The sequence below is a fragment of the Micropterus dolomieu genome, unplaced genomic scaffold (assembly GCF_021292245.1).
Source record: "Micropterus dolomieu isolate WLL.071019.BEF.003 ecotype Adirondacks unplaced genomic scaffold, ASM2129224v1 contig_14202, whole genome shotgun sequence".
In the NCBI taxonomy this organism is placed as follows: Eukaryota; Metazoa; Chordata; class Actinopteri; order Centrarchiformes; family Centrarchidae; genus Micropterus; species Micropterus dolomieu.
In genome coordinates, this window is record NW_025743188.1 from 6,223 (window position 1) to 78,311 (window position 72,089).

Consider the following 72,089-nt stretch of genomic DNA (forward strand, 5'->3'; position numbering starts at 1 on the left):
TATATTATGAAAGGCTTGGTTTATGTAAAAAAGCTGTTGAAATTTAATTGTAATACATTACATGATGATACTTTACCTTCAACTGCTTCAGTCATAGTTTCAAAATAAAAGTTCTATTCCACAGTAAATCCCTTGAACAGATTATGTTGCCATGAAAAGAAATATTTATGGCAGGTCCTCAACTCCTCCGCGCGATTTAATCCCAGTGTTTAATTCCAGTCTAGCAACGTCCTGTGAATGACTGGTGCTGAAGATATGTGAAAACTGGAACCCTTTGGCCTCTGCTGGTAACACTACACCCCTTTTTCCATTGCCATTACTTAAATCTGCATTTTCCCTTCGTGTTCCAGAAGTCAAAAACTTTTCAGGGGTCCAAATGTTTGCGAGTCGGTCCAGAGAGTTGAATTCCGTCCCAGTGGACGAGGCTGGGGAGACAGACAGAGACCAAGTTAAGGTGGTCACTGTCTTGCCTTTTGCCAGGTTAGAGTGAGGGTTGTAGATAGAGGAGCCTGCCCCCCCCCCCGCCCACCCGCTCTGACAGAATTAGATCGACCACGGGGACTGACGGACGATGTAAGGGAAAGAGAGAAGAGAGACTGGGAGAGAGCCCTTCACGGTAACTTTATCCCACCAGCCAATGTTGCTGCTGAAGTCACGTGATCACAGTGTGGACAGTTGTTTCACTCTACTAAAAATGTATTAGATCTAAATCTAGCATTCCATTTTATTGCTCTTGTTTTACATTTTCTGGATTAGTCCGAATAAAACTCTGAATGTAAGTTTGTACTGTTACTCTCATGCCATGTTTCTGAGCCTGAAGCCCTGAGTTATTCTTGGACCAGCTCGCTGCCGCTGGTATTCTTCTTCGCCTTTTTAGGCCAGAGGCGTGACCTTAACACCAAACCCCGCTCCCCCCACCCCACCATGTCAACTAATCCCCCCCTCCAGACCCCACTGCTCAGTGCAAAGCTGTCATCAAGTGGAGAGAGAGAGAGGGAAGATCAGAATGGCTGTAGGCTACTGCAGGCAATGCACTCTAGGTTAAATTAAATTTAGGTAAACAACAGGACTGTTTAACGATGCAAAGGCCTGATCAGGAAAATTGAAGAACAAGAAGGTGGGACAAAAAGCCTTCCATCAGAGTCTCCATGCATCATCTCATCACACTACCTCCCCCACTTCTCAAGAAATCTGTCTTTTAATTGTGTATGTAGATTAGATGTAATAATAATAATACATTTTATTTATAGGCACCTTTCTGAACACTCAAGGTCCCCTCACAAAACATAATAAAACAGTACAGCAATAATTGATAAAATTGACAACTATAATTACAGTGCATAAAATCATTGTACAAAATAACAGGAAACAAAGACTGAGAAAGAGTGATCATGTGGGATATGCCAGTTTAAAAAGATGGGTTTTCAGGCGGGATTAAAAAAGGGAAAGCGAGTCATTGTTGCGGACGTCTCGTGGAAGAGAGTTCCAGAGACGAGGTGCAGAGCGTCTGAAGGCTCTGAACCCCATGGTGGTCAGATGAGCAGGAGGTACAGTGAGGTGAATAGAAGAAGATGACTTAAGAGTACGTGTGGGTGTGTTATTATGAAGGAGGTCAGTAAGGTACCGAGGAGCGAGGTTATGAATGGCCTTGAAGTTCAGGAGCAGAGTTTTGAAATCAGAGCGGTATTTAACTGGAAGCCAATGAAGCTGCTGAAGAACAGGAGTAATATGATTAATAGAAGGGGTTATGGTGATGATACGGGCAGCAGAGTTCTGAACCAGTTAAAGTTTATGTATGGATTTGAGAGGAAGAACAACGAGAAGAGAATTACAATAATCAATGCAGGATGTGACCAGTGTGTGAACGAGACGGTCGGAGGCGATTAATGTTACGTAAATGGAAGTATGCAGACCGAGTGATATTATTAATGTGAGCTTGAAATGAAAGTGGGCTGTTGAGGATCTCACCCAGACTCTTGACCTGAGGGGAGGGGGAAACTGTGCAGTTGTCAATGGTAAGAGAAAAACTGTCAGATTTAGTCAAAGTGAATTTGGTGCCAAAGAGGAGAACCTCGGTTTTGTCACTGTTAAGTTTGAGGAAGTTGCAAGAGAACTAAGATTTGATTTCCATTTGGCAATCAGAGAGGGAGGTGGGTTGGAGAGATGTGGTGGGTTTGGTGGACAGGTAGAGCTGGGTGTCATCCGCATAGTGGAAATGCATATTAAATTTACAGAAGATATGGCCAAGAGGAAGCAGATAGATGAAGAAGAGGCCCCAGGACAGAGCCCTGGGAAACACCGGTAGTGACAGGGGACAGCTCTGATTTGAAATGTCTGAGTTGGATGAAATGAGTGCGGCCAGAGAGATGTGATTCAAATCAATCCAAGGGTGTGTCAGTGAAACCAATTGAGACTAATCTCTCAAGACGGATGTTATGAGAGATGGTGTCAAAGGCTGTACTCAGATCAAGGAGGATGAGAATAGTTCGTAGGCCAGAATCAGCTGCCATAATGAATTGTACAAATGGGGATAACAGCACACACCTGCGAACAGTCTCTACTGAAAGGCAGTTATTGTTTTGCATCTTTACACACACTTGCTGCCTGAAGTGATCATGATTGTTGGAATGTGTGGGGGGTTTCCAACGTGGTCAGACAATGCAAAAAGCACTTTGTCTGTAGTATACGCAAACAATTATTCTCAAACTAGTATGTGTTCAGCCATCCGATACTTGTCAGTTTGGGCATCTCACATGAAACCTATCTACACTTGGATCGGACAAACGCACCTTACTTAAGGGAGAGCGGGGTGATTTGAGCCTCACTCACCCTGCGATGGAGAGAGGCCCATGGAATAAGCGATAAGCACATTTAAGATCGAAAAACTGTTTTTTGCGGTTCAAAGTGATTTTTTATGTTCAAGGAGTTGTGATTTTTGTGTCTGAACAATTACAGACATGTTTAAGAAAATCTTACGCATGTATTAGTGCTTTGTAAAGTTACAATATGAGGCTAAACTGTTAGCATGACGTTACCCTTAAACTGCTGGGTGACACATATTTACGTTGCATTCTTATGCATCACCGAAAATATATATATATATAAATAGAAGACGGACAGGATTCAACTCCTGTTGTGGGTTTGGACAGAGTAGTGGAAGAGGTACAAAAATGGGAAGTCCATACATCAGGTGACACAGGACATGACGATCAACAAGATGACTTTAAAGTGATACACTAAAATGAAACAACTAGGAGACACAGCTGCAATGTTTCACTGAGTGGAACTGAATGTTGGGACTTGGCGTTTGCATGATGAAATGACATTGATGTCCCCAACCCCCATGTGGCTCAACTCATTCTCTCCCTTGGCTCAACTTACCCTTCATATGGGGCAAGTTGAGCCAAGAGTCCACTTTATTTTGGAAAGCCATATTTTGAAAACAGTTTGATTAGATCCAAATTCATTATTCCCGGGGATGCACCACATCCTAAAATATATGTACATATTTTAGTTGGAGACATTTACTGTCATGTCCTCACTTTAAAGACATCTTAAGTGAAAACTGGCTCAACTCACCCCGTTCTCCCCTACTCACTGGGCTGTGATTGGTCTTTGGGTTCAAATTTGAGTCTGGCAACACCTTGCAGCATTTTGGAAACATTTAATTATGAATGCTAAGCTGCAGTAGCTGACCCATGGTTTGTTGAATACTGTGTTTACAAAGCCTAGCTTAAATATTTGCTTGCTTGACTGGCTAGGTTCAAGGAGTTGAAGTAGCAGGTGACATTATTCAAAACATTTGCTTACTGATCTGGCACATATGTGTCTGATTAAATCTTCAAAGTGGATATGTGAGACTTAAATATGGCAGTAAATATTGATTAGAGAAAATGTTATCTGGCTGTGAGTTAAATGTTCTGTATGCAAATGAAACCAATTATATCATGTTGTTTTAAGTTGCAGTTGTGTGTTTAAGGGAACTTCCTGTTGCTGTCCTTCTCCACAGCAGAGCCATCCATGGTTAGCCGTGTGTGATGGCGATGCCTGGTGTCCCTTCTGAAGTCAATCACCAACTCCTTTGTTTTGTTGACATTCAGGGGGAGGTTGTGGGACCTGCACCACCCAGACAGTTGCTCCACCTCCATCCTGTGGGCAGACTCGTCATTGTCAGTTATGAGACCCACCACTGTTGTGTCATCCAGAAACTTAATTATGTGTTTGGAATTGAATCTGGCAGAGCAGTCGTGAGTGAGCAGAGTGAACAGAATGGGGCTCAAGACACAGCCCTGAGGCAAACCTGTGCTCACTGAGATTGTTGCTGATGAGTGTCTGCCCACTCTCACTGACTGCTGCCTCTGCGACAAGAAGTTCAGGATCCAGATGCAGGAGCCAGTATCCACCTCTAGCAACCCCAGCTTTTCCACCAGCTGTCAATTATTGTGTTAAACGCTGAGCTGAAGACGATGCCTGGAGTCTGTCGTAGGTGTTCTTGTGCTCAGATATTTTTCTCTTTTCTTATATTATTCTTATGTAACTTGTATTTTTATTCCATATTTATATATTTCTACATTTATTTATGTCAACTGCATGTTTGTCTACGTGTAGCACCCTATCACCAAAGCAAATTCCTTGTATGTGTAAAACACTACTGGGCAAAAAAGCTCCTTCTGATTCTTTACTTTCACTACATTTTGTTGTGTTCCAGACTTAATCAGATCAAGGTTAGGATTTAATGTTTTTATTTGTTTTTTGTTTGTTTGTTTATATAGACCCCATATTTAGTGATTACAACTTCAGGTGGCTTTGAGTTTTGTCTGATGCCCAGTGCTTTGTCAGCTCTGTGAGATTGGATGAGATCTTTAGGTCCATCCATAGATTTTCATTTCTTTAGCATGGCCACTTGGCTGCATGCTTCATTGTTGTCTTGTTCAAAGAATCTTCATCCGGGAAACGGAATTTCTTTTACGACATCTTTACCTCACTTGATTTTTGAGGAATTAATCCAGTTTGTTTATCAGCAATATGACAAATTTACAGAGGCATGCTACAAAAATATAATATAATCACTTAGACTGATTCATTTTTATTTATTCTTCATGAAGGAACAACATATTTGTTTTTATATGTTAAACACACAAAACAGCAGCAATCACTATTTCACAGAGATGTTTTGTCATTATGTAAAACTTCATAAGATTCGAACAAACACAACTCTACACACACACATAAACAGTTACTGGGGTTATGAAGCAACTTTTTTTGTGTAACCCTGGCTTTACATTCTCATTAAGCAATAGGTTCACATTTTTAATCAATCTTAAAACAATTTTGACATGCCCATTTGTACATTAAAGGTTATTTGTTTCTGTCCATACTGCTGTAAAGAGATTACCTCTTAAAGCACTTTCAATGTTGAGTGATGGGTGGTTCTCTGTAAACATTCGTTATGAAGTTCAGCTAAGGATAATTTGAGGCTTCAGCAGTTTGACCAAATGTCAGACTGTTTATTGTGAATATGAAATTTGCATACTATCATCTGGTTGCTGCTGTTTACATTCATATATATGTATACGTGTCTGGAGTCATAGTTTTCACGTGGCGTCACATTCCTAGGAAAACGCTCCCTTGGAGGACAAATAATACGCGTTATTTTCAGCTGCCTGACAACCAATAAGCAAGTGATACACTGCTTTTGCGGCGTCTCTACAGGGGAGTCGCGGTGTGATCCCCAATATTGGTCTGTTGTTTTGCCCTCCAGGTCACCGCGCATGTAACGTGACTGAAAACTATAGTTTTATGAATAGATGTATATAAATAACTGTATTGTTTTATTTTACTTTATTTACTTTATTTTAATATAGGCCTACACTTCATTGGGCTATATGTATGTAGCATGAAGGATCTATAAATTCCTTTTCATCATGCAGCCTTGTGCTGTATAGGCCTAATGACTAATAAACAACCTTGTACCTTGTAAATGAAGTAGATATATTAAACAGTTACAGGAGTTCCAGTTTCCCTCTTTGTGTGTCTCAAAATGCTTAAGCCATATATTCCCTTTAGCTGAACTCTGAGATGTAATACAGGAGGAACAATTACAACAACCAAAAAAAGTAATGTGTATTAGAGTTTTAAGATAGACTTGTATAAAAGGTGAACCTAAATGTGAGATATACAGTCGCTCACTTTTCAACTTATGGCAGTTTTATGCTTGAGTTTAATGTCAATTTCAATGTAAACTTTGTCTCTTTCTTTCAATCTTTTTCACATCCAGTTGCTTAATGCCTTTCTCTGCAGATCTGTTATTCTTCCATCAGTTCCCCTCTACTGTGCTTCAGATAAAACATTAGTGATCAAAAGCTTCAGCCAACCTCTTTATCATAAATATACTGCAGTAATAACAACAATAATAACATCATTCTGTTATCTAAATTTTGCAGATGATTACACATGCATTACATAGCACATTTATTTGTCCCTTCAAGAATCATTTTTTGTTATAGTACTGTAGACAGATACCGCATTTATTTGGTTTTGTCATGCATGTTAGTGACATCACTCTAATTATCTTTTTTATTTTTTATTTTTACAGCGATTATCACAGTGACCAACAATACCACACCTCCACCAAGAACTCCTAAAGCGATCTGCTTCAGATGGCTCCTCAACCCTAAAATAAACAAACAAAGAAATTAGTCTTTTGATATAATTTACAACTCAAACAACCCTAAAATTATTACATCAACCTCCAATTTCACCCATTCGTTAAAGCAACTACGTTAGTAGTTTTTTCAAACTGTAGCAGACACTTTGGATATTAATTTTGACACACACCTTTGTGTTTACCTCCAAATAAAATATCTGCATAAAATATTTAAAATGCTACATGTTTGAGACCTGTCCCACTGCCACATCTGTCCTACATCTCTGTATCACAAACACAGTCTATCACAGTATAACATGCTTCAGTGTTGATGGTTTGCTATCTGCTGTTCAACTTCAAGCTTCAAGTTGTCCTGCTTTGTGTAACTATCCCTCCACTGCAGCTCACCAAGAGCTCCTACTAGGAATGTTATCACTCCACAGCCTGTATGAGCAGGAGCCTTACACAGACCAGTTTACATATGAGTGAAGTTTAAAAATAGGCTTGAATCATCTGAAATATGAAGTTCATGATTACAGTCACACTTACAAACAACTATCTTGTAGACCTGAAAGAAAGAGAAGAAAATAATGTAAGCAATAATTATTAGTTATAATGAAACTGCATCATGTGCATCATAAGTAATGATACCTAATATCACTGTATCAGTGCACTCTGCATTGATTATGTGTAAACCAGATTGTATTAATTCAGTAAATCTAGTCATTACCTTGTTATCTGGTACTCCAAGAAACCTCTGGATATCAAACCAAGCAATGTAATTGCGGTCACTCTCCAGGAGTCTGCCCTCATAGAACAGACAGTCCACAGTGAGGCGGACGTTCGGGTTGGTAACCTTTCTTCTGCTTTCAGCTACAGCACGGTCAGGGTCGAAGGTGTGATGCATCACCACCAGAATTACTGGTTTATTTCCTGTAAGCACGGAGATAACACAACCTAATGAGTCAGAAAACAGATGAAACTTAAGAAGGGAGATCAGTTTGGTTTTCACTTTATCTGTAGCCCGCAGCACAGGCGTGACCAAGCTGTGGCTCCTTTTCTGCATACATGTGGTCCTACAATTTACCTGCTGTTTATATCTTTTCACAAACAAGTAGATTGTTATTGAACAAAGTATCTTGCCTTGGTATTTTATACAGGATTAACACGGTTCTAAAGAAGTTAAGTAAGTAATTTAATGCTGTATTAATTGGTTTTTGTTTGTTTGTTTTTGTCACATAGGCTGCCTCCTTTTTCAGCTTTGCTTTGATTTTGTTTTTGTAAAATGTAAATGCTGTGGGAGATTGAACCGCCGACCTTCCGATTAACAGCCAACCCACTCTATCTCCTGCACAGCCGCCCCATTTGTCTCAAGCATCTCAAAAACGGACACCAAGACTTGCTTTTAGAAACAGTATTCATCCTCTTGGAGCCACACCAGCATTTATAATCGCAGAAATTTAGATTGTAATTCATTAATAAATTAATTTCAAATACTGCCAATGTGAGAACATTGGGGAGAATAGCTTAATATAGGGGAATTAGGTCCAGTTAGAACCTGTAAGTTTTTTTCATACCAAAATAATGAACTTTTCAATTTATTGGTCAAATTTCCCTTTACACTTTTGACTAATCAGTGTGAAATTGGCCAAACATTGACTGAAGGCATTTCTTACGTGGCATGCTGTCCTCTGCCTCGCTGATGTCTGTTCCAGCTCGTGAAGCGATAGGGCAGAAAACCAGAATGTAGTCACTTTCTTCAAGAGAGTCCACCTGAATTTGGCCAACACATTTAAGCTTTGAAACAAAGCTTAGATGTGCGTCATTAGTTTTTCCCGCCAAGTAGACATAGAACTTCTTCCACGATTCTAAAGACAGAGAAGAATGTTTGAGTCAGAGTCAAGCTGTAGCACAGATCACCAGAAGCAGATGAAGGTGAATACAGAGCTAGATTCAGCATAAATTGGAAAAGGTATTTTACACATCCTAAAACTTTAGTACTTTCGTTAACAACTTAAAATCACTATGTATACTATATTAAACTATACTGAACAAATCTGAAAAATAAACGTGTTTACTAAAAGCCACTGCATGTCCTCGAAAGCCACAGGAACAAATTATAAAGCTCTAACACAGGCGGCGGCTGATGTTTAACCTTGAATTGTTTTCATTTCTAACCTGCTGACTCGATTCAAACTAACTCTGGTGATTTTACCCATTTAGTTTGATTTGTTTTTTAAGAAATTAATTATTAAACTATAAGCTAATTGTAATCACCAGAAACAATTACAAAACAACTTTGTGTCAATTACCTCAATTAAAGCATTTTGAAGTAATTGTATTTTAAAATAACACCTTCAAAATCATCTCCCAAACCAGGGGATTGTCAAAATGACACAGTGTTACTATTAGTTTCTTGGCAGAAAGCTATCATAAGGTTTTTCAAATCCTAAGGTGGATTTTGTTCCAAAATGGATGTGTTTTTAATTTGGATCACAAATCAGGCAGAGGAAATCCAGGAATTTCCTAAGACCACAATACTAAATTCTTTTGGCTCCAGCAGGCTAGTGCCATTTATGGATTATAATTTTTTCTTTGTGGAGATCTCCCGCCCCAGACATGGGGAAACAGCTGGCCATTGACTGATCTTATTTTTTGATTGTGAACTGCTAGGCAGACACAGTTTTACTGATTTAAAAGCATTTTGACTGACTTTTGTAAGTTTAATGACTTGAAGCAGGATTCTCTCCAGCTCTTCTTTTGTTTCAGGCTTGACTCAGCTAAATGTATCTATCTTTCTAACTCTAACTGTTTTTCGTTTTGTATATGGAGTCAGTGCGGGCAGCTTTATGACTTTTTTGTCACCCTAGCAACAACACAGTATGCATTTTGATTCCCAGTATGCATTAAATGGTCCTTTCTCTTCTACAGGTCCTGCCCACAAAAATTTTCTAATCAACCTATTGTTTGCATTCTTTTCTCACCTGCCTTCTACTGCTGTATGCAAATGGTAGGCCCATAGAATTTCCCTTTCAAGAGGTCTCCTAGCATTGATAAATGGTTTTTAACCATGTATCAAAGGAGGGATGGGGAATATTGTAAATATTATGGTTTCCACCAAGGGTTTTGGGTTTCTATTTTGTTTAATTTTTTTGAGTGGTGTTTTGAAATTTTTGTGTTAAATTGTTGGAACTAATCTACTAACTAAACTAATAAACTAATGACCATTCACACAGAAGGCATGAGAGTCAGGAGCAGGTTATGTTCCAGATAAGAGATCAACTCTATAAAAACGCCACCTACTGAAAGATCAGCTCTCTTGGAAAATTACGTCACCATCTGTAGGAGATCCCACAGACTGTTAAGCCTGCTTAGGCTTTTTATATTATAATAAATCTGAATATAAATGTAGACTATTTTAGGTTTGGTGGGTTGGACATCACTGACCACTTGCTAGTTTTTCATCATAAAAAATGCACCTGTTCTCATTTACGACCAGTGTTGGGAGTGACGCATTACAAAAGTAAGGCAATTACAATTATGTATTGCTTTTTGCTGTAACACAGTAATATAACTCATTACTAAAACAAAAGGTTAAATATACCCATTACAATCTCAGTAAGGCACCTTACAATGCATTTCATCCCGAAATTAAGTGTTTTTTTGTTTTTTTTAATAATTCGTCAAGAAACATTTCTGCACCAAAAAAAATAATCCATGGATAAAAGAGTAACGTTATTTCCTGTTGCTGGAATCCGATAGTTGAGATTGTAGGCAGGGTGAAAACGTCTCAGGTTATGTATGTAACCCTTGTTCCCCGAGAAGGGGAACGAGACACTGCGTTGGTGACGACACTATGCGCCTCTGGGCGTGGCAGGGCTGAACTATGAATGAAACTACTCCAATCCTATTGGTGTTACTAGAACGGTAGTGTGTGACAGCGTAACCGGAGGGGTATATAAGCACACCTTTCTATGAAGCAAGGCACTCCAGGAGGGGTGAGGTGTGGCGGACCGACGCAGTGTCTCGTTCCCCTTCTCGGGGAACAAGGGTTACATACGTAACCCGAGACGTTCCCCTTCGAGGGAACTCGAACTGCGTCAGTAACGACACTATGGGAACGAGATACCCACTTAGGCCGCTCTGAAACCCCGCCTGCCCCCCAGCGGGCAGAACCTGACGGCACGACTAGGAGGAGAGCGCACGGGTGCCGGGTGCAGAAGGAAGGTCCAGACTGTAAAACCAGATAAAAGTGTGAGGGGTGGCCCAGCCAGCCGCGTCACACAAATCCTGGAGTGACGTCCCTGCGAGTAGAGTGCGCCCCTTTCGGCCATAGGTGAAGGCAAACCGCGCACCTGATAGGCCAGGGAAATAGTCTGAACGATCCAGTTGCTGATGTGTGTGTGTTTAGAAGCAGGGAGCCCAGCCTTGGGGGACCCGAAACACACCAGCAACTGGTCTGCTTTCCTCCACCGGGAAGACCTCAGAGTGTAAATACTCAGTGCTCTGACAGGGCAGAGCAGATGAAGTCTCCAGGGGTTCGAAGGGGGCCTCAGCCAGCGCTTCAAGAACCACTGTCAGGTCCCAGATGGGAACCCTGGAACGAGTCACGGGTCTCATCCTTCTGGCTCCACAGAGGAAGCGCACGACCAGTGGAAGCCTCCCCAAGGGCCCATCACTCAGAGGGGCGTGGAATGCTGCAATGGCAGCCAAATACACTTTGAGCATGGACGGGGAGAGGCCAGCGGAGAAACGGTGCTGGAGGAACTCCAGTATCACAATTACCGAGCAGGTAACTGGGTCCACCGCCCGCTCTCTACACCAGGTGGGGAACACATTCCACTTTAGGCCGTACATCCTTCTCATGGACGGGGCTCTGGAGCTGAGCAGCGTCTCGACTGCTCCTGTCGTCAGGCCCGCCTCTAGGAACTGCGCCCCCTCAGGGGCCAGACCCATAGTTGCCACAGGGCGGGTGCGGGTGAAAGATCCGGCCCTCTGCCTGGGACAGCAGGTCCCTCCTCAGGAGGACCTGCCAGGGCGGGCCCTCGAGGAGCGATATTAAATCCGCGAACCACACTCGTGCCGTCCAAAACGGGGCTACTAATAGTAGACTGACGCCATCCTGGCGGACCCGCTCCAGAACCCCCGGGAGCAGAGCGACTGGGGGAAACGCATACAGACGCAGCCTCGGCCACGTCTGCACCATGGCATCCAGCCCTAGCAGAGCTGGGGGTGAGAGGGAGAACCACAGGGGACAGTGCGCCGTCTCTCGGGAGGCAAACAAGTCCACGTCTATGGGGCCGAACTCTTTGCATAATAACTCCACCACCTCAGGGTGGAGTCTCCATTCCCCGGGCCTCAGCCCCTGTCTCGACAGCAGGCCTGCTCCTTGATTCTGGGTCCTAGGGACGTACATCGCTCTGAGGGACAGCAGTCTCTGCTGGGACCGCAGGAGGATCTGATGTGTCAGTTTGCATAACGGGCGCGAGCGCAGGCCTCCCTGGTGATTCAAATAGGCCACCACTGCCATATTGTCAGTTCTGACAAGGAGAGGGCGTGCAGAAAACTCCTCAGAGCTCTGAAAACCGCCAACATTTCCAGGCAAGAGAAATTATGCTCCTCCCAGGAGCCTCTCGCGAAGCGACCGTCCATGACCGTGCCCCATCCCGTGAGTGAGGCGTTTGTCAAAATAATTGTTCGGCGACAGATCGCTCCCAACACGGGACCTTGGGACAGGAACCAAGATTTCCTCCCTACAGACAGGGAACGAAGGCACCCGCTCGTAACCCGTATCAGACGGAGCGGATTTGCCCTCGGGGAGAATCCCTTGGATTTTAGCCACCACTGCAGGGCTCTCATGTGCAGTAGCCCGGAAGGTATTATACTGGACGCTGCTGCCAGGAGACCCAACACCCTCTGAAAGTGTTTTACAGTGATGGCGCAGCCTAACTGCACTCTGGTCACTGTGGACAAAATGGACTCGACGCGTGCGGGAGACAGGTGGGCCCGCATCATCGTTGAGTCCCATACCACCCCTAGGAACGTAGTCCGTTGGGCGGGCGTCAGCACGCTCTTCTTCGCGTTGAGCAGCAGCCCCAAACGCTGAAGGTGAATCTCCTCAGAGATTGGTTCAGGGACCGCAGATCCAAAATCGGATGCAATCCTACGTCCTTCTTGGGAACAAGGAAGTATCGGCTGTAGAAGCCGGCTTCTCTGACCGGCAGGGAAATGGCCCCTTTCCTTAGCAGAGAGCGGACTTCCTGTCCCAACACCCGGCTCTGTTCTGCGTGTACTGCAGTCCGGACCATCCCGCAGAATCTGGGGGGGCGAACCGGGAACTGCAGCCTGTAGCCATCCACTACTGTGCGCAGGACCCACGGGGAAATGTTTGCAAGGCTCCGCCAAGCTTCTGCGAAATTCGATGTTCCCGGTGGCGCCCTGAAGCGGAGGACCGCCAGGGAAAACCGGTGAGGGCCTGCTGGTGGCTAGCGCGTCCCGAGCGCTGAAGCAGTGGGAGAAACAACGCCTGTTGCTGGAGCCACCATAAGAGAGGGGACCTCGATCGGCCTCTCTCAGGGGAAGGGGGGCAGGGAGGGGGAGGAGGCGGGGGGTGGTGGTGGGTCCCCCTACTCAGGACCTCTTCCCCCTGGCCCACCGAGACTGAATGACGGTCCTCAGATCCTTCTTCTCGGGGGCCTGTTGGCGAGAGTGCTGTCTTGCGTCCCAGGTTGGTTGAGGGGGATCCCGTGAAGCGACGCTCTGCTTCTGGCTACGGCGGTAGGTGCTGGACAAAGGCTGCGTTCGCCTTTCCTGAGCCATCGCAGCCCTGGAGTCTGACCGGCGGGGGAGATATCGCTCAAATGCCTACCTGAGTTTTGGCGTGCTGGAACCTGTTGACGACAGCATCCACTGCTTCGCCAAACAGGCCAGTAGGCGAGAGGGGCGCATCCAGGAGAAAAGCTCCTGAAGCAGTGGGAGAGCCACAGATGCCGCTCCGTAGCCACCAAAGCCGCCATGGATCGGCCCATGGAACGGGCCGTTTCCTTGGTCACACGCTCTACGGATCTCAGTCAGGTCCTCCTCAGAGGGACCTCCCCCTACGTCACAGTCCCGAAGGAGATCGGCCTGGTATGCCTGCAAGACAGCCATCGTGTGCAGGCTAGCATCAGCTCGATCCGTTGCCATGTAGGCCTTGCCCACCAAATCGGACGTCATCCGACACGGCTTGGTGGGGAGCGCCGGCGTCCGGAGGGATGAGGCGAGGTTGGGAGAGAGGTAGCTAGCCAGCGCCTCGTCCACCCGTGGCATCGCTCCGTAGCCGTGCTGTCTGATCTCCGTCACGTTGCTGTAGTCCAGCCAGGGGGACGTAGACAGCCGTGCAGAGAAGGGTTTGTTCCGGAAAAAATGGTAAGGGCCAACGCGGGGGTGGCGCTCGGTGTTGCAGAAACCGCTCGTCTAGTTTGCTGCCCACCGAAGGCTGCTGCACCGCCTGTGGCCAATCAATGTGCAGCTTGGCCACAGCCCGCGTCACCACTTCCAACAACTCCTCGTATCCTGGCGAGGGCTGTCACACACTACCGTTCTAGTAACACCAATAGGATTGGAGTAGTTTCATTTATAGTTCAGCCCTGCCACGCCCAGAGGCGTTCCCATAGTGTCGTTACCGACGCAGTTCCTCAAAGGGGAACTACGGGGGAGCTGGGCTCCACTTAACAAGACGGTAGCTCCCCTGATGGATGTTGCGCAAATAGATACTAATCAACTAATCAATGACGTTATGCTGCACCTCGTGCATAAATGTGCACAGCGTCTTACTTAATAAAAACAGTAAACATGTTTTCTCACCAGCTGCATGGTCCATGTCTCTGAGGAGGAGATAAAGAAACAGAGGGGAACCTTTAGTCAACATCATTTAACAAAGCTTTACATACCTCAGTGTATAAACATCACATGCTGCTTTGTCACAGCTGCTCTAGCTTGTGCCCAGCCCAGGAAACACAGCTAAAAATACCTTAGAAATCTATAACCTGTATTACTCTGATGCATGCCAGAGATTCAACAGTTCACAGCCTTGCAGGAAATATTTAAAAACACTTTTACATGCCTACTTACGGAATAGATTGATAATCTCTTTGTAATGTATCAGGCATATCCATCCCACACTCTTCTCCTCCCTGTCTGTGTAGCACTGCCCCAGCACTTTCACTTTTGTTTTGAGAAGCACTGAAGAGATGAGATAATGCATAAATGCAGCTGGAGTAACTGCAGAGTAAATGTATTCAGCACTGCGGGTACAATACAAAAAATAATAAATTATTTGTATTAAAATGTTTATATTTCTTACAATGACTTTGAATGACTTACAAGTGATTCACAAAATATCAACAACTGATTTAATAATTGTACACTAATTATTTGATTATGATTATTTCATGGTTGACTAATAATTTATAGATGACTTACAAGTTACTTGTGATATGTTTACACAGCACTTAGTAATCATTTACAAACATAAATGTTTTGTTGATTTGCTCATAGATAACCAATCCTATACACTTATGGTTAATGGTCTGTATTTGTAAAGCTTCTTTCTAGTCTTTTACACTACATTACATTCACACCATTCACACACATTCATACATATGGTTTAACCTACTACTCAGCACACCTTTTCCACGGCATGCCATCACCATTCTCCATTTAAACCGGACCAACTTTCATGTCCCCGCCGGATCGTTGCATCATCTTATATGATTATACACCAGCCAACTAGTTCAATGGGTTTTTGAGACTCAAAGTTTGAGTATTTGCCTGCTTGCTGCTTGTCAATTATCCGATCTATCTGTCTTTTGTCTCAGACCACCCGCTCAGAGCCCCGGACTCTCTGTTCTTCTTGCCAGTTTCCTGCAATTTGAGGTTCAGTTCAGTATCTTACATTTTAAATTCATTCATTTAGCTGACACTTTTATCCAAAGCGACTTACAATTGCTATGTGTCAGAGGTCGCACCCCTCTGGAGCAAGTAAGTGTAAGGTATGTGTATTATCCACTGCCATCACCACCCATCTTGCCCAAGGATACTTTGGCATCCAGACTGAGGGAGCCAGGGATCGAACCACTAACCTGATAATCAATCAATCCATCAAAATTTGTTTATAGAGCACTTTAACAGCAATCGCAAAGTTGCACAAAGTGCTGTACAAAGATTAAAAACAAACAATTTACAAGTTATCACATACATGATAAGTGGAGGACAGCTCTCCACCTGAGCCACAGCCTCCCCTATCAGACTTATGATTGAGGGTTATTATAAAATATAAGCCTATAAACTTTCTTGGCTGCATGCTCCATTGTTGTCCTGCTTGAAGACTCTTCCTCCAAGTCACTCTGGAGGAGTTTTTAAGAGGATATTTCTGTATTTGACTCCATCGATCATCCCTTGAACCAGGTTGCTGTCTTCAAAATGTATTTACATACCATGATCATGCCACCACTGTTCGCAGTTAGGATATTGACCTGATGTGAGACAAGCTACACAAATATGATAATAACTTCAAAGGATTTCAATAGAATTCATTTTTATTCATTCTTCATGACGGAAACATTTATAATTTTGACATTTGAATGAGCACAAAGCAGCTGCAATCATTATTTTACAGAGATTTATTTTCTCTCCTACTGCACACAAACATTTAAACATATACCCACCACAAAACTTGTATTTGAAGCTTTACATTATCATTGAACACTTCTGTATCCTGTCAAGCACATTAAAATATCTTTAAGAAGGGATTTAGTTAGGGCCAGTACGGACAAGAGGAACAATAAAGGCCATATAAAACCTTTTCAATGTCCATTTGGGCATGTCATTCCTGTTTTAAGATAGGCTTGCAAAAAATGTGAAGCTTTGAAGTAGGTTACTTTTCAGCATATGACAGTTTTATGATTATAAATTCACGAGAATTTCAATGTTAATTTTATTTGTTTTCTTTTCATTTCCCCTCTATTGTGCTTCAGATAAAATATTATTGGTCAACAGCTTGAAAAACTATACAACAACAGATATATTAAGAAAAGTCACATCCTTCTGTTCCCAAGTTTTGCAGATGATTACACGTGCATTACACATTTAGTTTGTCCCTTCAAGAGTCATTTACTGTGATAGTAATGTAGATTGCTATTACATTAATTTGGTTTTGTCATGCCTGCCAGTGACAGCTCTCATCTATCTTCTTAACCTTTAACTTCAATGACCATCACAATGACAAACAATACCAACAGTATAAAAAGAATTCCTAAAATGACCAGCATCAGATGGTTCCTCAACCCTAAAATAAAGAAAACCATAGAAATTAGTCATCTGGTATCATTTACAAATCAAACAACCGTAAAATGATTTTGCTCACACATTAGATTAATAATACCAATGTCAGAAGCCTCCAGTTTCACCCAGTCATTAAAGCAACTAACTTTAGAAGGAAAAACAAACATGATACTCAAAAGGTCCTACATGGTCAGTCAAATTTGAAGCAGGAAATATCCCTTTAAACTGTAGGGGAGGCTCACAGCAGACACTTTGAATGCAAATGTTGATATACACATTTGTTTTCACATCCAAATAAGTAGTTTGCATAATAATAATTCAGAATGCTACTCGTTTGAAACCTGTCTGACATCTGTCCTACATCTCTGTATAACAGGCACCGTCTATCACAGTATAACATGCTTCAGGACTGATGGGTTGCTATCTGCTGTTCAGCTTCAAGTTTTTGTGCTTTGTGTTACTATCCCTCCGCTGCAGCTCACCAAGAGCTCCTACTAGGAACGTCACTTCACAGCCAGCATGGGCGGGAGCCTTACACAGACCAGTGTACATATGAGTGAAGTTTAAAGATAGGCTTGAAAGAAACTCATCTGAAATATGAAGTTCATGATTACAGTCACACTTACAATCAATGATCTTGTTGGTAGAAACCTGAAAGAAAGAGAAGAAAATAACATAAGCAATAATTACTAGTTTTAATGTGCATCATCAATAACGATTCCTTAAAGAGGTGGTATTGTGCTCATTTCAGGTTCCAAATCTTATTTAGGGGTTGTTCCAGAACATGGTTTAATTTTCAAAAAACACCATATTTTTCTCATACTGCACATTGCTGCAGCTCCTCTTTTCACCCTATGTGTTATACGCTCCGTTCTTGAGCTACAGAGTGATGCATCTTACTTGTACAAAATCTTTGTTGGGAGTTGCACATGCGCAGTTCCCAGGTAAGGACTACTAGCCAATCAGAAGCAGAGAAGGGCGGGTCGTAAGAAACAAGGTAGTGTGATCCAAATCAAAGCCGCAGACTTCAGACTGCGACCATAACGTAGCAGATGGTATAAGTTACTCACAAGCATAGGCGGAAATCAGGGGGGGACAGGGGGGACATGTCCCCCTTCTATCTGAGGGGTGTCCCCCCCCTTGAAAACCATCAAATAATATAATGATATGTACTTGAAACAATTGTGTAAATAGTAAATAGGGGCTATTTAAAATTGTGTAAATTGTAAATAGGGGCTGAGGAGGTAGAGCAGGTTGCCCGTTAATCGGAAGGTCGGCAAGATACTGAACCCCGAATTGCCCCTGGAGGCTGTTCCGCCAGTGTATGAATGTGTGTGAATGTTAGTTTCTGTTTGAGCACTTAGGCTCAGTGTATAAATGTGAGTGAATGGTGAAAGCAGATGTAGTGTAAAAGCGCTTTGAGTTGTCAAAAAGACTAGAAAGGTACTATACATATATAATACAATATATATATATATCACGGTGGTCTGTATCGGTAATTAACAAGCCTCCTCCTCACGCGGCTCATCTGCTGCTGTGAAAACGTAATTGCGGGTGAAAAACACGAGTTCTTTTAAATAAAACTGGCTTTTATCATTTTGATGGTAATTTGTTACTTTCATCGCTAGCAAACGTAGCTACCTACTTAGCATACAGCAAACTGATGCTACGAGTGCAGACTGGTGTAGGAGCCAGAGTAGAGACGATGAATTACATCTAGCTGTAGGTGAGCTGGAAAACAGCAGCGCGAGCTATATTATGTAAGACAATGTAAGTGTAAACTGACATACATTATCTTTACCTTGTATCTAATCTGTTTGTGTGATTATCTTGTGACTGCAAGTGATGTTTGACTGTATGTTACTTTTACAAATGTGGTGATGTAGCTGTGTGTTTGTAGTTATGAGAAAGACATTTCTCATAACTACAAACACAGTATACATAAACAATGATGGCTAACGTTAAAGGTCCCCAAGTATCTGTGTTTCTGGTATAAAAGCTACCTATAATATAGTTTGACATTGTTCGTATCTAAACCTACTGTGTGAAAACATTTTACTGTAATTGGTGCTGTTATACCATTACTTATTTTACCAGAAGTAAAACAAATCCTGTATGTTTTATTTCTACTGTGCCCTCAGGTCACCTGCAGATTTGGAGTATTTCATAGCCCTGTACTTCTCACCAGTATACGCTGATCGGACACACCATGTCCAGAGTCCAGCCAGGAGAAAAGCTGATGACACAGTTCAGTATGTTGCATTATGAGTACTCCTATGCATATTTCTCAATACATTTATAAGTGATGAATCAAAAAATATTAAACAGTATGAGGAATACAGATAGATGGTGCTGATTTATTGTTTTGATTGCATTTTATATGGAAATGCTAACTACTGTATAACAGAATAATGTCAGGTATTACAAACTTTTTACTAAGCTGATCCTCCTTTCTGTATTATCAGGTACAGCAAGGTGTACAACAAAAGGTCCAGGAAGTGGACTGAAGGTGAAGGACTACAGTTACATTGCAGACCTCCAGAGTGCCATCCTCCTCCTCTGACGGTTGTCTACTACTGAGGAGCTGCATAGAAGCAGAACCAGGAGACCTGATGATCCCCGTCAACATGGGGTTCAGTCAGGTGTCCCTGCCCCAACTGTGTTGTTAGATACAGCAAAATATAAAACAAAAAGTAATATGGTTGGTTTTGAAATGTGGTAATCATGTCAGAGAGGTGACTGTGATATATTTAATCATCTCCACAGCAGTGATATGATGTTACATGCAAAGTCTGAACTGTCTTCATAATCAGTCAGGACACCTCTGGACACACCTTGTCTTTCTTCCTGTATATACTTATTTTTAATGATGTTTAAAATTATCTATTTGTGATAAAGGTTGTAGTTTTAGTAGTATTTAATAACAATAAACAAGTGTTAAACTACGTGGTGGTGACATTTGGATGTCATTATTTCAGACATAAGACATAAATGTAGCTGCTTGATTGTTTATGCTGCAAGTGCAAAGAAAAGGCATTTATCATTTTGAATGTTTTATTTAAAAAATAATGAAAATATTATCCAGAACAGGGAAAAATATCTTTGTGTTTTCTCTACCTTCCTGGGAATAAAACAAAAACAATGTACAGGTAATCATCCACACAGTGGATGGTATTATTTGTGTATCAGTTAGTGACATTACATCTTACACCCTGCTAGGATGAAACCTCTGTATTGTCCTAATGGATCAGGAGAACAGTTGCATATCTTCCATAAACAGCAACTCAGTATCACGACTCTGTGTCTAAGTGCTCCACATTGCCACACTACAAACTGTCTGTATGCTGCCTGACTGAACTGTCTGTTACTCTGTCCTGGGTCTAGAAGATCAGCCATGTGTGGTGCATGGAAACTCCTCAGATTCTGGTCTGTAAAGGAATATGTAGTTGTTAGAACCCCAAATGGGAAAGATCTGTGTAATTGGAAAGAACATTCATCAACATCATCAGATATTTTTATTGAACGGGGGTTTGTTGTTCTCTAACAGGACTTCTGTGTCCACATTACACACCAGGTCAATGTACATGACACAGATGAGCCAATGGCTGAAGCAGAGCTGTAGTTAGTTGGTGTAATCAGTAAACGATAATAAAAAAGTAATAACCACAGTGATGGATTACATTTATATAGCACTTTATTTTTTACACCAAAGGGGCTTATGTGGAAACACCAGAGAAACTTTGAGACAAGTACACTGGGAGACAATAGACTAACATTAAAATATATCTACCTCTTCATATGCCGTTGTTGGAGTGTGAAGCTCGACGCAGGTATGTGCTGCTCGGCTTGCACCTCGTCCTGCCTCTTCTTCCTCAGACCCTGGCACCCCTCCCTCCTCTGTTTCGCCTCGACCCCGGTCCGGTCCCGGTCTGTGCTTGGCTCTGGGGTGCAGTCCTCATCAGAGACAATAATGCTGTCACCGTGGAAGCTCTAACATGCAAAACAACGTACACGTTATGAGTCTAACACGAAATTCACGTTCGTGTAGTGTAACTGATGGAAATGGGAAAATATGTATCAGCCTGTTTTTAGCTTCGCCCAATGTTACCGCAGCTGTTAGCACAGCTACCAGTTAGCTAGCCAGCTTGTTACTGATTAAAAAAAGTCTTTTTAAATAATAATAATAATAATAATCCTTATTTGTAGAGCACTTTTCAAAAACAAGTTACAAAGTGCTTTAACAAGTGTAAAGAATAATACAAAAAAACAAGATAAGAGCATGAAAAATTAATATAAAAATCTATCCAATAATAACATACTAGCTTGATAGTGAGTACTATCGGCCGGGTTAGTTGTTTATTTTCATAACGATAAAGTTAAATGTTTTCTTACCCCTGATGTGAGCGGCTGCATCGCGCTGCTCTCCGCACGTCACGCTGTGCTCGTCCTCCAGCAGAGTTGGCAACGCGTGTTCACGTGTTTTGGGGGCGTGGCTTTGGAAAGAGCCCAGAAGGGAGGGGGTGGAGTTTCTCTGTTGGATACTTTCAAAAATCTGCAGTTTCTTGCTAGTTTCTCAAACGTACCTACCCTGCCTTTAAGTATCTTTTATATATATATATATATATATTTATGTAAGAGATATCCTCTATCCCAGAAGAAACCTTAATTACTATGTAGCCTAGAGGTCGTTATTTAGGATAATATGGCCATGTGATGAACCTATGAACTTAAGTAATATTTAAACAACTATTACTTTGTGTTGTTGGCCAGAAAAATAGTAGACTTCTCTCTGTGTACGTATCCTATAGGCGTACAAGTACAGTTTTGGCTGTATTATTTGTGTCCCCCTCAAAAATTGCTCTTGTGAAATTTTATGTTTATTGTCCCCTCCTACTGTGAGATGAGATTTACACCCATGCTCACAAGTCCACAACCACACATCATTGTTCCACATCTTACCATAAATCACTACAAAAATCATCATATTTCAACTCAATTTTACATGAAAATTGGCCAAACAATTTGAACGTTTGCTCAGCAGCTTTCACATCTGGTGTAACAATCAGCATTATATTTATAACTTTAGCTGTGTTAGCCAACGTTTACAACAACTCCGCACTTGAACAGTCTGTGAAGTTACATTGCCGTGTTTATTTTAAATATAATTCACAACCAATAAAGTATACTCACATGTTGTGATTGTGAATTTCCAGGCCCAAACAGAGTCGGAGTTGCATCGTCTATTAGGACTAAATGTTGAACTGTTGCCGGTGTTCTGACGATCTCTGCTGCCTTGCCGAAAAATGCTACCATAGCACAAATCGATAGACTCCACTCTATTCGGCCCTGCTCCGTTTTCCATTGAGGTAGTACCCAGAGATAGTACGTAGCTTGTCCTCATAGCGACGCTACACACAACTGCCGCAACGCAATATTCAATGCGACACACAAACCAGCGATCCACACAGCTTTCTCTTTTTTAAGTTAAAACGTTTCAGTATTACTCAGAATGTAAAGACTGGTAAGCGGTATGAAAACCTTCCAGCTGTGTTTTCCTCTGCCGTTGTTGCTGCAGCGGTCTGTGTGACGGCGGGAGCAGAGGGCTCTGTGAGCGGGCGGCTGGCCGGCCTCACGCCTCTCCCGCGGGTTGGTGCAGGCTTCCCCCGCAGCCACTTGCGAAGCTCCTCAACTCCGAAAATATTCAAGCACATTTTTGTTCTGCCATCGCTTCTCGTAAAACTGTCAATATTCGAAATCTACACAGTTGATTTCTCAAAACTTCTCAGAAGTGGATTTAGTGATGGTGGATTTTAGTATCGCTCAGCTCACTTGGAACCTTGACGGAGGTGAGGTGATACGAAAAAAGCACCTGGAAGCAGGTACAGGTACAACATTTCTACAAAGGAAAACCAAACAAAGGCGAGTGCTCAGACTAGCTTGGTTTGAGGGCGTGCCTGACTCCCGCTAGCCACTTCACAAGCTTTATGACGCGTTTTCATTGTGACGTCAAAAGTAAAGGAAGTGAAGGTCTGGACTACAAACGAGCTGTTTTCAAGCGGTTCAGAGCAGAGTTTTCTGTGGGAGATGGGAACTCCCTTTGGGCTGGACTTTGGGCTTCTTCACTTTGCAAACCTGTTACATGCACAAAAAAGATATATAACTCAATAAAGGAGAGGGGAAAAGCCAAAAAGCATAATACCACCTCTTTAAAATCACTATATCTGTGCACTCTGCATTGATTGTGTGTAAACCAAACTGAATTAATTCAGTAAATCTAGTCATTACCTGGGAAGGTGAAACTCCAAGAAACCTCTGGATATCAAACCATGCAATGTCATTGCGGTTACACTTCAGCAGTCTGCCCTCATAGAACAGACAGTCCACAGTGAGGCGGACGTTTGGGTGGTTCACCTGCCGACTGCTTTCAGCTACAACATGTTCACGGTTGAATGTGTGATGCATCACCACCAGAATTACTGGTTTATCACCTGTAAGTGTGGAGATCAGTTTGGTTTTCACGTAATCTATAGCCCACAGCTGTGGCTCCTTTTCTGAATACATGTGGTTCTTCAATTTACCTGCTATCTGCTATCTTTTCCATAGATTTGATCCATATTTTCACAAACAAGTAGATTGTTATTAACATGGGATTAACAGGGGTCTAAATAATTTAAATAATTTAAAGCTGTTTAATATTATTATTTATTAAAATTTATTATATATTATTAAGCAAAATTATATAACCACATTTTAAAGTTGATATGGAGAACCTGTTACCAAACAACTACCTATGTATTTACACATATAACAGAAACATAGCAACATAAGTATTCATTTGGAGTTCTGTTTCTGTCCACATGATGAAAACAGGCTAAGTCCGATTTATTCTTTTTGCTCTGTTCTGCACTGGGTTGCACCAACTATGTGTAAGTTCAAACTTAGCCTAGTTTGAACGTAATTTCTAACTTAAGTCGGGGTTTTAAGGGTTGCACCAGCTGAAATACATCCAACGTAGACATAAGTTACAACTTAAATCTTACACCTAGTCCTTAACAGGTTTAAAGTTCTCCATAAAATAGTAGTGGTTGTCATGGCGCATTGTTTTGAAAGGTGGGGTGACTGGGATCAGGAGGAGCAAATTATACCGGGCTCTTCTGCGTAACCGAGCGCACACAGCCTGGATGACAGCTCATTTCGGGTTAATGAAGCAAAATGCAGATCACAGACTGGTTAAGTTATAAAGGTATGAAGGTAAGAGTATATTACTAGCCCAAAGAAAATATTGGATTAAAGAGTAAATATAAAATGTAGCGAAATTAAGAGTATATTACTAGCCCAAAGAAAATATTGGATTAAAGAGTAAATATATAAATAATAAAGGAACGTGAAAAGGCAATGACTTATTTTTATTTATTTATTTTTGCAAATTTGCGTTAAGTTACTTGTAACAAGTTACTCTCCACCCTGCTGCAGGCGCCCTCACTGCTGTCTTCAGGTAGGTTGTAATAACAGCAGCACAGAAGAAAAGTCTGTAATATTGAGGCACTTAGCTGCCTTCAGCAAACTCGTATTTCTTCTCCCTTAACATTTCAGGATCTCCTTTGCGTTGGGTCGGATGTTTTCTATAGGCCTAACTTACACGGTTTTTGTCTGCGTTTCAACCGTTTAATTATGTCTGATGTGGAGTGATTGATTGATTAGCCACTCATAGTAAACCTTTTCGCCTAGCCAACTCCGAAATCGCTGGAAAAAAGTGGTGGTCGGGTGACAAAACATAGATTTTGAAATATGAGGGGGATAATGGCTCCAATGCGTAGGCTATATAAGTTATAATGTTAAAATTTCATCTGCCCGTTAAACTTTACCGGTCATTACGGGCACCGTTAAATTGCGTCTATGCTGTAGTTAACGGTTTTACCACTCGATGTCACTGTGAGACTAGCTGTAGATTAAGGTTTCATAGTTATCACCTAATCATAATTGTTTCCTTTTATAGGTCCCTTTTTGTTGGTTATTTTTAGCCGTTAGCCTCTTCAGTATTGCAAACGTTGAAAGAGAGAGAGACAAACAGATGACAAACCCGTAATAAACTCTGTTAAGAATAGTGCTGTTCACTGATTGGCCATGGGATGCGTAAACATAGTTTTCTGCGACACTTTTTTGATTAGAATTAAGTCTCAAACTGTTTAGTGTGGACTTTGCACCCTAACTTAAGGTAGAACTTACATATTGCGACTCAAACACGGATTCCAAGACTTGTTTTTAGAAGCAGTAATCATCCTTTCCTGTTATAGCTTTGTCTAATCATTGTGAAATTGGCCAAACATTGACTAGATTCATTTCTTACTTCGCATCTTGTTCATGGCCTCGCTGATGTCTGTTCCAACTCGTGAAGCCACTGGACAGAAAACCAGAATGTAGTCACTTTGTTCAGTAGAGTCCACCTCAATTTGGCCAACGTGTTTAAGCTTTGCAGTAAGGCTTTTATGAGCCTCCTTAGTTATTCCTGCCAAGTGGACATAGAACTTTTTCCATCTGAACTCTAAGAAAGAGAAAAAATTTGAGTCAGATTGTAGCATAAATTGAAATGGTTATTTTACACATCCCCAAATTTTATTACTTTCATAAACAACTACCCCCGCGACCCTGTACACAGGATAAGCAGTTGATAAGGAATGGATAAACAACTAGGCTACTCATTATACATTTTTCATGATTAAAGCATCTTTAAAATAACTGTGACAACATGTTCTGTTTGTTTATGTATAAGTAGATGTGTTCATTATTTGAATAAACAAATCTTTAATACATACAGTGTGTTACTTCCTGGTTGAAAGCTACACATCCTTGAAAGCAACAGTAACAATTATGAAGCACTAAATTTGTTGCAGACAGGCTCTTGATGTTAGAGCCTGTCTGTCTCCAACAAACGCCGCCTGGCTCTGTCATCCCTTCACACAAAGCAATCCCAGTCCCGGCTGTTTGCATCTGTGACACCACGATGGTGGAACGAGCTACCACACGCCATCAGAGCAGGGGCGTCATTTTCTAACTTCAAGAAGCTCTTGAAACCTCATCTCTTCTTCCTCTTATAAACATGCACTTCCTGTTCTCTTCTTCTATCTCCTACAGTTATCTTGTATTGATTGCACTTTTTGTTAACTCTTAACTTCTTTCCCTATTATTTATTATTATTTACCCCATTGATGCGATATGTGCCATTAGCGCTTACTAGTATTTAATGCTGGTTTTATTATGTATTGTCAGTTATAGATCTCATGCTGTATTTTATCCTCTGTTAATGATTGTATGTTGTTCCTCAAATGTCTGCCAAATGAGTAAATGTATTGTTTAACCAAAGCTAACAATGACAACCAGACAGGATTACAAAAACAACTGTGTGTCACTCACCTCAAGAGAGGTGTCTTTGTAGCGTCGTCACTACCCCAACCACACTCACTTTACATGTTGTTAGTCAATTTATAATGTAAAGATTTTATCTATGGCAATTACTGAATGTAGTTTATTCTCTTTTTTATTGAAATATTGCAGTCTTGACAGAGCCACATAGCTTGTCATTTTATAAAAACAGTAAACTTGTTTTCTCACCAGGTGCCTGGTCCATGTCTCTGAGGAAGAGATCAAGAAACAGAGAGGAACTTTTAGTCAACATCATTTAACAAAGCTTAACAAGGAACAGGTGTATATGCTTCACATTTTGCTTTGTAGCAGCTCTACAACCTTGTGCCCTGACCAGATGAGAAAGTTAAAGATAGCTTAAAAATCTAAAACCTGTATTACTCAAATTCCTGGTAGAGATTCAGCAGTTCACAGCCTAGCAGGGATTATTTAAAAAACATTTATGCATGCCTACTTACGGAATAGATTGATAATGTCTTTGTGATGTCTCTGGCATAACCGTCCCACACACGAATCCTTCCTGTCTGTGTAGCACTTTTGTTTGAACAAGTGTTCTTATTTTGACCACAAAAGAGGAAGTGCAGAGAGAGAGAGCGAGACATGTAGCAGGTGTCAGTGTTTACAAGACAAAAGCGATCTGGAATCAGGTCCTAATTTTGGTTCGAGAGGCAGACACCATCTCCACTTTTAAGAATAGGCTTAAGACTTTACTCTTTGATTAGGCGTATGGTTAGGCTTGGCTCAGGTGAGCCCTGAACCATCCTTCAGTTATGCTGCTTCTCTCTCCTCCTCTACCTTTCCATCTTTATCCAGTCGTATACCATAAATGCATGCTACTAACTTAACTTCTTCCCGCTCTTGTAGTTTTGTGCTTTCTCATCTCTCCCCTCTCTTCGGTCAGTTTCGGCAGGTATTTCTGGCTCCGGAGCTCTGGGATCTGGATTTGTGGTTGCGGGACACCGGCTGCCCCCATGTTTCTGCTTGACACCCATTGCTAAAATTATTATTATAGTCCTATTATAATTATCATTATTATTGCTATCACTATTTTCTTAATAGATATTTGCAGTATTTTTTACTATCATTACTATTATTTTACATCTCTATGTGCTGGGTTACTGTGTGTTCTCTTTCTTCGTTTCATTAATAAAGACTTACACATGACTTATGACGGATGTTTATTATTAAGTGTTACCACATTTTCTTGGCTACATGCTTCATTGTTCTCTTGATCGACAAATCTTCATCAAAGTCAGCCTGGAGCAGTTTTTTTAAAGGATATTTTTGTATTTGACTCCATTGACCCTCCCTTGAATCCCGAGTGGACTCCAAGTCGCTGTCATCAAAATATATTTACATACCATGATCACTCCTCTTCTGTTCACAGATGGGTTATTGGCCACAAATCTACAGATACAAACTACAAAAATATGACATACTCACTTAGACTACTTAATTTTTATTTATGCATTTTTACATTTGAATGAGCACAAAGCATCTGGAATACTTATACATATTTGCAAGATTGTGAGAAAAGCTACACATATATGATGATAATAACTTCAGTGTATTTCAGTTCTATTTATTCTTCATAACGGAAATATTTATAATTGCGACATTTGAATGAGTACAAAAGCAGCTGCAATCATTTTTTTCTCTCCTATCAGACACACACACATTCTTAAACATATACTCACCACAAAACTTGTATATGAAGCTTTAGATTATCATTTAACACTTCTGTCCCCCTGTCAAGTACATTAAGATATCTTTAAGAAGGGGTTCACTTAGGGCCAGAACTGACAGGAGGAACAATAAAGGCCACATAAAACCTTTCAATATCCATTTGGATATGTCATTCCTGTTTTAAGATAGATCCTTGCAAAAAAAATATTTAGCACATGGCAGTTTTATGTTTTGAGATGGGAATTTAAATGTTACTTTTACTTATTTTCTTTTTCATTTGCCCTCTATTGTGCTTCAGATAAAATGTAGACTGCTATTGCATTCATTAGATTTTGTCATTCCTTCTTAAAGTTGAATATTTTCAATGACGATCACAAAGAAAGTCAACACCAATATAAGAAGAATTCCTATGGAGACCACCGTCAGATATTTCATCAAACCTAAAATAAAGAAAAACAACAATGAGTCATCTGGCATCATTTACAAATCAAACAACAGTAAAATGATTTTGCTCACATATTAGATTAATAATACCAATGTCATCTTTCCCTGAAGGAAACCAAAAAACAAAAGAATAGTTTCTTTACCATCTAGGTTTCATGGCTAATTGTCCTGTCAGATTTATTTTTTAAAACCTGGTGGACAAAGCAACACCACTACAAATAATTTTATAGTGATGTCCTATTTTGGAAAGCAATACAAGCAATCCACGATCAAACTGATTTAAATCAACCTCCAGTTTGACCCAGTCATTAAAGCAACTAACTTTAGAGGGGAAAAACAAACAAATCAAATCAAATCACATCAAAATGTCCAACATGGTTGGTCAAATTTGAAGCCGGAAATATCCCTTCAAACTGTAGTGGAGGCTTACAGCAGACATGTTGGATACAAATGTTGACATACACATTGGTTTTACCTTTGAATAGTTTGCATAATATATTTGAAATGCTACTTGTTTGAAACCTGTCTGACATCTGTCCTACATCTCTGGCACCGTCTATCACAGTATAACATGCTTCAGGACTGATGGGTTACTATCTGCTCTTCAGCTTCAAGTTTTTGTGCTTTGTGTAACTATCCCTCCGCTGCAGCTCACCAAGAGCTCCTACTAGGAACGTATCACTCCACAGCCAGTATGAACAGGAGCCTTACACAGACGTAAGTAAAGTTTAAAGATAGTCTTAAGTTCATGATTACAGTCATACTTACAAATACGATTACATTTACTGTTGGCAGAGACCTGAAAGAAAGATAACAAAATAATGTGAGCAATAATCAATTATTATAATGAAACTGCATCATGTGCATCATCAATGATGATTCCTTAAAATCACTATCTCTGATTGTGTGTTAACCTGATTGTATTAATGCAGTAAATCTAGTCATTACCTGGGAAGCTGAAACTCCAAGAATCTTCTGGATATCAAACCATGCAATGTCATTGCGGTTACACTTCAGGAGTCTGTTCTCATAGAACAGACAGTCCACAGTGAGGCGGACGTTCGGGCGGTTCACCTGCCGACTGCTTTCAGCAACAACATGTTCACGGTCGAATGTGTGATGCATCACCACCAGAATTACTGGTTTATCACCTGTAAACACAGATATAGCACAACCTAATGAGTCAGAAAACAGATGAAACTCAAGAAGGGAGATCAGTTTGGTTTTTACTCCATTTGTAGTCCACAGCACAGGGGTGGCCAAGCTGTGGCTCCTTTTCCGCATACATGTAGTTCTTCTATTTACCTGCTGTTTATAACTTTTCTATAGTTTTGATCCATATTTTCACAAACAAGTAGATTGTTATTAAACAAAGTCTCTAGCCGTGGTATATTTAAACACATGATAAACAGGGGTCAGAATTGTAAACTATAATTCATTCATTCATTCATTTAAAAGGACTACCAATGTGGGGCTATGTGGGCAAGAGCAAAAGATAGGGGAATAGCAGGTCCAGTTAGAAACTGTACAAAAACAAATGTTATGGTTAAGTTTTTTCAAACAACCTTTTTTTATAACTGATTGGTCAATGTCCTTGTATAGTTTTGACTAATCAGTGTGAAACTGGCCAAATATCACTGAAGGCTTTTCTTACTTGGCATGCTGTCCTCTGCCTCGCTGATGTCTGTTCCAACTCGTGAAGCGATAGGACAGAAAACCAGAATGTAGTCACTTTGTTGAGGAGAGCCCACCTTAATGTGACCAATGTCTTCAAGCTTTGAAACAAGGCTTAGATGTGCGTCATTAGTTTTTCCCGCCATGTGGACATAGAACTTTTTCCACGATTCTAAAGACAGAGAAGAATGTTTGAGTCAGAGTCAAGCTGTAGCACAGATTTGTGTAACTGCACCAAAAGAACCAGATAAAGGTGAATCCTGAATATCAAACAAGATCTTGAGCTAGATTCAGCATAAAAATGTGTGTGTGTGTGGGGGGTTTTACACATCCCCAAACTTTGCTACTTTTATGGTTATAGCATTTAAATTACTACTGTGACAACATGTTGTGTAGGTAGAAGTGTACGACCACTGATAGTGTGTCACTTCCTGTTTAAAAGCTACTGCACGTCCGTATCTCTTGAATTATGGCAGTCTTGACAGAGCAACATCGGTTGTCATGTTTTTTTAAAACAGTAAACTTGTTTTCTCACCAGCTGCCTGGTCCATGTCTCTGAGGAAAGAATAAGAGAGGAACATTTAGCAAACATCCTTTAACAAAGCTTTAATAAAGCTCAACAAGGAGAAGTTGTAAATGCGTAACATATTGCTTTGTAACAGCTGCTCTGTACAAGCTTGTGCAGAGAACGTTAAAGAATACTTTAGAAATCTTTAACTTGCATTAACCTAATGCATGGTAGTTCACAGCCTAGCAGGGATGATTTAAAGAAACATTTTTGCATGATCCACTTACTTTTTTGATGTTTTCTTTGAAATGTCTTTGGCATAGCCGTCCCACACTCAAATCCTTCCTTTCAGTGTAACACTTTCACTTTTGTTTTGACACGTTATTTTTCTTGGCCACAAAACAGGAAGTGCAGAGAGACATGTAGCCTGAGGCAGTATTTACAGGACAAGTTATTTTTACTACCATTACAATTATTTTACAACTAAATGTGTTGGGTTACTGTGTGTTTAGTTCATTAATAAGATAATAAGATAAAGCTTTATTTGCCAGGGATACCTCTGAGCTGAACTTCTGTGTTTTATTATTATGGTCTGTGTCTCGGTCCTCGGTCTATGTCTCCATGTTTTGGTGTGGTCCTGTCTCCTGTTTGGTCCTGTCCTTGCCCTGATTTTGCAGTCGTTCCTTGTTTTACTTTGGTAGATCTCTCCTTGTGTGTTCCCGTGAACTTTACTTCCTGTTTTATTTTGTAATCTTCTGTGCCTGGTGTTCTTGTCTAGCTTTGTTCCTGTTGTTAGTTAGTGTATCCTCTTGATGATTAGTCTACCTCTGCTTTTGTTTTTGTACTTTGGTTCATGGATCTGTGTCTGTGTTCTTGGTTATTTTGGTTAATTCTGTATTCTGTTCTGGTTTCATGATCTGTCTGACCTTCCTGTTTCTTTCTGCTCTGTTAACTGTGTCTGTCTGCTGTGCCTAATTGGTCCTGATCCCCTTCACCTGTGTTGCTCCCACCCTGCTCGATAGTTCCTGTGTGTGTATATGCTTGCTTGCGTCTATGTTGAGTGTTCTGCCTATTGCTCTGTTCCCTGGATTTCTGGTTTGTTCCTCGTTTTGGATTACTCTGTCTTTGTGTTGGATTTACCTTCTTCTGGATGCCCTTTGTTTGGACTTTTGTACCAAGCTTCCATGTAAGCCTGTTTAGTTATTTGAATAATATTTATTTTGAACTGCATCCTCTCGCCTAGCTGTTATCTGCATTTGGGTCCACTACTTGTACTTGTCAACCTCAACATCATAGCTTAAATTGGGAGACCAAACCTATTCCCGTCCATAAACTCAGCCAACCCAGAGACTGTTTACTGGCAGTATGTCTTAGATTCCTAGAAATGCAAGAGCATTGGTTTAGTTTCAATAGTGGAGACTCAAATGAAGAGGAGGGTCTGGGGGTTCTCCCTCAGAAAATCTAAAGCCTTTAATGTCTTCCCTCCTCTTTTGTGTCTTTTGCATGGGGATGTGCATGTGGCACCTTTTCACCTCAAATAATTTATATATTCCTGGACTTTAATAAATCCTGTTTCAGCAGGTTTTCTGCTTATGTTCAAAACCATCTGCACATTCAGAATCTCTCACACATCGGTGTTCTCTGACATGTCGAAAAAAAGAGCAGGCTAATATTAAGAGACTAACGTCATCATTTGATGAGAATTCATAACATCTTTTAATTCCACCTGCCCTATACTCTGCTGTGCATTTGGCTACTTATTGCTCCGCTGGAATAATCCCCTTTAGACCGATATAGTGTGCATGTTGCATGTGAAACTGAAACAACTGGAAAGCACTCACCACAAATCCACACACGTTAACTTCAGCAGCTCCGGTAAAGACACCTGCATCCTCTTGCTTGAAGAATCTTCATCCAAGTCAGTCTTTTTAAAGGATATTTTTGTGTTTGACTCCATTGATCCTCCCTTAAACCCTGACTTGACTGCAAGTCTCGTCAAAAGACACATACTATGATACTATCATGCCTCCACTGTTCACAGTTGGGATATTGGCCAGAGATGAACTCAACCCTGAAGTTTAACTTTTTGTAAATTTAAATCAAAAGATGTGTGAGCCAAAATGAGAACTGAAACTTGGGTCTTTATTTTATTATCAGCGATGCAACAAATCTACAGAGACAAGCTACACAAATGATAAAGTCACTTCGATTGATTCACTGTTTCAACCATCACTTACATTAAAATTAATTTCAAAAAGGGATTTATTTATGGACAGGAGGAACAATAACAGCCACGACAAATTTTATACATTTGGGCACTGAAAAAATGTGAACCAGTCCTATAAAGTAGGGCTGAACGATTTGAGAAAAAATCTAATTATGATTTTTCTGCAAAATATTGAGATTACAATTCAATGATTTTTTATTTTTAGGTTTAGTTACAGTATTTAAACTTTAATGTATAAAACATGTTCTGGAGCATTATGACGTGACACAACACTGAAACTGATGTGGCAAGATTTTCAAAATAAAACACCTTGTGCAGACTCAGGATCATATATCATAAACACAGACAAAAAGAAACGTTTAACTATGTAGCCTACTTAAACACTGTAGAAGGACAAGGACAACTGAACAAATCAACAAAATCTGAACAAATCAGAAAAATAAGGAAGGCAAAAACGCTCTATATGGGATATAAAGCCCTGCAGAGGACAGAACAAAACGAGCGGTTATCGGTAGCAGAAGCACACAAATCACAAAGCACTCTTCACAATTAGCAAATCAAGTTCTTTTAAATTGCAATTTCGATTTGAAAATGATTAATCGTTCATCCCTATTATAAAGTAGCTCACATTTCAACTGAGAGCAGTTTTATGTTACGAGTTTAATGTGAATTTGAATGTTAATGTTTTTTTCTAACTTTTCTTTATATAGTGACAGCCCTCATAGATCTGATAATTTTTTGATTAATGCTCAAGGACGCATTGGTGGATGTCGCAGTGGGAATCAAACCCGGGTCTCTCACACAAAAGGCATGTGTCTTACCCACTGCCCCATCTCAACCAAAGAAAACGTGCTAAAATTCCTGCACAAAAAAGTACTAAAACAGTCCGCCATGGATGGTTCCTCAAGCCTAAAGTAAAGAAAAACAGAGCAATGAGTCATCTCACATCACATATTAGATTAATAATAACAATGTTATCATTCCTTAATGTAAAGGAAACTTTACATTTTAAGGTTTCTTTACAATCTGGGTTTAATTTTTTTATAGTTTTGCCCACCTGTCCTGTCATATTTATTTTTTAAACCTGGTGGACAAAGCAACACCACATCATTCAATTTTACAGTTTGGAAAGTGTCATGACCTGGCTGAGCGACCTCCTCAGTGTTTTCTATCCCCTTCCCTGCTGTTCCTGTCAGTAGTGTGTGTGGTGTGTGTGAGTGTGTGTGTGTGTGTGTTGTGTGGCTGTGGGAGTGGCACTCCAGCTGTTCCACTCGTCTAACCCCCACAATCAACCTGCTCAATAAAAAATAAAAACCCTGGCTCAACATCCAGTCTTCGCCTGATCGTCCGTTGACCCCTGTGGTAAAAAATGCTATGGCCAGACCAAGTTTCAAGCCAATTAACTCTACTAATTGCCTGTATTTTTTGCCAGGCTCAGGCCTCTCCCCATGTGTGAAGACGTTGCCTGCCTGTCCTGTGCTCAATAAAGAAACCTGAGTTTGAATCTAACCCCTGTCTTCTGTCCACTCTTCTCACAGTTAGCCATAACAGAAAGCAACGCAAGCAATCCACGATCAAACATTGAACAACAATTTAAATAAACCTCCAGTTTGACCCAGTCATTCAAGCAACAACTTTAGAGGGGAAAACAAATATAATACTCAAATTGTCCTATATGGTTGGTCAGAAACTGATCTGAAATCTGAAGTTCATGATTACAGTCACACTTACGATTAAATATCTTGTTGGTAGAGACCTGAAAGAAAGAGAAGGAAAATAATGTGAGCAATAATAATTAGTAATAATGAAACTGAATCATGTGCATCATCAATAATGATCCCTTAAAATCACTACATCTGTGAAGTCATTGATGGTGTGTAAACCAGATTGTGTTAATTCAGTAAATCTAGTCACCTGTGAAACTCCAAGAATCTTCTGGATTTCAAACCATGCACTGTCATTGTGGTTACACTTCAGCAGTAGGCCCTCATAGAACAGACAGTCCACAGTGAGGCAGACGTTCGGGTGGTTCACCTGCCGACTGCTGTCCGCTACAACATGTTCACAGTTGAAGGTGTGATGCATCACCACCAGAATTACCGGTTTATCACCTGTAAGCACAGAGAGAACATGGCTTAAAGAGTCAAATGAAAGATGAAACTTAAGAGGTTTTGGTTTTCACGTAATCTGCAGCCCACAGCTGGGGCTTCTTTTATGAGTACATCTGGTTCATCTATTTACCTGCTGTTTATATCTTTTCTATAGTTTTGATCCATATTTTTTGAGTACATTGTTACTGAACAAATTCTCTTGTCATATTATATTTCAAACATGCGTTTAACAGAATTCTAAATAGGTTAAGTAAAATAAATTAAAGCTCGATAAATAGATTATTTTGTTTTTGTTAGCAGTGGAACATTTAAAGATGATAATTAAGGAGAACTTGTTAGGAAAAAAAACCTGCATATACACACATCTAGAGCATCCATAACATTTACTTGGAGTCGTGTTTCATTCCACCTGATGAATTTAAGTTCAATATTCACTCTCCTTTTGAATGTTTTGGTCTCCATCAACTCCTGAAAAATAAATCCAGCTGCAATAGCTGCTAAATGTTGCACTGTGTCAATTATGCACCTTGTTTAATTGCTTCTTTTTATTACCTTGTATGTCAGAAGTCAGAAGTGTCATGAAAGGCGTCCCACAAATAAATGTATTATAACGGTCTTCACCAGCTAGCCGCGGAGTTTGTCTACCTGCTGTTTGGTGCTGCGCAAGTGGCATAGGCTTATGAAGGCTTTTTCAGTAAAAACAGCTGCCTCAGGAAATTATGTTTTGAAGTTTAGGTGTGGTAAAAGTAAATCTAAACAGTAAAGTTTTTTTATTGCCTGAAAACCAAAACAGTGATCTGAAAGATTGGAGTGTAACTGCTAATTATCTGTGAGTTCATCACTATGAGCACCAATGGTTTCCTGCCTGGAGATTAATTAAATGCAATTGTTGATGCTCACACTGCAGAAAAACTTGCAGCATTAACAGTGTCTAAATTATAGTGGATAATCCACAGACCTGTAAACAGTCTTTATAGCATACTTCTTTAATAGAAAGTTAGTTAGGGTCAGCCATCAAACGTGGACACCAAGACTTGCTTTTAGAAGCAGTAATCATCCTCCTAGAGCTCAGCCACACCAGAATTTTAGACTTTAATTAATTACAAAGGACCGCTGGTGTGGGGTCTTTGAGGAGACATCTTAATATAGGGGAGTTAAGTCCAGTTAGAAATTGTACAAAAACAAAAAGATAAGGTAAATTTTCTTCAAACCAAAAGAAGGAACTTAAACTGATCAAACTGGTCAAATTTCCCTTTATACCTTTGATTAATCAGTGTGAAACTGGCCAAACATCGCTGAAGGCATTGCTTACCTGGCATGCTGCCCACGGCCTCGCTGATGTCTGTTCCAACTCGTGAAGCGACAGGACAGAAAACCAGAATAAAGGAACTTTGTTGAGAAGAGTCCACCTGCATGTATCCAAGGCCTTTAAGCTTTGCAACAAGGCTTAGATGAGCCCTATTGGTTGTTCCCGCCAAGTGGACATAGAACTTTTTTCCCACCACTAAAGACAGAGAAAAATGTTTAAGTTATATTTAAGCTGCAGTGTGGATCACCAGAACCAGATGAACGTGAATCTTGTCAAAAAATATCTGGAGCTACATTTAGCTTAAAGGGAAAAGGTATTTACATATTCCCAAACTTAACTACTTTTGTAAACAACTTAACCATAGGAGAATTTTCTTATGATTTTAGCATCTTAAAAAATAACTCTGATGGCAAAAGTGTTGTTTTTTGTTTCTCAATGTAAGAATGAATAAATCCTCAGTGTGTTACTTCCTGGTTAGAAACAACTGTACCTCCACAAAAGCCATAGAAACAATGATGAAGCACAGACTTTGTTGCAGAAAGGCATCTAATTCCTTGTCATTACTAAATGTCGTTTATTCTCTTTATTATTGATTATTACTGCAGTCTTGACAGAGTAACTAGCAGCATCTTGTCAATTAACAAAAAAACGAGTAAATTAAGCTTGTTTTCTCACCAGCTGCCTGGCCCATGCCTATGTCGCTGAGGAAGAGGAACAGAGGAGGAACCTTTAGTCATCATCATTTAACAAAATGAAATAAAGCTAAACAAGGAGCAGGTGTATGTGCGTCACTTTTTGCTTTGTCAAAGCTGCTCTGTAGAAGCTTGTGCCCAGCCCAGATGAGAAAGTTAAGAAAAAATACCTTTTACTCTGATGCATTGTAGCGATTCCGCAGTTCACAGCCTTGCAGGGATCACTTAATAAAATATTTCTGCACGCCTACTTACGAAATAGACTGATCTTTTTTGTAATTTCTCTAGCATATTCGTCCCACACTCCCTGTAGTGTAGCCTGGCACTTTCACTTTTGTTTTGCCAAGCAACGTGTTCTTCAGTTGACGACTAAAGAGGAAGTGCAGACAAGAGAGGAGACACAAACTGTGTTTACAAGACAAAAGATATGAACGCTGCAGGAGAAACGAGTAACTACAGAGCAAATATGTTCATAACACTGCTGTGCTATAGCCTATATGGGCAACAAATAGCTTAATGTAGAGTCCCAACAAATAGCTTAATGTAGAGTCCCCTCACATGGGGGGTGAAGGGAGTCGTTTTTTTTGTTTTGTTTTTTAGTTATCGTCAATACACTATATGTTTCTCAGCTTGTTGTGGCGCTCTTCTGCTCCCAAGTGGCCAAATCAATCAATCATTGCAACTTTAAATATTTGCAGTGTTAAATGCACGCCATCTATCCACGACTTTCACCAAATAGCCTATCCTATCCTGCTCCCCTGACGCAGCCTCCGCTCACAGGCAGGCTGCTGAAATGAGGACCCGCCTCCCAGGTCCCCGTGCTGCTGGCTGCTGCTGCCTTCAGGGTCTGCTCGTAGTCTTTTATGACTGAGTGCTGAAGACTGAAACGCACACTGGTTGATGCATTCACACATTTTGGTAGAAAAAAAAGAACAACATAGACAAATATAGCAACATCAGCAGCAGTGATGTTTTTAGGATTGTGTGACGGCTGAAAGTCAAAAATATGTAGTATGAATTGTTTTGTTTTGTCACTCAATGAGTTCCTTCTGTGTTTGGATGGAATTAAATGCTATGCGTTCATGGTTCATAATGACACAACTGAGAAGTGATAAGAGAAAGTCATACTTCCCATGTTGCAGTCACCACATTGTTCGGCTCAGTTCGTCTGAGCTAAAGCCGTCTCTGCTTGGTATTTTCCACAGTGACTAGGGCTAGTTAAAGCACAAAGGATATTAACCCTTGTCCTCCTTTATTACCTGATGTTAGGGAAATGGTCCCTTTTGTCAAATCTAGTTTTGAGGCAGATACTGATACCGAAATGAATTTGTGTTTAATCAAATTGCAGATATATAATTTTCCAGCACAGACACACAAATTTGAATGAACATGTGTACTGTAACAATTTAAATGCAACCCACATAGCGTAATCCTACATAAACTATGTTGTAGTGTAAATATTGTTCAGTCATTTTGCAGTGTCTCCACTGCCTCACTTGAGTGACAAGCTAACAGGTGATATCAGATTTGTTGTCATGGTAGGTGTGAGGCAGTATCTATGGTGTCAAATCCAAAATACTTCTTCTCAGGTGGTTTGGTGTCATAATTATCCACTGAGCACAGATAGTAGAGGTTTTCTGGGTTGGGACTGGCCTCACTCATTTAGTCTTTTTAGCTACAATTTTATAGAAAGTTTATGCACATTTTGTGACAAGTGAGTGGCAACAATCCCATTTAGTAGGCAACCACTCTCTAATTAGATATCTTCCTTAAAGGCTTTATAAATCACAAGTAATGGCTTTATAAATGGTGACATGATAAATAAGTTACTAAAGCTTTACAGATCAGTTAAAAGGTATCAATAAGAACGACTTCAGACTTCGCAACACTGTGAAATAAAAACCTTGACTGATTGGATCGTTTGACCACTTAACCTCTGAAAAGCCTAAGGAATTTTTCACAACCTGGAAATTTGGACTTTTTTTTAATGGCTTCTTTTTAACTTATCTCTAAACAGTGGTGGAATAAGTACTTGGCTCATTTACTTGCGTAAAAGTAGAAATACAACGATATAAAAATACTCATTACAAGTAGAAGTCCTGCAATTAAAATGTTACGTGTAAACATGTTTTATCAAGAAATATAGACTACATGAAGTACCAATGGTAAAAGTACTCAAGCAGAATGTCATATTATGTATAAAGATACAACTTTATTGATTCCCAGAGGGCACTTTAGTATGACATATTATTGGATTATTATTAGTGATGTATAAAATGGGAAGAAGCATGTTACTACTGCAGCTGGTTAAGGTGGAGCAACTTGTAAGTACTTTCTAAACTGTTGGGCAGTTTAATCTGTAACAATGCATCATATTTTAGAAGGTGATCAAATGTTTTGTTTGTAACCTATTGATCTATACTATAGCTGTAAGATAAATGTAGTGGAATAAAAAGTAAATTTTCTTCCTCAAATGCAGGCCCTCCTTAGAAGACAAAAGTAGTTTATTTGATCAATCATTAACAATACAGGTGATTTAAATAAACAAGATTCAGGTTAGCAAAATAACATTGTTAGCATCAGAGCACTTTTTTTTATGTCACCACATTAATGATATTCATGCAACTTCAGCTCTGCTCAACATCCATGACTCCTTTGAAGTGGTGTTTCGCCCCTCTCACTTTGAGAACGACTGCTGGAACATGTAGAGGAGTGGAAGTATAAAATAGAAATTCTCAAGTAAAGTACGAGTAGGGCTGGGCGATATGATCAAAAATGTTATCACGATAAAGAATTTCATATCATTCAATATCTATAATAATCAAAATAAATGTCAAACTCAATTTTTTTCAAGTTTAAAGGCTGATTTTTGCTCTTGAGTGAAGAAACCATATGGTTTATTATGGTTTTAAACTATTCTTTATGGTCAGAACATGACAAACACTTGATGCCAAACAGTGGCTCACTTAACAAATCCAAGGTAGAACATTTAAAACAATTATGACGAAAAGAAAATTTCAACAAATATGCATGAGTCAGTCCCTTTCCCTCAACAAATTAAACATCTTAATAGAAAAATGAAGTGCTAATTAGTTAAATGAATTGAATCAAACATTTATTGAACATTTGTTATATTGTTATTGAGGAAAATTAAATCACAATATTTATAATTAGTGTTTTATTGCCCAGCCCTATACAAGTAGGGGAGACCGGGTTTGGTTGTAACACTTTTTGCTTCAGCAACTATAACTCACTCAAGTTTTTAGCTAGAGTTCTCAAACTTTTATACAAAATACCCACATTAGTTCACTACAAATGGGACCAATTCAATCCCCTACAAGAATTTCACAGACCTCGTGAGTTGATGTCAGACTCATTGAGTTCCACTGTTACAATCTGGGGTAGATTGTAACAGGGGAACTCAATGAGTGCTGGGGTAAGTTGTAACAATGAGACAAAAGAAGAAAAAAAATAGATGCTACACTATAGGATATGCTTCAAAAACAGGTATAAAAGAACAATGTTTCTCTCTCACTGTAACTATAGAATAAACTTACTTAAAAGTACACTTAAGAAATACTTCTAAAATGTACTTAATTAAAGAACATCTCTGTACATCCTTAGGTCTAAGAAGTGTGTGTCTGTGTGTGTCAGTGTGTGTATATTCTTAATCAGATGCACAGTCAGTGCTTGAAGTGGGCTGATACTCACCGATATGCAGCAAAGGGCAATATTAAAATCATGAAAGTCCCTAGTTTTATGTATCGTGGATGGTTGTAACACTTTTTAAAGACCCCACCCCTGTAAGCCAATGTTTAGCTAGCTGTATTAGCATAGTGGTTTGACATTAGAAAGGAAAAAATGCATCACATGTTGCCTAAGAAACTACATTTCAATTTAATATAGGTCAAACAATATTATGTGTAATAGTATAGATGCTAAACAAAAAATAGTCTTGGTCAAAAAATTTACTTTTTTACTTCAAAATCTGTTTTTTTTTTTTTCTCTATATATTGTGAATGTACCTATTTCCAGACTTGATAACCTCCATGCCTGATCGGAGAGGAAGTAGGTGAATACTGAAATGATCACCTAAATCGTATCATATCTCTAATTGGTGGGATTGGTGTTGTTCCACCACTCCCTGAAGTTGCAAAGGCATTAGTGAATAATTTTATCATCTAGAAAAAGTTTATTTTAAACAACTGTACTTCCCAAAACGTTTGCACTGGACTAGGTCAAATCACACTGTATATAAATGACTGAACTGCGGTATTTCCGACAGCACGTGAAGGCAGCGGCAGATGCGGGTCTTATTTGTTCTCCAGCAGGAGGGCGTTCCGCTGACGACGATACAGATACAGTGTGGTCAATTATGCCGGTGTACGTGTGTGTACTGGTTCATATTTAGACGCTGTCAGAGGTAAAGGTTTTGTCCCAGAGTTTTTAACACCCGGATCGGGCCTTCCTCGATGTTAGCCTTCCTGGCGGTATCACTGCCGGGGGAAAGGCGACAGAGGAGGCCAGGCTCGAAGACATGGAGGCTAAGCGTCCTTTGCAGAGGGAGTGAGCCGTAGGACGGTAGGCTCTTTTGCATTTCTTCCTCCGTTAAGAAACAATGAAAGGTAGATGGGACAGGTTAACGGTGCATCCGCCAAGAGGAGGAAAAACGGCTTGTTTGCTCGCCAACACTTGCTCTGCCTTTGCTGCAGTTTTCGTGTTTTCTTGCACGTCGTCGTCAAAAGCACAATTTTATTTTTTTTTTATCCACACACACACACCCACACACACACACACACACACTCACAATGATGGTGGTTTCAGGTCTCTTTGCCTCAGTCTTGGTATGGCTGGTTTTTATGGGTGGTTTACTGGACCGAGAGAAAAACAGACAGCACACACTTTACCTGTATTTTAATAGTTTTATGTCGTCATTTAAAAGCTCTGCCCAGGTTTTTTCGACCGTGAAACCAGCAGACAGTAGTGGCCTTCAACGTGACATGCGAGGGGGGCAAATCCACACTGAAACAAACACACACACACGAGCATGATGGAAATACAACACCACATACTGTAAACATAACGGGACAGCGGGAAACAGTGAAGCGCACGCTACATGTTAGCAGAACTCATTTTTGTTACTTAGTACTTTAAAGAACCTTGTTGCAGCCAAATGTTCTACCAAGACCTTCATGATGCTACAGAGAAATCTTGTTTTTCAGTCTTTTGCCAAGTGGTGGACAGTAACTAAGTACATTTACTCAAGTACTTTGAGGTATTTGTACTTTACTTGAATATTTTCATTTTTTTTAGATCTCAGATGAGAGAAATTGTCCTTTTTACTTAAGTTCATATATAACAGCATAGGTGTCATTTACACTGGGGACGCTGGGGACAAGTCCCCACCACTTTTTTAAAACATAATTTGTTTTAAAAAATGTTCTGAAATATAACTTGTTGCAGTTAAATAACAAATGAAAATTCCTATAGAAAGGTTTATTTAACCATTAAGAAAACATGCAATGCAATTAAAATATAGAAGAAACAAATGTGCATTGTCCAAAAAAAGTAACTTGAGCTGAAAACAAACAAGCTACTGATTATAAAAAAACATGCATGCACCAATCAGTAACTTTAACAACTTCTTGATACAGTTTCTTTTTGGCCAAGTTTTCTGTTCTCTCCCTGTGAACATGACACAAGAGGAGGGACAACTAAATCATGCCTGCATATGTGTTGCCTCAGCAGGGATGATATTACATGAGAAAAGATCTGCAGGAGAAACAGATCTGAAAGCAACACAGAATGCCTGATAGCTGCACTGACTTATATTTTATTATATTTATATATATTATATATTTATATTTATATATTTTGTAATGTCGGAATTTTGTGTTTCCTTTTACATAAATGAAAACATTTCCACCTTAAATTGGTGCAGAAACTTTCACCAGAATGGATGAAATGAAGTATTTAAAGATCAAAATTTCCTGGGGGAGGTCCCCTCAGACCCCCCACTCATATATCTCGGCAATGAGGATATCTTTAAAACACTGATTAAAGATATTTTCATCTCGTTCTCATGAACCTAATCTTGCACATTGTGATGTCTCGTGAGCTAAGTGTCTCTTCATACCCCTGATTGGAGCCCCTATGTCCCCACCACTTTTTAACACAAATGTAGTTACTTAACAAAATAAGATATTTACACACACACACAAACATTTTTGATGTTTTGTTATTAACTACCCAACAGTTTATGCAATTACAGTACATTTGTTGACTGACAGAAATTTAATTGTTCACAATTTTGTTTGTTTGTCTTTTTGTGTATGTAAAAACATTTCATGGTTCCACCTTCACAAATATGAGGATTGGCTGCTTTTCCTTTTGTTTATTTTAATATATTTTTAACATCATTTTGAGGCTTTGGCCTGTCAAAACAAGCATTTGTGTGTAAACAATCTTACTTTGTAAAGTAACTAGCAACTTAAGCTGTCAGATAAGTGATGAAGTAAAAAGGACAATATTTCCCTCTGAGATGTAGTGGAAGTAGAAAGTGTCATGAAAAGAAAATACTCAAATATTAATACTAATAATTTGAACAGTACTTGAGTAAATGTACTTACTGTCCACCACTGGCTTGTATGCTGATGACAAAACAAGAAATGAAATTAGTTAAGGTATGCAAATGAGATACAGTAGTTTGGGGGAGATATCTAAATAAATAGCTAAAAATAAAGTAATGAAAAACTAATAACTGCAAGTAGGCCCAGATTTTATCTTAGAATAAAGAATTACTGGCAAGACAAAACTTTTATCTGTTGTCTATATGGTGGACTGAAATTCAGAATTATTAACACTGAGTTAAAGAAATACAGACAAGTAATCAATACTTGTTGATTATTTGTATCACTTGATAGAAAATATTCTTCTCTGACTGGCTTTGTAGTAAAATCTGCCTCTGCTCGGCCTCCACTTAAGTTGTGTTGTTTGATGAATCAGAACACTATCATGAGTTTTATCACGCACCTGTCACAAACATAGAAATGTAAATTATTATGAATTATGTAAACTAGTGGAAGCATTATTAAAAGAAATGATAAAAATGCGACCCAGAATGTGTCCTTCATGTTTTTCCACCACACATCTTTTGATGTTCTCTCTTCTTTGTTTTCAGTGGTGATTTCTACAGGGTGTTGGCACTCCTAGAATGGACCCTGCACACATTGGAGGGGATATGTCACCTTTGTATATGCCAAGAAAGAGAAAGTCTGTCCAGTCACAACCTAAAAGTGGAGTGCCATGTCCAGGTAAAGAAAAACTATTTATTTAAGTCATTATGAGAAGGATACAGCTGACTTTGTGGGCATTTTAGCTGTGAAAATTAGGTGCTTTCACCTCTGATTTTGAACCAAGTTAAATTTCACCTCTTCAACAGTTGTTCAGCGAATGCCAGAAAGAACCTGTGAATTAAATCCAGCTGGATATCCCAAGGTGAGAATGAACTCGTACGGTATGCACAGAACATGCATCCTGTTGTTTTTGTGATGATGTTGTATTTAAGCAAACTATCAAGAAGTTAAAGGGGAAAATGCTGCTAATTAGAAGTGTCTGAATGTGGTTGTCCATTTCCGTCTGCTAATACTCAGAATCTGTTAACTTTATGCACGCTGTTGGATCTCATCTTCACATTTCTGTACTTAAATGTTTTAGAATGACGAGTCTGAAGCCCAAGATGCTCTAAAGATGAAAAGAACGTATGGTAGAAAAAGGTAAGAGATCTGTTGCTTTATAGATTGTAGATCTGCATGACAAATTGCACAACAGGCACTGCATATTCACTCAGCACGATAATGAATGAATCTCTTGACATTAATAAACACAAAAGTGCGCGTTATTATATTTTTCAAAATGTCAGGTACCTTGGAAACTGAAGTCACTAGCTGTGACATCTTCAACCCTTTTAGCACCTTTTGTATCTCTGCAGCAGGTTGTGTCAGCTACTTTTTATAACAATCTTAAGTTATATCACCAAATTAAACCAGGTTACATCTTATAGTCTATATTGTAAGTGGACTTACAATATCATGGCATGTAGCAGATGTAACTGTTGTGTAGCTACACAACTAACGCAATACTGTTAATGGAACCAAAAATACGCAGTCTGCCCTTGAATATTAAATGTCAGCATTTATTACACAGCTGCCTGCTTCATTCGACGTTCATGAGGATGTAAACAGAATGTGTATGCTGTGGCTAGTATGATTTGGTTCAGGTGTGAGAAGCTTAAAATGTAACATAAATTATACATTTTTGGATTGACAACATCTAATCCAACAAGTTAACATAGAAACAACATGTGATGATGAATAAAAGTCAATAATTTGACTTAAATTGTAAGATTTCAAGGGTACACAAACAGAAAGAGGTAAAAGAGGCACAATGAGTAGTACATTTTTATTACAATGCAACACACAGAGCTCCTTTTAGGAAATTACCATTTCATGGACTGTTTTAACATAGTTACAACGTGTGGTCAAAGTTGAGCTATGTTCAGTGTCAGTCAGTCAGTGTGAAGCTGCCAGTTCAGCTCACAGAGCTCATTGCATGATACAACCCTTCCTTTGTTATTCGTTAAACTTCACTGTACTACATAATGCATATGACGGTACAGATGACGTTACCTGTTTGGGCAAAGCCAAACCAAATTTTGTTCCAGTGGCTGACAGTAAATTATTCTGTACTTAATATAATTTAATATGAGCATCAATTGAGATGGGATATTTTGAGTTAGTTTTTCCCATTTTGATTTATGGAATAAGACGAAATTTGTTTTCTTTGTTTTATGGTCCTACTCCTCCTGGATTCTGCGTCACTAGGGCGCTCATGGGTGGCCCTTAAGTAGGTGTGCGATATGGCCTTTGAAAAGTTAGATGGCGGAGAGTAAACAGTTTTCCGACTGCAGCCCTTCAAAGAAGTAATTGAAATCATGTGTTGATCCACTTTGATTTATTTTTGTTGGAAAGTCAACCGGGGTGTAGATAAATAAACTAATTTTCAGTTAAATTGAACAGACTATCTCCATGGGTGGCTTCTTTGAAAATTTTTTCAGCCCCTTCACATGTAGATCCTGTTGTGGCATTAAGTGAAATCAGTTCACCTGAACAAGATAGATCACTGCTTAATGAAATTAAAAATACAACAGCATCCTTCAGTTGGACCATGATCATACACTACCCACGTTGTCAGCCATTCATCTCCAAGCTTTGACTCAGCCAGTCAAGCTGTCATTCGTTGTCTGATGCTTGTGGAATCATGTTTGTTCCTCTGATGTCCTAAAACAGACATTTGCTGCACACATTATTCGCCAAGTGGTTTTCAAACTGGTAGTAATAATGCTAGTAATAAACATGTCTCTCTGAAGACACCACCTCTAGATCAGTTGCACAATAAATAGTTTTGGGACTGCATCCCATCCACAACCCTGACCACTCAAGACTGTTATTTAGAAAGGGCAACAATAGTTCACAACAAAGTTCACTGTTAAATCATAAGTTATCCAGTCAAATAACTTTCATTTGTGAAATAAAGTAAAGGATGTTGTTTTTTATCAGGTATGAGGACCTGCAGAGTGTTTCCATAGGAACAGTAGATTACCCAACCACCAGCTGCTCTGTGATGTCATCAGTTGGCCTTGCGAATGGGGCAGATCCAGCGTCCATGGCTCCACCCACTGCAAGGCTGCCTCCGAGACTGGTGGGGAAGGATGTGTGGCCTCAAGGCCCCGAGGTCAGCAGGGAACAGCCCCAGCCTCAGGACCAGAGCTGGAACTCCAGCAGGGACAGAGGCCCCGACGCCTGGGCGCCGGGTAGAGAACGGCCGCAGGAGCAGGTCTGGAACTCTGGCAGAGACCGTGCGGGACACTCTAGTCAAGACCAGACTTGGATTCCAGGCAGGGACAGGGCCCATACCGGTCCAGACCAGGCCTGGATGACGGGCAGAGACAGAGGTCCTGAGCAGGGCTGGGCAGCTGGCAGAGACCGAGGCCAGGATCAGGTCTGGAACGCAGGCAGGGATTCAGTCAGAGACAGGGCCTCCTCAGGGCCAGAGCAGGCATGGGGAACTGGCCGAGGTCAAGACCAAGGCTGGAGCAACACGAGCAGAGACAGAGGCCATGTCTGGAGACCTGGTACGTTCTCATACACATTATCCTGACAGTAGACAATTGTGGCTTCAACATAGAGTAACGGTGCTTTCCGACCAAACGCGAATTTAATCCTCACGACGCTTTCCTCGCGTGAGTACATTTGCTGCAAGTGTTCACACACAACACGAGAAGGCGATCAGAACCCGCGAAAATTTGCCCGAGTTGGACATTTTCAACTTACGCAAAGGCCTTTGCGTCACCTTCGCGTCGCCTGTCAGGAAATAGCGGCTCTACGCGTCTTTGCATTGACTTTGTATGTAAACTCACCGCCACCGCTTTTGGTCTGCCTCCCCTTTTTTTGCAATATTGTTGTAAAATACATTAAGGAATTATATTTTACATGACATTTTGCAAGATAACACTGAATTATAAAATTAAATGAATACAAAAGTCCTCATAAAACTGGACCCTGATTGGCTGACTGCAACAGCTCCTCTACTTTAAAATATTACAAAGTGGCCTGTTCTGATACCTTATGTATGTATATCAATAGTATGTAATAGTATTTAAATATTTAAATTCCCTAATATATGTGTGAGTGTTTTGGGTTGTTCTTGCATGCAATCATTTGTGTACTGTAAAAGAGAAAACTGTGTTTGTACAGAATGTAGAGTGAAGATATTTTTTGTTTTTGTGGTTTTGAATTGACTTTGTTCTGCGCTTGTTACTTTGAAGACTTGAACATGAAGAAAGTCCAGAGAGTGGAGATGGAGCGCAGCCCACCTGTTAGTAACTTCCCACAGCCACCAGAGGGCAGAGACTCTTGTAAGTTACCACCTCCTCTGATTTCAATAGGTTGTCCTGTCTTCAGATTCTTTTCTTGCCACAATAAAAATGTTATTTTGAAATTGATGCAAGGTAAAAGAAAAAATACAAAGTGGGTTGACTTGTTTCTGTGTTTGGCAGAAGCATTAGAAGGCACATAAATGTTTGGATAGAGCTTCTGATAGGCCATATGTATATTATAGATTATTGTGGTCTGTAGAGGACATTTTTTAATTATATTTCAGTCATAGCACCATTATTTTGTCAATTTAACTGATCATATTATGAACCCGCAAACATGAATCATATTTGGTACTGTTGAGATGAAATTAACTTAGTATTAGCAGTTAGTTTAGCAGTAATGTTTTAGTAGCATTCTGTGAAGACTAACATATGACTATTTGTACAGGAGGAACATAATTGGAGTGTAGTAATCTCTTGATGTACTGTATAATGAGCACAATCCCTTTGAAGGGGTTTGATCGTTTGGATGCTACCAGAGACGCAACAGTTGTTTTTTCTATTCCAGTCCAAACACATTGCTCAGGGTTTTTCTTACATGAAGATAGGGAATTTTATGAAATGACAAAACAGCAACAGAAAAAGCAGTAAAATATAGGTATGATCTAAATCTTAGTAAATATTTTCATCTAATGTAAATATTTCAGGTTCAGATGCAGCCAGTGTTGGGGAGGCCTCGACTGCCCAACCCAGCGAGGAGCAGAAACCCCTCGTCCCCTCCACCAAGAAGGAGCCTCCTACCTACCCTCCAGGTGAGACAGGCTGACCTGAGGAGCAGCTGCCAACCACTGTATGTTATGTTTGAGTAGGAAAACCTGTTCACTTTCTGTTACCCATCCCCACAACTGTCAACTAAAATTACTCCTCTCAGGTACAAAAAAAATGAATAAATCTGGTTTTAGTTTTCTCTAATCGATCCTGCATAGAAAAGTGAAGAAAACAGATTCAGAAATATTTATTGGTAATATAAGGACATCATGTCAGAAAACAAAAGGGCTGCAGATGGACTGCACCTCAGTATTAAACATTTCCACTTTGTAAAATAAAATACAATCTTTATTTGTTTACATCCACCAGGAAGTCAAGAGGAGCGTTGGCAACTCCAGATTGTGGCCAAAGGCAGAGTCACCTGTCCTAAGTGTAAAAGTGTGAGCAGGAAGACCGTCGATGGCCTGAAGAAACACATGGAGAACTGCAGACTGGTGAGCACTCAGTGTTTGAACACTAAGTTAGTCTAATTTAAAAAGCCTTTATACTATATTGTCTGACAAAGCTCTTACTCATACAGTATAGTAGTAAAGTATAGTAATCACCAGATACACAATCTGGTGTTATCTAGAGAGGACAAACACCTCTGAAAGGCAAGTAGCTTATACAGAGATTAATTTCTAACCATCATGTTACCATCATATTACCTCCATGTGTTGTGGTATTTAAAGTCCTTGGTTTATAAACTACACTGTACAAATCAGCACGTATGACTTAACTTTATTACATTTTGTGCAGCAACCCTTTACCTGTCAACACTGTGGGAAACAGCTGAAGTCTTCAACGGGGATGAAGTATCACATCATGGCTGACCACAGCCATCTGGTAAGACATTTCAGCACTGTTGTGCCTACCTTCGTCCATTTTTAATCCATTTAACTATTTAGATCTAACTCAGACACACAGTTTGCGGCAGTTTTTTTGCTGTGTAATTGTGAGGAATTGTGCAGGTAAACAAAGCTTTCACTGAAGTACAGGTGTTTCTTTGCCGTTTATCTTATTCATTTGTATAATAGTGTCTTCAAAAAGTGGACACTGACAATCAAAACACACTAAGTGGAGTTTAAGTGTTAGGTTGACACAGATTTAAGCTGCCTCTTTTCATCTGGTTTTAGCCCTCAGCTGATGATGCCAAGGACCTGGATGATCGAGTAATCAAAGACAAACTGCGTAAAATCCTGAAGAGACTGGGCAAATTAAAATGCTCTAAAGAGGTAAACTGAAAATTCTTACTCATTTAGGATAGGCGATTATTTAAAATAATACATGAAAAGATCTCTGATGATCCCATGGTAAACAGTTTTATTTTTTCTCTTTTTAGGGCTGTAATGCCGCCTTCACTAGCATCATGGGCTACGTGTACCACATGAAGAAGTGTGGGAAGGAGGAGTCTGAGCTGGAGAAGATGCTGCTGAATTGCTCTCACTGTGGGAAAACATACAAGTCCAAGGCCGGTCTGGAGTACCACCTGAAATCAGAGCATGCTCCTGTGAGTGTTTTATTCCACGTGCTAATTCAGATGATTCAGACCAAAAAATTTTAGTTAGCGCATTAAATACACAAATAAAGTCAACATGTTTTACATTCAAGGGCATCATAATGAATTTATGTTGACTGGGTTGCACTGGATTAAATCATAATATATTTAAATCTGTTGCATCCAAACCTAGTTTTAAACTTGATGGTATGAAGCTGTATAACACACAGGGCTTGACATTAACTTTTTTGGTTTTCCAGAGTTACTAGCCACGCAGCATTTTCACTAGCCACATTTTTGTTGTCGGAAAATTATGTTTTATATGATTAAAGTTGACAATGGCATGCTTAAATTGGCGTGCTAAAATGTACAAATATTATCATAAGGTTGTGTGTAAAGCGAGTTTGTTTTTAAATACATGTAATAGTGAAATGTGACGTGAAACGGTGAACTTAGACTATTATTGCCCTATTAAGATAAACACATAAAAGAGTAGCTTCTCATTGTATATACTAAAAGTGCTGCATGGGTGTCAAAAGATTAATTGAAAAGATAAAAACTAAACTGAAATAAAGTCATTAGAAACACTATTTGAACAGCAGTAAATCCTGTAATACAGAGTAGAACAATTTTCTACATTAGAAACAAAGAGCAAAGAATAAATTAAGGCAACAGGATTACAATTTTATATAGGCCTTTATCATTTTTTGGCACTTTGGATTGTTTGTTTTGCATCTGCATTTCCTCAGAGGTCTGACTGGATTTATGTTTATCATCATGAAGCTGTGGTAGCTCTGAGTAACTGGAGATATGTCCACCTGAAACAAGTATACAGGTCTTTATTTACCAGATTATTCTCATACAAACTCATCTCCTGCTTTCCTACAGGGCTACTTTTGTTAAAAAATAAAATTCACTCTGGAAAGGTGGCTGTGATATGAGGGCAGCCCTGCTAGTAGTAACACCATGTCCCTAAATCATGAAGTTATCTGTAATTTGACCCCATTTACCGGCACTTGGCCCTTGCCTTTCTCCCTCCCAGCTCTGCCTTTTCTCTTTGTCTTGTTCTCCTGTGCATTGTTTCTCCACACTGCTCGGCCACGCACACTCACACCCTGACTGAACGCTGTGTTGATGTGTGTGTGCGTGCGACCAGTCGCGTGTGATGACAGAGATCACAACATCAGGTTAAAAGCAGGTCTGAGGGACTGTGGCTGCCCTGTGACACATTCAACTTTTACATTCTCATTTGACAAAATTCTGGATGTCTTATTTGACACGCAAACCCTGGCGCGACGGCACTGCAGGAGAGAGTGAGACGCGCCTGTGGTCTGGATTCTCCTGCTATTAAAAAAGATTGCTATATCATTGTTGCCGCTGGTTAAGTTGATAATTAACCACAGCCTAGTTTAGTTTAGTTGGCGGGTGTGATAACACCCTCTTAAAATATTTCCCCTCCTGTTACCCAGACGCCCCAGAAGAGTGAGGAAGACGAGGCCCAGAAGGCTCAGAGGGAGGCCAACCCAGAGCGGACGGCCAGCGGCAGGGTGCAGCGAGCATCGGCCCAGGTGGCAAACTTCCACCTGGCTGAGATTGCCAACAATGAGCTGCCCAAAGACTGGCCCAAGAGGAAGTTTCAGTCAGACCTGGTGCCAGATGACAAAAAGGCAAGAGAAGATTCAGTTTGTCTGAAAATGTATTTATCACTTTGCATGATATGAGGGGTTTTTTTGTGTGTATATTATTTATTCTTAAAATTATTATTTTTTTTCACAAACTGGTACGAATGTGGGTTGATTGAGGAGCTGAAAGAAGTTGGTAAACGTATTTAATACAGTTTCGAAGGCAGAAGAGACACATGAAGTAGTTCCCCTTTATGCTAGTATATAATGAAAATGTAAGTGTTCCTAAGTTGGCTTTCACACATTCATTGATCTCCTCTTGTTCATGCTGGCCTTCTCAGTTGAAATACGCACGGCCAGGCCTGCCTGCCTTCAGCCAAGAGGTGCTGAGGAAGTGGAAGAATGAGGTGAAGCTGCAGAGGAAAGTCCAGTGTCCCAACCAGGTAGGAAACACTGCACTAATAGTTATAGCTAGGGTTATGCTTTAAGTAAGAATTGGCACAGTTTTATTTATTTGTTTATGCATTTATTTATTTCCTGTCTGGTTATGATCACTGCTGTGTGTGCAGCCTTGATGAAACAGGGTGACTAGTGTGATGGAAATGCCTTCATCTCAGGATAGTTGGTTCTACTCCCTGCCTTCATAAGACAGCTGCGTAACACACTTACAGTATAAAGTCACCTGTTTCTTCACTGGCTCTTGGTCTTACCTTCTGCAGACTGTTTGCACTCTGTATGTTTATCTGACCCTTTGCAAAGAATAAAACCCTTAAAAGACGTCTGGATTGAACTCACTAAAGGATAAATTTCCATTACTCTAGACTGAATGTATAATAAGGTATAAAATGAGTTAAGGTGAGGAATATAATCTTGTAATAAGTGGAATTGATAAATTTGCTCTATTTATTTATAAATTTATGCATCTTTATAAATTTATTTCAGGTTTGGTCCTTCATATATGGTTTTTGTAGAATTTCTTTTTCTTTTATGATTGGATGTTTTCCTTTTGTCAATCCATTTTTAAACCGCCGAATCTGTCAGTGTGATGGATTATTAACCTGACTTTTTCAGTTGTGATGATTCATAGACAAGTTGAATCCCTGTAACTCAACAATTCCATGATTTAATTTGGCCCTCGGCTGAAGAAAGCAACGTTGCACTACTAGAGCCACTTGATTTTCAAAAGAAAGGTGGGTGTCAAGTGTTACACCCACATAATGAGCACTTTGCTTTTCATAAGTGGTCAAACAACCAGGGTGGGTTTGGTACTTTAAATTTGGTATTGGTAAAATTTGTATTTCCTTTATTGTTAGACATTTTTAAACCACAGAATCTGATTAAGTGTTTTAATAAAATACATATTTTTTTCTCTGAAGTGCAGGACCTATAATGTGACCTCATTTGTGTCTTCCTCAGGGTTGTGGCTGCACCTACACCAGTGTGTCTGGACTGAAAGCTCACCTGGGACTCTGCACAAGAGTATGTCAACTTTTTTCTCCATCTCTGAAATAAAATATGCTATTGTCTATTGAACGTACAAAAAAATCGTGCTTATTGGGATTAGGGGCAGAATACCGTGCTACCTGCTGTTTTCCCTAATAAAGCACGGAGAATTCCTTTTGTAAATGTAAAAGTTTTTTTTCACTATGGTATAGATACAAGATTGAATACATGATTTTAAAGACTTAATTTAATTCATCAAATCAAATAACATTCTGGTCCTTCATACAAATAACCATTGATTGTTGCAAAATAACTGATGATAATTTCATGGATCTTTTGTTTCCTTTGATCTAATTTCAGGGTGACTTTGAGGCTGGAAAATACCGATGTCTGATTTGCAATAAAGAGTTTAACTCTGAAAGTGGAGTGAAGTACCACATCAACTCTGTCCATTCACAGGTACTGACATAGTTCACAAGTATCTTTTCACCTTTTTCTTATTACAATGAATGGCTGCTCTGTCTGCGTTATTGTATGCAGATGCCATTTAATTAAACGCTCAAAACCTCTTTGAAGAGTTCGCCTACTAACTTGTGTTGAATCTGTCTTGTATTTTCACTCCTCCTCTGTCAACAGGACTGGTTTGTGACAAACAAAAAGGCCTCCAAGAAGTTTGAGAAGTTCCTGAAAAACCAGCCCAAGGAGTTTGTCCACGATGTAGAGAAACAGACCGTGGATCAGTACCACCATAATCACCTCCAGCATCATCAGCAGCATCAGCACCACCACCACCACCACCACCACCACAACCATCAACAGCAGCATCAGCTCCAGCACCAGCCCCTGCAGCACCCTCTGCAACCACTGCACCACCTCCAGCACCAAACCCAGTTCCTCCACCCAGAGCACCAGAACCTCCCTCCACAGGTGGACACCCAGCTCCAGCAGCCGATGCTCCAGTACACCCCTCTAGAGCCTCCTCCCGGACCGCTGTGGGTGGACATGGACCGGAGAGAAGCTGTGCCGGGACCGGAGCAGGCCCCGATCGGGATGGAAATGGCTGATGTTGACAAACCTGAAGAGGACAACAGCGGGATGACGGAGGAGAAAAGGAGAGAGAAGGCGGAGAAAGGAGGGGAGAGGGGAAAGGCCGATGGGAAGCGGAAGGATTGTTTTGCTTTCGGTAGCGGTGGCGGCAGCAGCAGTAGCAGCAGTAATACTGGCAGCTCATCCAGCGAATCAGAGGTGGAGCAGCAGGACAGGCAAAGACAGATTGACCAGTGGAATCTGAAACGGCCGGGAATAATGGAACCCCACCCTGATGCTGTAAAGCGACAGAGGAGCACTTAAAAAGACCCTAAATACGCTACTAAACATGACACTTTCCTTAATGCTTGTCATGCATCAGAGCTCAACTTAACAGAGGTAGAAAAAGACACCGTCGAGTGTCCATCTCTGTTTTATTAGAGGAAAACAAACAGGAGAGAAGGCAGCTTATGGCAGAGCTACAACCTGTAATTTTTTGGAAGTTGTGAAAGTATTTAGACGACGACAGTGTCAGCGTGGATACGAGACTGTATACTTCTGGTTTAGAGGCTGTTTCTTGAGATGGTTGTCATTGTATAGCTTTCAGAAATGTAGTATACTGTTTATCTGTGTGTTTATCTGTAACAGATTCTTTTCACCAACTTTAAATGTGTCTTATTCTTTTAAAAAGTTTGATAAACCTTCTTGTTTTTCATGTTTACCTTGAAGGGAAGAAGTTACTGTAACCTTTAGAGAAGATGCTACAGTATAATATTTTGTTAGACTTGTCTAGTCGTGTTCTCTCTCTCTCTCTTTCTTTCTTTCTCTCTCTTTGAAAAGATTTTGTGCCTCTTAAGTATGATATGAATTTCATACTTACCATCTCTTTTGCTACAACTGATTGGCCTTTTCTGAGGCTAAATAATGTCGGATGTGTCAGTCTTCTGGTAAAATCTCCCTGGCCTGGATTTCCCTCACCGTGTCTCTTCCTGTACCATATTTCCATCAGTGAAGTTTTGACTAGATCAAATTTTTTTGAACATTACAGCGAATGCAACTTCGTTCATGGCTGGCATCAAGTTGCCATACTAGAGCCAAGTCTGCTGGCAGTAGTAAAATGAGAGGATCTGTTTGCGTGTGTGCAGTGACCCAGCGCAGTTACAAGGGTAGCAGATCAATACCACTCTTGTTAAGTACAGAACAGGTCATCCATCCACCCAGTACTTCTGCGCATAGCATCCCTGACGTATAGCACATTTGCTTGGCAGCCTCACTGCACCTGGCTGTTTTTTCTCTCCCCTTAAAACCATAAATTGTTGTTGTTACATTCTATATGTGTAGAATTAAACAAACAAGATACAGTTTGTGAGCTTTAGAGATGTTGGTAGGTGTATTTTTGAGCTTTTAAAATAGCCAGGCTAGCTGTTTTTCCCTTCTTCCTGTCTTTATGCTAAGCTAAGGTATTTACCTCCTGGGGCCATCTCCATACTTAACACACAAACCAGGAGACTGGAAAACAGCCAGCTGGCCTACCGCACGATGTACTTCTTTTAATGCTCTCAGCACCCAGTTTCCAAGAAACACAAAACAAAGAAATCTAAATACTTAATTTGATTACATGCAGTTAAAATGTTACTCCAGCGGTGTGTGAAGCCAATCTATGTAGTTTTTCAGATGTATTCCTGTAGTCTTAGAAATGCAGTAATACATTTTTATTGTAGTTGGACAAAAAAAATAGACTTACTCGATCCGCTTACATGCTTTTCATGAAGACATCTTTTTCAGCATATGGTATTTCATCAGTTCTCATGGACATAGCTCAGTTGTATGATGACAACTGAGCAGTCTGTAACTGCTGAGGAATACTTTAAGTTTGAAAGCTCTTGGTAAAGCTACTAAGTCGACCTGTTTTTTTTAATCAGTTTTAGGCATTTCATGCAGGATCATAGTTCCCCGAACAAAGAAAGCACAGAAATGGCCGATCAAAAACAACAGTAAATGTGACCGTCAACATATTGGTGAGGAAATTAATGGATTGCAGGTGACTTATCACTTATGTTACAATAATAGATAATCTGAGGGGTTTAATATTGATGGCCAAGACACGAGTGACAGCCAACTCTGTTGAAGAAAAGCTAACATACAAAAGCATTTAACATGGAGGGTGGGTGCTTTTCTTTTCTGTTCTTCAAAGACAGACCTGTTTTTGTCTAGCAGAATATTTAACCGATAGCATGTAGCCTAATGTTTATGTACTCGGCATTTTGTATCTACTATTGTGGTGTATGGTTATGGATGGTTGTCAGTCATTTGTTTGTGATGTTATAACACCATTTTTGTGTAATTTTTACTACTTTTTATGCATTTATGAATGTATTTTGGTTTCCCATCTGTTGTGCATGTCACAGTTCACTAAAAGACGACCATTAATTCATCTTTTGTCTTGATTTGAAACTTTCAAAGAGGAGTACCCTTTAATCTGTTAATCTGACAAAGAAAAAATATTTACTGTAGTGTTCTTTACCCTTCATGGCCCTCCATCAGATGCCTTTTGAAAGAACAATCTGTGTTGTTTAAGTTTTAAAAATAAAAACCCTCCTAGTACATGGGAAGTATTTCAGAAAGCATGGTTCATTTTAAATAATTTCCTTTGGGTGCATGGACCCCTGTACACTTGCTTGCAAGTCTAGTTTTTATTTTATTTTTACTTTTCATTTAGGATGGACTCTTGAGTTTGCAAACTCTTTTTTTTAAGAGTCCAAGCCATGTTACTGTTACTCTACTTTTGTCTCTTTGGTGCTAACCTGTTGTTGCATTGTTTAAAAAGACTTTGCTGCGATAAAGTTTGAATGGGACTGCAGATTTTTTTTCTTTGTTCAGCCACTGTGGATATTGTTGTTCATGCTAAATATCCTGTACTTCTTAATAATAATTATAACAAGAGAGTTCTTGTGATCATTATTCATCACCTAGGTCAGTGGTTGCATAGGTCTATAACCAAGTAAACCAGTACCTATTGTAATTCACAAGAAACAAAGCAAAGAGGAATTAGACGAATGTCTCATATGTTTTGACTAATGTTGTGTAACAATTTTGTTTTCATGTTGTTTATTGTCTCAAAATGCCTTCTATTCAAAATGTAAACGTTTTCAGGAAGTGGCTTGAAGTTCCTTTACTGTTGAAATACTTCCCATGCTTGTGACCAAATCTTTATCACCATGCATGCACTTCGAACAGTTTGATGGCACAAAGGACAGCATTGCTCAGCTTTAAGAGACTTTATCCCTGACTAAATATTTTAACCCCCTCCAAACCTGCGTTATCATTGTAAAGGTTTATGAATATTTCAATGTAATTTTGTTCAAAAACATGAATTGTTTATATTTTTTTGTGTTTTAGTGCCAAAAACAGATACATTATGTAACTTGAGTTTTGAAAGCCACAAATCCAAGTTATCTTTGACTAATTGGTTTTCCCATCAACCACTGCAGATCCTGTATGTCAGGGTCCTTAGTGAACATGTAAAATCTTTGAGTTGGAACTGACCTCCTGAATTAATTAAAGTTATTTCTTTTGGAAAATGTTTCATCCAGTGGCCGTACTAGATGTGATGCTGGAAATGGATGTAATGTTATTAACCATACAGTTAATGATATAAGAATAGAATGAGATGAAAATAATGAATTCTGTTCTCATTTCTTGTGCCCCAGCCACCACCATCCATACAGAAAATATTCAGTATATATAATCTAGGCCAGCTTTGAATAAAGGTTCAGTTAGTAGTAATGTATCATTTGTAAACACATAAAGAAAGCACTTATTTTTTCCATTTTGTGGGACATCATTTCTATTAAAGTGAAAATACTTATTGTCTCAGCCAACCCTTCAGTGATCTGTACATTTAATATGTTATTACTTGTTTGTTTTTTTTAGAAGTTATGTGCTGCTATTTCATAGTACCAGCAGTGTTATAACCACAGATAATTAAAAGTTTAATTCATGGTGACTTTGGGCTCTGTTTATTTGGTAACAGCGATGTGGGAACTGTAAGCTGTCACAAAGAGAAGCACCGTATCTAGTCCCTTATACAAGTTTGTTGTTTTCTATTTTCTCATTATTTTCTCCATTTTGCTCATTCACAGGTTCATCCAGTGGGGTCAAACCTATTGTTTGACCTGTCTTGTTCGCTCGACATAAGAGCTCTAGATGAGCTCCTGCACACCTTTGAGCCTAGTCCCACATATTCCTGCACCTCATGACTGGCCCCTCCTACATCACTCCATTATAGTGGTAAAAGAGTTCTCAACATTGGCCACCTGTATCCCTTTAAACCAGCCTCACAAATACAAGTCATGTTACAGCAGGTTTGTATATTATGTATATTACAAGACTTTGAAACAATAAAGCAAATTAAAGTGCTAGAGTTAATTAAGACTTATAAAACAAATTGTTATAAAACAAGAAGTTGCATGCATAGCAACAACAGTCAGGTGCTGATAGGTCACAGGATTTGGCAATGAAAATCAAATACACAGCATATTGAAATGACTTTACTGTATTTATCATGAACAGCGTGTTTCGCCTATTTTATAGCCTCCCCAATCATGATGTCCTCCTAGCTGAATATATTTTAAAGATAATTTGAACAGTTAAAAAGATTTATATTATATTTAAAATCAACTGATAACAACAAACAGTGACAGCTATAGTTTTCTTTGCTGTGTGACATGGTTGGGTACATAATAAATATTAATTCACAACAAAAGTTATCTAATTGCCCTTTTTATATGACCAAAGTCTTTCATCACACCCCTAATCTCAGACCTTTTGTCCCCACCCTGCCCTTGACACAGCTCCAGAGCCAGAAACACCTGCAAGAAGCGAGTTAGTTAACATGCATTAATGGGATAAAGTTGCATACAGATTTAAGTTTTCACCTTCTTATAAGAAAAAATTGTAATCAAATAAAAACAGTAGTCCGAAATACAATTCCTCTAAAGTCCTTTAATGGTGCATGTTGCACCCCCACTATTAAACTGCTGTTAATGTACTCGAGACTTCCATCTGATACTCAGTGAGTGCGAGGATTGAACTCGTGGCTGCTCCGGTATTTAATCGGTGTAATTCCACTTTCTGCTAATAGGGGGCGATGTGGGATACCACCATACCAGTACAGTAACATGGCGGTCTGATGTAAGAGGAGTGTGAGTTTCAGCAACCTGAATCAGTGGAGAGACCGCGGGTGGTGTTTATATTTCATCATTAGAAAAAGAATAACGGCTGGATGTATATGTCGGGCCTGTTCATACGGTCCCGGTGATCATCCAGAGAGTCTTTCCCGGTAGCAGAGTTTGGGACTCGATCTCGAGTGACCAGACGGTAACGTCAAGCATCCCGGGTTCGGAACGAGGATATTCAGCCTTCGCCACGGAAGAGGAAGCCTGGGTTTCACGCTGGGTGAGTTTTTAACGGTGCTAGTAGTATTCCCGTTAAAGTCTGTGAGCCACAAGCTGTTTTTAAGAGTATTACAGTTGCTTAACGTTAGTGTAAGAAGCCCTACACTCCACAGACACTTTGGCCATTTAGCGTTAGCTGTGTGGTGTTAGCTCGGAGGCTAGTAGGAGAAGACTGGGAAAACAAACGAGTAACAAAAGTATGTTACTTAAATAACTTGGTACTTAGTATGTGTTATATTTAAAAGACGTGCCGAATTGATGAGTGGTTCAAAACTATTATATCTGCTAAGTATCCGTATATTTATTACTCATGTACTTGTGCCAGAATGGAAGAGAGCATAAAACTGTCTCTTTCCTGAATGGGGTTTGGTTTGACAGACGAGATATCGAGGTGATATCGGTATTATGCTCGACTCTATGACTCCACGTTTCCAGAATAATTATTTAGCAACGTGTCAGGCTATGTAAAATACACTGAAGACGTCTCTGATAACTTATTGTTTTTATTACAGGCTGCTGAATTGTGACTGAAAACTTCAAGTCAATCAGTCAAAACCAAAGTAGGAACCACAAGGTATTATTGTAAAATATTACTGCACAGTGTACATGACTGTAAGCCTATATGTTGTTGTTGTTGTTTTTAGAAATTTATCTTGTTTGTTCCATATTTTCAGAAGTAATATATTACAGATATTGTGATGTGGTCCCTAAAAAAGGTTGATGGTTGCTGTGTCTTAATTTCTGTTTCTGAGCAGCAGAAAGGTCAGCGTGAGCAGGAACTTGCTCCACATATGAGGAGGCATCTGACAAGACAGCCACCGCACCAGAAACCCAGGGCATATGGATCCCAATGACTCTGGAGAAGGTTTCCAGTGCATTATGTTACTGTCTATTACTGAGGTGTCATTTGGGGAAAAAATATTAGTGAGCACACATTACTAATTTGTACTCTCCAGTTAATGTCAAGATACTGTAGCTATAGGAAATTTAGTTACAGGTTGCTGACTACTCTGGTCAGTTGTGGAGGAGCACGCTGAGTGGCAGGCTAGCAGCTGTGTGGTGGTATGGAGGTGCCTACAAATTTAGAATGATTTCATTTAAATTTATATTGATAGGTTATCGATCTTATTATATTTGATCTTGTGCCATTGGCATTTAGTGATGCTACATCGGATGTTTTTTCAGCAATACTGGCCAGCTTTGGCGGTTAGGAGTTACTGTAGGTGGACAAAAACCACTGTGTATCCTAATGCGGTGCAAATTAAACAGCCTAAGTTATCAGGTCTTCGATAATATTGATCTTGGAGCTGCTTGGATTTAATGTAGTGTTGTATTCATTTTGCACAAAACAACGTTGTGTTATCTTTGACATTCATTAAACGTAATTTAACAATATTGTTTAACATTATGAACTGTTTATTTGTGTGCTCAAAGTAAATAAATCAAGAGTGTGAATTAATTTGTGCTCATTATCTTTCATTCCCCAATGACACCTGCCGTATGATATATTACTTTATTTAAAAGTGTTGTTTCTTTTTATAAGAGTAACATTTGGTGAGATTTAACCACAGAATAGATGGAAAGGTAGTTGCGCTCTTGTGGGGAAGCAATTCTCATTTCAGTAGGTTTTTGATTTTAATTTACTACTTTTATTTTATTATTTATAGTTTATACTATATAAATGGTACATCTGTGGAGTAATAACTTCAGTCTCCTCACAGGGCAAGAGGAGCAGCATTACGATTTAACACCCAGCTCCAGAGGACGACAGCGGAAGAAAAATCCAAAGTATTTTGATTATGAAACAGACGTATTTGATGTGGAAAGTGTCCAGCAAAAAACACCTACAGAGAAGTCAAGAGGAGAGGGAGCGACTTCTAAACAGACTCCGGCAAAGAGTGGAAAAGCTAAGAATGCCACTCAACAGACTGCAGATGGGGAAAACGAAGCAACTGACAAAACACCTCAACAGTCAGATGGGAAAACCTCAGAGGACACACCTAAAAAGGTAGTTAGAGCAAAGAAGACTCCAGCCAAAAAGACTCCAGCCAAAAAGACTCCAGCCAAAATGACTCCGGCCAAAAAGACTCCGGCCAAAAAAACTCCCAACACTGATGGGGACATCTCGTCTGGGAAGGGTGAAGTTCTAGATACTGTACATCAAGAAAATAGGACACCAAAGCCAAAGAGAAAGTATGTGAAGAAGGAGCCTACAAAGGAAACGGAACCAGTTACAGAACCACCATGTAAGGAGGCTGAAGGGGAACTTCCGATTGAACCTGAGGGGGAGACCCAGCCAGGAGGCCGCCGTAGGAGAGGTGCTGCTAAAGCGTAAGTTACACGTATTGTATTCAGCAACAACTAATAAGATTAATAATAATAATAATAACAATAATAATAGCTGGATTTTACACCTCTCAGTCATATGCTTTGTACATTGCACTGCAGTGAGAGAAAATTTACTCTCATGAGATGTTTGTTCTGTCTAGGGGTAAATAAAGTGTGCATACCTACCTATGAAATCAAAAATGTGTTTAAATGTAGAGGTATTGGATCAGAAGTATAATAATGTAGCTGTTTTAAGAACAATCTTCCAACTGCCAGCAGCTTCAGACTTTTCAGGACTGTGTTCTGCATGCACGCAAGGGCAATGTAGTCATTCTATATTAAAAATGTTGTAAAAATGTCTCTAGGGCATTGAAATACCTCCATAATTTGGCAAAAGAAGTGCTCGGTCATTCCAATGATGAGTCAGGCCCACAGCCAGAGGCCAACAGCGATATTACAGAGGGGAAAAGTCTCAAAGGAAAGAAAGGTACAGTGCAAATCTTTCACCACTCACAACCATGTAACACTGTGATGGAAGTAACCAACAACAATGACAACACCTGACTGATGCTAAGAGCTGCCTCTTGCTCTCAAATTACCAATAACCGCCCAGCACAAACTAAAATAAGCCTGTTCATCTTGATGCCCTAATGCTTTGGCTGCCTAGTGTCTAGTTTTATGATATGTGTCACAAATCACAAAGAATTGCTGGGTAGATATGTGAGAGTGACATCCTGATTGTGTGGATGTTGTTGTTTTCATTCCATTTCCAAAGCCTAAAACAAATGTACTCAAATGTAAACAGTGGGAAATTGTGCAGAACCACACAGTCAGCTGAACAGTAGTATCACAAAGGACACCTTTGTTCAGATGTATTAACTAGCATTGTGTAACTTTTACTGTAGTTTATATCCTGCCTGCGGCTACTAATTTTAAACTGCCGTGACTATATTGTTGACTGTAAGTTGCCCTACAGTAACTGGAGATGTTAGTAGGTGGCTTTTTAATTTCGGAGCAAGCCAAGCTAGTTTGTCCCTTCTTCCAGTCTTTTTGCTAAGCTAAGCTAAACACCTCCTGGCTGTAGCTCAATACTTAGCTTGCAGAACGGAGACTGATGACTAACTCTTGGAAAGAGAGCAAATAGGCGCATTTCCAGAAACGCAATGCATTCATTGTACCTTTAGTCATTGATTCATTAAAAAGCAACATTCCTGCGTTGTCTGCTTTTGAAGAAAACATGTACTACGTGACAGGCCCCATCGGATACATAATACATACAATATCTGTTTAATCTTATCCAGTCAGGAGAGTGTATGTTCCCACTGAGGCAATAATGTAGGTTTTTTTCCAGCTTACCCCAGTATTTCCTTTTCTCTTTCAAATTGTGATTCCTGAGTGAAGCGGTGTCAGTGTACCCATGACAGTGTGGCTATAGACAAGATAAGAGGCTAATGTACACGTGAATTTCTAGCTGCATTTCCCGTCATGGTAATTGTGGATCAGGGATCAGGGGCAGGCAAGAGGCGAGGAGATCACATACAGCAGGATAGAAAGCTTTTGTGTTTAGCGTCCCATTGTGGCTTTCTACTTGCTTGGGCCATTGGTAACTCATTACCATTGACCTATGCCATAATACCTGTTCTTATTGCCAGACATTTATTTATATATATATATATATATATATATATATATATATATATAAACAAAGTAACTTTCCATTGATTGTCTTTAGCTACGTAAGGCCAATTGTGAACATTATTACAAATCAATGAGCAGAATGCATGTGATGAATTGCTTTGTTTTTCTATGTATTTATTTCACTGAATTAGCCAATAACTGATATTGCATCTGCTTTTTTTCAAATCTTGAAATAGTTTGGCAATTTTATTTGAAGATTAATGACGATAGCATGATATATATCAAAATCACATGCCATATAGAAATACCAGACCCCCTTTAGCAATGAAGATCCCTACGTACTCATTAATTATTCTTTACATTCCTGCAGGGCGGAAAGGCCGCAAGAGAAAACTGGCCGACTGTGACAGTGGTGCAGAAGATGAGGACTTTGTTCCAGATGTTGAAGATGAGGATTTTGAGGAAGTGGAAGACGAAGAAGAAGGAGAGGACTCAGACACAGACTTTAGGACAGTTGGAAGAAGTCCAGCAACTTTTCACTGCAACAAGGCCTTTGTTAGTAGTTTTTTTTTTTTATCTCTGTTGTATCTCTTTGCCTGACATTGAAAGAAAAAAAAATGTATTCCCATATTAGGTGAATCTTATGCGTTTGGTTTCCCCAAGTTATGAGAGATGGAGGCTCTGTGACCAATATTATATTTAGATCTCTGCAGAACTTTGCCACGTTGTTTCACCTTTGGTGCATGTCATTCCCCTCTCTCGCCTTTCCTGTCTCTGAATACTGTACTGTCACAAATCAAAGCAAAATGCCAAATAATAAATGCACAAAATAGTGATAGGTAAACTCAACCAATCTCCTTTTCTCCTACAGACGGGCCCAGGCGCCAGAATCCCCAACGGTCTCACCACTAACTACATGAGAACTGTTTGGGAGTTCACTGAGACGACTAAGAAATTGTAAGTTGTTTCACTCTTGCAGTTTGGTTGTGGTAAGAGCAAAAAAATGTAAGAGCAGAACGTAAATCTGCTTTATTTTTTAGAAACATGTGCACGCCAATATTTAAGCGTTTGTCACTAGGCAACCTCAAGTCATACAGTCAGTGATAGTGAGTGGCATTGCACAGATGCTATAAAAAAACTCCACCTGACAGAAATCTGTTTAAAGTTATGTCTTTTTTTCTAACTGCATACATAATATCTAACTCAGCTATGAGATGATCTCACACATTTAAAGAAACTGATGTGCAAAAAAACACCAGAAAAAAAGAGAAACAAGTACTGTGTGTGTGTGTGTGTGTGTGTGTGTTTGTTTTCCAGCCGGGAGGAGCACTACAGCAGCTGGGTGTTCCCAGAGTGGGTCCCCTCCACCAGTGACTGGCGCCTTGTACCACAAAGGTAGTTAACCTTTGTTTATTATTACTGAGATAATTTGGTTTTCTACAAAAAAGGGGACTTGTATAAAGTGATCAAAATAAAGTCACAGTTTCACCACATTTTAATGCATTATTTATAATTGTGAAACACATGAGCTTCTGGTTTTGTATTATGGCCTCCAACCTATTGGTCATAACAAACTTGAATAGATAGGGTTAGTTTTTGTGCTGTTTGTATACTGATACATGATCATTTCATCAGTCACTGAAATGTCAGATTTTTAGCAATGTAACTTGATTGGACTATTAGAAGCACAGTTGTATTATTTATGCTGCGTTCCAGTCTGCTCGGAACTGGGAAATGTCCGAGTTGCTATATCTGACTTTCAGCCTCAAAGCGTTCCAGGTGCATGGTGGTGCCTGACGCCGAAAGTGAACGAAATACATGACTGACCATGACAAAGTCTTTGTCAAGTGTATGTATTATGGCCATTTTAATGAAAACAATGGACTGAAGTTGTAATCCTCAAAAGACGGTAAATGTTGTAGATTATACTTCCTAATGTTTTCAAATGTTTTGGCGTTTTCCTGAACAACGTTTGGGTAGAGAAGATGACTTTCAGAGATTCTTTACTGTAATCATAACATTGGCAAAACATTTCTACATCTATTTACATGCAGAACAGGTTTTACTATATGAAAGCATGAGTTATTTTAATTTGAATACATGGAAATATACTTTATGTTGCCTTTTAGTTTATGTTGTATGTGTGCTTCCATGGGAGCTGACATTGGGGTAGATATTTTTTCACAAGTAGGAAATCCGATGTCAAGTGCCGTTCCAGGATAGTTTTTCTAGAGAGAAGTTAGAGGTCGGAAATTTCCGAGTTCCCAGTAACTGGAACGCAGCATAACATATCTGATGGACTCGTTAATGCACCTAGTAGACATTATGCTCTGGTCACAGAGCCTCCAACTCTCAGATATTGCATGTGTTGAGTGTGTTGGGAATTCTGATCTAGCATTGAACTTCTGTTATGCAAGTTAGTTATCAGAGGTGTGTGTGTCTTATGTGTTATTCAGTGATTTGGAGAAATACCTGCCTCAGGAGCTTCAGTCGGCTGCTTTCAAAGTGTCCAGAGAAGGCCTTCGTAAGGAGGAGACACCTCTTCAAAGACTCAAAAGGTTAGACTCAGCGTCATACAATCATTACATTATCCACAGGATACAAAGCAAAATGTAAGATCCTTTCATCGCTTTACTAGACAAATGTGTGACTCTGGCTGAAGATGCCTCAGGAAGATTTTGTTTTGAACACTTAATGACTCCTCAATATCATATATTTAAGTAATATGTCATCATTTATTACTTTTCCAAGAAGGTCTGGGATTCAAACCTTGGTCGTCTCAGTCCTTTCTGTTTGGAGTTTATATGTTCTCCCTGTGTCCACATGGGTTCTCTCCGGTGCTACGCCTTCCTCCCACAGTCCAAAGACATGCATAGGTTATTTGGTGACTCTAAATTGCCCTTAGGTGTGGATGTATGTGTGTGAATGGTTGTTTGTCTCTATGTGTCAGCCCTGTGATGAACTGGCATCCTGTCCATGGTGTACCCTGCCTCTTGCTCAATGTCAGCTGCTCCAGCCCCCCCACAACCCTGCATGGATAAGCGGTTATAGATAATGGATGGATGGATTACTTTTCCTTTTCCTGTCTAAAATATCAACATTGTCTTTTCAGACGTTCTGTTACGCCAGCCAGTGTCAAATAGCATTGATTAAAAATATAACTCAGATCACTATTTTCTTTGTTTTGTTGCTAATCTGAAATAAAGTAAATATATATTTTGGTGTTAGTTAAGTGACTAATTTGTACCTGTTATTAGAGCTTTTCTGTTTATGTAACTGACCAGGTTCGCAGCAGTGCCTGCCCACCCGGATTGCTGGGACATGTTCCTGTATGCAGGTGGACCGGTCTGGGCCCTGGAGTGGTGTCCTACACCTGATGGTGCTCCAGCATCCCAGTACATAGCTCTGGCCTGCCACCGAGGGATGGACGACTGGCACTATGTCAACAAGATGTACACCGGACCTGGACTCGTTCAGCTGTGGGACGTGGGCAAGCTGGATTACAACAACAGGTACAGCTGAAGTGGGCAGTAATGTAATATAAGTAATGTTTTTTTTAATTTAAGATCTATTTTGCTGCAGTCAACTGATGTGATTGTGCTGAATGGGCTGCATCATTTCCGGAGTTTATTATGAGGTTTCCAGATCTTTTTTTTCTTAATTTGGAAATCAAAACCTCAATCAACCCACCATTTTTGTATTTTCTCACCATTATTATTTACAAGAAATGGTTATTTCTATTGTTTATGCTACATCTACATGCTGTCTCTTTAAACTCTCTCTGTCTGTCTGCAGACCAGACTCACAGCCAGCCTTGGCCTATGGCTTGGCCCAGAACAAAGGCTTCATCTGGAATCTAAAGTGGTGTCCTGCAGGAGGCTGGGAGCCTCCCAGTTGTGACAGAAAGGTAAGGTGTTATTAAAAAGGGTCTCCACCAACATGAGTTGTTGGCATATTTGGTCTGGAGTTTTATATAGCTAATACTAATATTAAATCTACCTTCAAAGGCACCTTTTCTGCCCAGACTGGGTCTTCTGGCAGTTGCCACCTCCTCCAGTGTGGTCACCATTTACAGTCTGCCCCACCCTGATGCTCTACACTCCAACAAGAAGCTTGCTAACTCTGGTAAGACTGTGAATATTAAACACAGAACTGTCTACAATTTTCACTTCAGATCTGTTGTTAGTATTTTTGTAAATGTTCCAATACAATTGTTGTAACAGTGATTTACTTCAGTGGTATTATTGTTTCACATAACTGTAAAAATGATACACAAAGTTCCTGGCCAATGCACGACCTTGACTTTAACAGATTCAGACAAACAAAATGAAGTGTGTCCTGTGTTCAGCAGAGGGCAGTCTTGCCTTTCTAAAGCCTGAGGTCAGTATGTTGGATACCTGATTCATGTGAGGACCCAGGACTGCAGTAAAGCAGCACTGTGAAAATAAGCTAGTCTATAGATTTGTTCACACCCAACTGCTAATTTTGACATTATCTTTTTTTGCAGTACTTCCTTACTCCATTTCTTGACACACCACAACAAAGACAAAGACAGAGTACATAAAAAATGAAGAAATCCACTCCTCATGTATCCACTCACAGACACATCCTTCTATCCTTCCTTAGAGTGTCACGCATAGCTCCCATCCATATTCTGACCACTAAAAGGCGAGAATAGAGGTTTGCGTATAGGTGCTTTTAGCAGGCGCCATAGTGACTTTGAAGCACCATGCACCTCCAGCGAGTGCTTTGGTGAAATGTGGATCGATTTGTTGACTCAGACATTTGGAGTTGCCATGATACTGTTATCAAACACATTTGATGTCCAGTGACTCGTACCCTCCAAAATTCCCTGTGAGAGGTGGAAAACACAGGTAACAACCGTCAAAGCCAGCAGGAACTAATAACTTTTAAGATGCCTAAGGCTGTAAAATACAATATCAGTAATACTTGAAAATGTTTGTTTATAGACAAATTTGGAGGCTATGCGGTGGAATTTTAGAGGTAGGAATTAAGAGATTATCACAACCACATTGTCGAAATATTTGTGGAAAGGCTGCAGCAACAGCAAATCCTCACAACAAAGAGGATGGAATAAAATAATATTTGGCATTAAAGAGAGACAAAATGACAAACAATTTATTAATTATCAAAATAGCTGCAAATTCATTATCTTTTAATCGACTATTCGCTAGTTTTCTTTTAGCTCTAGTCTCATCAGAATGATTTCAGGTTGCGGGATATACATACTTTACCCGATTAAGTCAACATTAGGTGTGCAATATGTCAAACAGAAACATATCCATCATATGAGACATGGAAATCGTTAAGTGGTCTGGATCTCATGTATCCATGTAGGCTGTCAGTCTCCCAGTGTGTTTGTATATTTTGTGCTTAGGGGTCTATCAAACTGTTTAATGCAGCTTTACCAGTGGCAGCAGTTATCAACTCACCCGAAAGATTTAAACACACACACACACACACACACACACACACAGAATGCTCTCCAGGAGTGCAACATAGACGCTGGAGCCTGCAGTCTAGTCTATTCAGATCATCACGTCAGCTGCCTCTGGGGCTCTGCTGATAGAAGACTGTATGAATGAGATTAATGGCCACATCCATCATACACAGAAACCCGGTTATGTCTGTACATGTGTGTCTTTATCTGCCTGTGTCTGCCCAGGGTTACAGGCTTATCTGATTAAACATCTTAGCAAGATCTTAGCATTTCAGTACAACACACACCTCAAAAATAAACGCTTACACACTTTGCAATATACACAACCTTCTCACACTCCATTGCGCCTTGTGTTATTTATCTTCTCTGTAGCACAGTGTAACATCAGCATTGGCTGATATTTGTGCTTGTAAGTGAGAATGCTGATACTCAGCATTTAGTGTGGTTGTGTAGTACCTTTTAAAATGTTTGTTAAGAAAAACTGCTAATAACTAGGGCGTCAGGCTAAAGTTTATTCCTCTCACAGTCTTAAACTACCACTACACTAAATGCCATCAAATGCATTTATTCTACATTAACTTGTCCAAATTTGTGTTTATTTTATTTAGAGGTTACATTAGCTTCAATATTCTCCTATAATTATATGTGTCATACTAGCAAGAGTTGGAATAGCAACACAACATTATAGAGGAGCTCATGCACAGTCATGTATGTGTTAATATTTAAATAAAATACAGTATATCAGGTGACAAAACTCCACTGGCTACTACACACTTTCACTTAGCTTGGTATTACAATTTCTGGCACAGTTTGGACATAAAATGCCATATAAACCTGACATATCCATTCTTTTTTTCTTTCCCCATTGCTTTATGGCCCCTGGTTTCCATTTTATTTTGTAGTCATGGGTCATTGAGTCCAGTTTCAAAAGAGCTACTACATCAGCCCCCTGCTTCCAAACATAGGTTATAGTTATTGAATCGAAAGGTTGCAGAGCATTCACATTTGGAGATACCGTCTCCTAAACACAGATGATTGCAAAGAGAGACTTGGGCTTATACATGGACATGGACTAAGACTGGGCTTTAACAGGGTCACAGTCAGCATTATCAAAATACAGAGGTCTTGAATCTAACTCTGACCAATGCACCAAAAGAAAAGGCTAGATTTCCGATGTAAAAGGACTCTCTTAATGGTTTACTTGTGGCACCAAAAACAGGACATTTTCTCTTCTCTAGCGAAATATCTCTACATCTAGATGATGACAGGATGTGGGCATTTCTGTATGCTTTCAACAAATAACTTGCAAAAAGACTCTGCTGCCGCATGACCTGGAGTACAAGAATACCTTTCATCAGCTGAACTGTTCTCCAAGTGTAGGTGGAACAATGTACTTTGCACTGACCATAAAGAGGCGGGGGAGGGATAGAAATGGCAGAGGTACAAGAGAAAAATGACCGATGAATTGTTTCAAAGCTTCTCATTTCTTTTAGCCTGACATGATCAATAATCGATAGTAGATTAGCTATCTTACGTGACCATGAGTGGAAATAATTCCCATGAGATTCGGTATCAAGGGTTAAAGGTGAAATTGGCTTGGAAAGAGTTAAACAGGGTGTGTCTGTGTGTGTCTCTCCCGGTCTGTCTGCACCAGCCCAGCGCTGTTTGCGACAGATAATTATAAATGGCTTTTGGCCGTCCAGTCACCAGAATGAATAAGTGAGTGAGAAGAGGAGGCTGTTAAAGCTGCAGAATTGGAGGGCGGGGGGTTGGAGATGTAGAGGCGGAGCATGGAGGGGGGGGAAAAGGACAAAAGGGAGAATGTGGAATGGCGTAGTGAACGCACCTAATTTACAGCGCCGTTGTCCATCAGACAAAGATCTATAATTGAAATGACAAAGAAGATGCATCACCTAACCAGTTGTTAGTGTTGGAAGCTCTGAATTTTAGGTCTAGTAGCTGACACCTCTTGTATTCCTGCTCTGTCAGTCATCAAGGAAGTACTTTTGATTTAGCAGGGAACCACTCTGTTATCAATCTTCAGTTTAGGGTAAATCATTTTAATACTAAGATTATTTCCAGATTAGGGTTTAAAATGTAATGGCTCATTGGTAAAGTTTGTTCATGGTAAAAAAAATATATATCTTCAGAGGAGTGTTATATTAGCTGTATTAATGTTAATTTATTGCCACTAACACAAAAACCCTGTGTATGATGTAGGCTAATTTCCATCATCAGTTATACCAGACTGTTGGTAATGACCAAATACTCATTAATACAGTTCATACAGGGCTCAGCTCTGCAGCTATAGTAATGTACACATATTTGCTAAACCACTGAATTATATTAGTGGTTTAAATCTATAGACTTCTACATTTTTAGTTCAGGAAAATATGGTTGCAGTGTGTTAAACATGGAGAATAATAGAAAACCGGGTTTTCAAAACAGTTTAATTTGGCAGAATGTATATATCTTGTTATTTTATGTAAAGAAATTTGTGTATGTGAAGGCAAGAGGTTGTGTTTACTCGTATCAAAGCCAAGAACTTAGCTTTGGGTTGTAAAGCCATGTTGGATAATTTGAGTTGACTTATTCTTATTGAGGAAAAGCTTGGGTTCTCCCAGCGCGTGAAAATTGGTCTGGACTTGATTTAGGACATAAGAGGCTTATATAAAACTATAAATGTGTGTTTTTCTGAAGCCGAGGTAAGTTGATGGAAAGCCTGGAAGTGTGAGGAGGACACAGTATTGATCTGAACTCTAAAAAATCTAAACTGGAGGAGGAGAGAAAACTAATGATGGGGAACACTCAGTTCTTTTTTCGTTATTGGATTT

At 39.8% G+C, this 72,089-nt stretch overlaps 3 protein-coding genes across 3 annotated transcripts in view; 2 read left to right on the forward strand and 1 right to left on the reverse strand.

Annotated features, from left to right (window-relative positions):
- Positions 1-5,151: 5,151 nt before the first annotated feature.
- On the reverse strand, positions 5,152-15,678 carry LOC123966775. The gene is made up of 8 exons (XM_046042890.1): positions 15,630-15,678; positions 15,315-15,550; positions 14,759-14,869; positions 14,492-14,511; positions 8,323-8,514; positions 7,377-7,579; positions 7,196-7,214; positions 5,152-6,673 (listed from the first exon to the last, which is right to left on the reverse strand). The coding sequence occupies exons 2-8, from the start codon at positions 15,344-15,346 to the stop codon at positions 6,564-6,566; spliced, it is 687 nt and encodes a 228-aa protein (XP_045898846.1). The 5' UTR covers positions 15,347-15,550; positions 15,630-15,678; the 3' UTR covers positions 5,152-6,563.
- A 25,706-nt stretch (positions 15,679-41,384) lies between these two features.
- znf512 (zinc finger protein 512) lies at positions 41,385-58,378 on the forward strand. Its single transcript, XM_046042887.1, has 16 exons — positions 41,385-41,621; positions 44,221-44,353; positions 44,482-44,537; positions 44,757-44,815; positions 46,658-47,232; positions 47,926-48,015; positions 48,684-48,788; positions 49,114-49,238; positions 49,543-49,629; positions 49,920-50,018; positions 50,126-50,293; positions 51,751-51,948; positions 52,245-52,346; positions 53,320-53,382; positions 53,707-53,805; positions 53,983-58,378. The coding sequence occupies exons 2-16, from the start codon at positions 44,254-44,256 to the stop codon at positions 54,694-54,696; spliced, it is 2,640 nt and encodes an 879-aa protein (XP_045898843.1). The 5' UTR covers positions 41,385-41,621; positions 44,221-44,253; the 3' UTR covers positions 54,697-58,378.
- A 1,161-nt stretch (positions 58,379-59,539) lies between these two features.
- LOC123966774 (general transcription factor 3C polypeptide 2-like) overlaps positions 59,540-72,089 on the forward strand; it is a gene marked incomplete at its 3' end in the record, with an annotated part of 14,151 nt that continues 1,601 nt past the window's right edge. The window contains exons 1-12 of the mRNA XM_046042889.1: positions 59,540-59,829; positions 60,341-60,402; positions 60,584-60,693; positions 61,550-62,159; positions 62,522-62,643; positions 64,165-64,349; positions 64,666-64,751; positions 65,112-65,189; positions 66,251-66,352; positions 67,079-67,306; positions 67,590-67,701; positions 67,802-67,919. Coding sequence (XP_045898845.1) covers positions 60,669-60,693; positions 61,550-62,159; positions 62,522-62,643; positions 64,165-64,349; positions 64,666-64,751; positions 65,112-65,189; positions 66,251-66,352; positions 67,079-67,306; positions 67,590-67,701; positions 67,802-67,919 — 1,666 coding nt within the window. The remainder of the gene's footprint in view (positions 59,830-60,340; positions 60,403-60,583; positions 60,694-61,549; positions 62,160-62,521; positions 62,644-64,164; positions 64,350-64,665; positions 64,752-65,111; positions 65,190-66,250; positions 66,353-67,078; positions 67,307-67,589; positions 67,702-67,801; positions 67,920-72,089) is intronic.

Bases quoted from the DNA above. Each gene is read 5' to 3' on its own strand.
- znf512 (XM_046042887.1), top strand. From the start codon at position 44,254: ATGGACCCTGCACACATTGGAGGGGATATGTCACCTTTGTATATGCCA. The intron at 48,016-48,683 runs GTAAGTTACCAC...TAAATATTTCAG, and splicing joins ACCAGAGGGCAGAGACTCTT to GTTCAGATGCAGCCAGTGTT. The intron at 48,789-49,113 runs GTGAGACAGGCT...TACATCCACCAG, and splicing joins GCCTCCTACCTACCCTCCAG to GAAGTCAAGAGGAGCGTTGG.
- LOC123966775 (XM_046042890.1), bottom strand. From the start codon at position 15,346: ATGGAGAATGGTGATGGCATGCCGTGGAAAAG. The intron at 14,870-15,314 runs GTGTGCTGAGTA...TCATCTCTTCAG, and splicing joins GATGGCATGCCGTGGAAAAG to TGCTTCTCAAAACAAAAGTG. The intron at 7,580-8,322 runs GTAAGAAATGCC...CCGTGCTTACAG, and splicing joins GGCAGAGGACAGCATGCCAC to GAAATAAACCAGTAATTCTG.